Source organism: Nuphar pumila, chromosome 5 (assembly GCF_984573655.1).
Source record: "Nuphar pumila chromosome 5, dmNupPumi1.hap1.1, whole genome shotgun sequence".
In the NCBI taxonomy this organism is placed as follows: Eukaryota; Viridiplantae; Streptophyta; class Magnoliopsida; order Nymphaeales; family Nymphaeaceae; genus Nuphar; species Nuphar pumila.
The window spans coordinates 131,585,023-131,657,111 of NC_143253.1; the positions used below are offsets into that span (position 1 = coordinate 131,585,023).

General features: G+C 38.0%; 2 protein-coding genes across 2 annotated transcripts; one reads left to right on the top strand and one right to left on the bottom strand.

The window, feature by feature from the left end:
* The first annotated feature begins 3,471 nt into the window (after positions 1-3,471).
* Positions 3,472-8,080, top strand: LOC149838763 (protein SUPPRESSOR OF MAX2 1-like). Its single transcript, XM_090007784.1, has 3 exons — positions 3,472-5,027; positions 5,521-5,812; positions 5,911-8,080. Exons 1-3 carry the CDS (start codon positions 3,835-3,837, stop codon positions 7,573-7,575), a joined length of 3,150 nt encoding a protein of 1,049 aa, XP_089863910.1. The 5' UTR covers positions 3,472-3,834; the 3' UTR covers positions 7,576-8,080.
* A 9,149-nt stretch (positions 8,081-17,229) lies between these two features.
* LOC149838764 (amino acid transporter AVT1A-like) lies at positions 17,230-35,509 on the bottom strand. Its single transcript, XM_090007785.1, has 12 exons — positions 35,227-35,509; positions 32,719-32,999; positions 32,287-32,501; positions 20,264-20,287; positions 19,946-20,126; positions 19,609-19,828; positions 19,382-19,517; positions 19,234-19,253; positions 18,966-19,111; positions 17,881-17,924; positions 17,675-17,737; positions 17,230-17,525 (listed from the first exon to the last, which is right to left on the bottom strand). The coding sequence occupies exons 1-12, from the start codon at positions 35,418-35,420 to the stop codon at positions 17,433-17,435; spliced, it is 1,617 nt and encodes a 538-aa protein (XP_089863911.1). The 5' UTR covers positions 35,421-35,509; the 3' UTR covers positions 17,230-17,432.
* Between the last annotated feature and the right edge of the window lie 36,580 nt (positions 35,510-72,089).

The following is a 72,089-nucleotide window of genomic DNA, read 5'->3' on the forward strand; positions in this document are numbered from 1 at the left end:
GGGTAGTGTGACAGAAGGTGACTGCCAATCGTTTTGCCGACATGCTGCATAATATGAAGACTGCAAAAAAAAAAATGTTGGTGGGATAGATGATCCACTGCAGTGGAAGGGCCATGGGCCTCCTACTGCCAGGAGAGATTATTGGGAGGGCATGTGCAACAAGTGGGCGAACAATGAATTTTAGAACCGCTCAACAAAGGCTGCACAAAACTTAGCAGCGATGCCTGATGCACAACTATACATAGGTGAATCTAGGACTTTTGGGAGCCACCAGAAGAAAATGATAATTCTTCAATATATATATATATATTATCAAATTTATAAGTATTTCTGCATACTTATTAATCGATTTTTTTGATCATGTAACATTACAGGAAGCAGAAAAAGGAAGCATTGTGTCTTACAAGGATGTGTTTGTTGAAACATATAAACGTAAGAGCATGAGAGATTTTGTATCAGAGAAGACGAGAGCGGCAATGATATGTATTTATTGTATTAATAAATATTGTAATATACAAGTTACTTTGAATTATGTTATCATAAACATTGTAATTCTTAATTATTAATTCATATTCTAATTATTTTGTAGGAGTCATACGAGCAGCAAATGATACATCGATATGACGATGACTCCACTAAGCATCCGACTTTTGATCCTTTAACATGGGTGACTGCTACAGGTAAACCCAAAAAGGGTCGTATGTTTGAGTTTGGGAGTAACATGAACACCATACCAGTCGTTGCCTCCTGCAGCCCGGGCTCACAGAGTTCTCCCGCCAGCATCAACTCCCAATGTCCTATTGACCCTACTGTGTCTTGGGATGGTGTCTGTCAGCGTCTTGAGAACAAAATGCAACACTTTTTAAATGAAGTCATTCCCAACATTGTCCGTAATGAGTTTTGCAACTTTTTTCAGGACATGAGAACTTCATCTGCATTCAACATGAGCTCAGGTGCCCAACAGGTATGCATGTTTGAATTACTATAAATTTTTCCTTATAATTTTGTTAATGTCCTTCAGTTTATTATTAGTTTGTGTGTCACTCATTCAGTCATTTACTTTGTTACATTAGATTAGGTGGATTACATATAATTTATTTTATTATTTTTTGTTTATAAATACTAACATTTTGGTTCTCTTTTGTAGGATGTTGGAGATGATCGACGTAGAGGAGTTGATGGAGGCATGGAGGGAGGGCCAGATCGAGAAAATGAAGAGGATGATACCCAAAATCTTGGCAAAGATTAGATTTTTTTGTTTAATTTGTTTGACAAGCTTGTAACTAATTATAACTTCGTAAGGACTGTTTTTTGTTGTTAGAGTTTGCTTAACTTAGAATTTGTGTTTAATTTGTATGTATTTTTTATGTGTACTATTTTTTTATAAGCATGATATATGAATTGTACAAGAAATTTTTCTCGAGTTTCAAAATATTTCAAAAAAAAATTATAATTTTTATTACAAATTAACGACGGAGTAGTGACGGATATTATCCATCGCTACTCCATCGCCAATTTGAAGCAGACATCGGTTTGTGACAGAATTTAAACCGTCGCTAATGTCTGTCACCACATTTTGACAGAAATTAGCGACAGATACTTATCCATCGATAAATAGTAGCAACAAAAATAATGATAGATTAAATTTCATCGTATAACCAAATCAGTCTCCATTTAACGATGAATTCACGACGTACATCATCTGTTGCTAAGTCGTCGCAACATAGCGACTGATTGGTGACAGATAAATTTTGTCATAATTTAGCGACTAGGGTTATGCAACGGGTGATATACGTCGCTAGTCCGTCGCAAAGATGTACAACGACAGATTAACGATGGACTAGCGAGGTATAGAATCCGTCATCAATACGCATTTTTCTTGTAGTGTTACGTCCTGTACAATTACAACCAAAAGTGTCTCATGTAGAACTTGTCAGTGCAAAGAAATACAAAAAAATCTAGAAAGAAAGTTCTTCTAAAGAAAAAACTCTTTTTTAAAGAGAGTAAATATCTAGAGAGGGTTTTTTTAGAGAGAGTAATTTCTAGAGAGAGAGAGGAAAGAGAGGAGGGTGACAATTTTTAAAAAGGGAGGGGGGGTGGGGGTCCTATTTATAGAGATTGGGTATGGGCCTATCCCAAGGGTTAAGTATGCCCTTCTTCTTGATTTCTCCTTATCTTTTTCGGATAATGATGAATATCGCTTATGGAGCCCACTTAGATATTTATATACGATATTTATGTGGAGCTCACAAGATATTTTTGTGGGGCTAGTATATTTTTGGAGTTTCGTCAATATTTTTGCGAAAAAAGTGAATATATCATTCTTTTTGTCTCGACAAGACGAAGCAGATCGTCTTTACAAAATTCTCGCATTTTTATCAAATAAGTATGATATAGCTCTCTAAATGTTTTGAGCCTATATCTATGAGAATATATACATCTTTAAGTATAATTAGCTCATCCAAACTTTTTTGTTTCGTATTTTAATGAAATTACATAAAAATATTTTTTTATTTTTATTCAAAAGCTTACTAAACAATTGTGAATCTTACACTTAAACACTTGTGCTCTAATATATATATATATATATATATATATATATATATATATATGAACACTGGTTATTGAAAAGGACTAATTTGTCCTCTATTCAAGGTGCCGAACAAGACATACTTAGAGAAAGGATCAAGGATATAAATGTTGTTAGTATCGGTTCAGCCCTGAATCATTTAGCCAACGAGTCAGGTGAATCGTTCAATACGGATTCTCAAGTGAATCGTTGCTAAAAATAATTAAAAAATATTTTATGGCAACCAGAAAGTGACACAAGTTAAAACTATTAAAACAATATTAAAAAATAATTTTAAGCTTTTTTATATTTATTAAAAAATAACCGATTCAAGTTAGCATAATATCGATTTTTTGCCGATACGATATGTATGGGCCGATACAGACAACATTTATAGATAAGACTGAACGGGGTGTGGTAATCCGTGCAGTGGCTTTTCTCACGGGCACTGTTGAAAATTAAGCAGGTACTTGTCAGAGAGAGAGAGAGAGAGAGAGAGTGGAGGGGATTCTTGGAATTTAATTGAACTTTTCTAATAAAAGAAAAAGTCGGTGTGTGTTTAGGGAAAATAGCGGAAAGGCGCAGTCAACGGTCAGTCAGCAATTTTTTTTTTTTAATTTTGAAAAGAATAAAAATATAAGAAAACAATATAAATATAAAGAGAGGAAGAGAAGAAAGAAGGGTGAGGTATTAATTTTTAGTTTTTTTTTCATGCGTCTCATTTTTTTTTTCTCAGGAAGAAAAGGGCGGCGAATATTTCAGGACCAAATTGAGTGGTCGTTTTCAATAGCCTTCGGCCCCTCTCTCTCTCTCTCTCTCTCTCTCTCTCTCTATATATATATATATATAGCTGATTTCGACGTTTTCATTTCGTTAGAAGGCGAGTGGATGGTGAAGGATTACCCGCGGCCGTCGACTTTTAGTTTGAAGTCTTCTTGGTTCACGCGAATAAAAAACAAAGGGAAGAAGATGAATCGAGAAGGATAAAAGGACGGCCAGTTGATAGTGGGGAGAGTTGCTTTGCTTTTGGTGTTATATCGAGACAAAGAAAAGGTGGTATTTGGGAGAAGAAGAAGAAGAAGATGATGAAGTAGAAGTGGGAATTCAGATTTCTACATATGAGGATGTCTCTGAAACTCCTCTTAGATTTGAAGAATTTCAAGTATGATTATGTGAAAACCAGGGTGGGGTTCTATCTTTCTTCTTCTTTTGTAGTTCGTGGGATATAGAGATCAGAGACCGTCTTCTGCCCATCAACCCTGACCATGCGTGCAGGGTTGAGCACGATTCATCAGACGCTCACCTCTGAGGCGGCGAGCATCCTGAATCATTCGATCGCAGATGCAGGGCGTCGTGGGCACGGCCAGACCACCCCTCTTCACGTTGCGGCAACGCTCCTCTCCTCGCCCAATGGGTTCCTCAGACAAGCCTGCATCCGCTCCCACCCCAATGCCTCCCACCCTCTTCAATGCCGGGCCCTCGAGCTCTGCTTCAGCGTCGCCCTCGAGCGCCTCCCGGCGTCGGGATCGGCCCTGTCCCACGTCGCCGAGCCGCCCATTTCGAATGCCCTCATGGCCGCGCTCAAGCGGGCGCAAGCCCACCAGCGGAGGGGTTGCCCCGAGCAACAGCAGCAGCCCCTCCTCGCCGTTAAGGTCGAATTGGAGCAGTTGGTGATCTCCATTCTCGACGATCCTGGCGTTAGCAGGGTGATGAGGGAGGCCAGCTTCTCCAGCCCCACCGTAAAGGCCACCATCGAGCAGACCATCGCCAATTCTTCCTCCAATTCGCAGTCGGCCGCCGCTTCCGCCGGCTTCTCCCAGCGGCCAAGCAATTTGTACCTGAATCCTCGGTTACAGGTCTCTGCTTCCGTTGCAGGGGACCGGTCGGTTGGTGGGCAGAGGGTGGAGGAGGTGAAGAAAGTGGTCGACGTCTTGCTGAGAGCGAAGAAGCGGAATCCGGTGCTCGTGGGCGATCACGAACCGGAGGCAGTGATGAAGGAACTTCTGCAGAAGATTGAAAGGAGAGAATTGGGGGAGGGACTGAGAGGCGTGCAGGTTGTCTCTTTGGAGAAAGAGCTGTCCACTATGTGTGTGGCAAGGAGCGAGGAGAAGGGGATGATCGGTTTGAAGATCAAGGAGTTGGGGGTCCTGATTGAGAGCAGGATGAGCGGCCAGGGCCGCGTGATCCTGAATCTGGGCGATCTCCGGTGGCTCGTTGAACAGCCAGGAAGCGGCGCTTTCGGGGTTTCGGCGTTGGGGCCGGTCCAGGAGGTTGTTTCAGAGATGGCTAAGCTGTTGGGAAGCCATGGAGAGGGAGGCAAGAAGGTGTGGTTGATGGGGACTGCTACTTGTGAGACTTATCTGAGGTGCCAGGTTTATCACCCCTCTATGGAGAATGACTGGGATGTGCAAGCCGTGCCTATTGCGGCAAGGTCTCCCCTTCCTGGATTGTTCCCAAGGTGCTCTCTCTCTCTCTCGTCTGTAATCTCATTTCTTGTGGTTATTCACTTCTAATGAACTCAGTCAAGAATCTGGTATCTCTTGTGCATCTTCTTTCATCTTTATATCGAGTTCTGTCAGTTATGAAACGTTCTTGTTTTCCTTTCTTCTCCTGGTTGCTATCAAGATTCAAGCGTATCCTTTTTTAATCTATTATATGGATTTCTCTTACGGGAAGTATTAGTTTTCCTTGTACTTTTGAGCTTGCAATGGTTCTATTTGTTATCCATGGTCGATCTTACCTTTGTTTCTCATGTGCTTGTGTGTAAAGGTCCTCTTTTCCCTCCTTGCAGTTTTATCTCGGTTCAATTAATGTATATTGTCATGCATTTCTTTTGCTATTTTATTTCATTCAGTGACGTTCATGGTTTTATATTTTTCTACTCTTGAAGGATTTTTTCTTTTCATGAAATTTTCTTTTCCTCTACTTGATGTGATCATGGAAAATTGCAGAGTCAGTGGCAATGGGATTCTCAGCAGATCGGTGGAATCCCTTTCTCCTCTTAAGAGTATTCAGGGAAGCCCCCTCTCATCAAGGTTGGCCAAAAATGGCAATTCGACTCTAAGGATTACCTGCTGCCCTTCTTGCATGGAGAATTATGAGAAGGACCTAGCCAAACTTGTGGCGAATGAGTTTGAGAAGTCCTCATCAGATGCTAAACCAGAGGAACAACATCAGCAACAATTACCACAGTGGTTGCAGCTTGTGAAACCGTCAACCATCAAAGTGGACGATTACCCTCCGGTAATAAGATTCGAGGTTCCGGACTGAGCATTCCACGATCTTGCAAATTTTATAAGAAATTTCATCCTCACAATCCTCTCTTTCTTCTTCTGATGCAGACTAAAGAAAACCAAGAACAGTTATGGAGGCAGAAATCAGAAGAATTGCAGAAGAAATGGAATGAAACATGCAGTCGTCTGCATCCTGGATATCATCTAGTTGTCGGGCTTGAGAGGCCTTCTCTGACATCTTCCCCTGTGATTGATTCTCAGATTTCCGGCACCGGCAATGGTAACATCTTTGGCAATGGCTATAATCTCCATTCAGTATGGAGACAGCAATTGCAGCCAAAATTGCAGCTGAACAGAAGCAGCACTCTGCAGTTGGGTGCCACTAACACCACCCTCAATCTGTCATCAGAACCGGCAAGTCCAGTAAGAACAGACCTGGTACTTGGCCGTCTGAAAATGTCCTCGCTCGTTAACACAGTCCCAGGCACTAACAAAGACAGGCTCAAAGATTTAACTGGTTGTATGCCCGCACAGCCGGTTTCCGATCAGTACAGCGAGAAAGTTTTTTGTGATGTGGACGCAGATTCATTTAAGCGACTCTTCAAAGGCCTTACCCAGAAGGTGGATTGGCAGACAGAAGCTGCAACAATGGTGGCCTCAGTGATCACCAAGTGCCGGTCCGGTGATGGAAATGGGAGAGGTGTGGGGCTGAAGGGCGATACTTGGCTGCTGTTCTTCGGCGCAGACAGGGTTGGGAAGAGGAAAATGGCAGCAGGGTTGTCAGAATTGGTGTTCGGAACCAGGCCTATATGCATTCGGCTGGGTCGGTCCAACAATGGTCTCCAGGGCGAGGATGAAGACAGTGAACCCGGCACGAGGTTACGGGGAAAAACTGTCCTTGATCAGATAGTTGATGCTGTCAGACGGAATCCGTTCTCTGTTGTGTTGCTGGAGGATGTTGATCAAGCTGATTCTCTGATCCATGGCAACTTGATCCGGGCAATGGAGAAGGGGAAATTACAGGATTCGCATGGCCGGGAGGTGGGCCTCGGCAATGTGATCTTCATCCTGACTGCGGAATGGATGCCAGAGAGTCTCAGCAACCAGACGCCGGTATCCTGCAGGTTCAGAGAAGATAAATTGGCAGCTGCAGCTGCCTGCTTCCAGCAACTGCAGCTCACAATTGGCAGCAGCAGCAGCAGCCCGGCCACAACAAGAAACAAGCGCCCGCGGGCCTGGCTAGAAACGGAAGACGGACGGGGACCTAAGCTGGCGCTGGCGATTGACCTCAACCTATCAGTGGACGACAACGATGTTGTCGACATTTCCCATGGCTCCCGTAACTCGAGCAACCTTACCGTCGAAACCGGGCTCAAGTCACCGATGTTCGCCACGATGAAGGACTTGGCAGGCCGAGTTGATGAGGCGATCGCGTTCAAGCAGGTAGACTTTGATGCAATGTCGAAGAGGATCATGAGTTCACTGAGCACAAAATTCTCCGGCCAAGTTGGGAAGGGATCCTTCGAGGTGGAGGAGGAGGCGCTGGAGCAGTTGATGGGCGCGGTTTGGTTTGGGCCCAGCTCGGGCGGGCTCGATGAGTTGGACGGGTGGGCAGACCGGGTGCTGGTCCCGGTTTTCCGGGAATTGGAGAGCGGTTTTGCAGTGAATGCGGGCGCCGTGATCCGGCTGGTCGTCTCCGGCGGAGAGGCAGTTTCCGGACGTCCGGCTGCTGGAAATTGGCTGCCGAGCGAGGTTTCGGTCACCCGGGCCTGACGCGGGAAACAGCTAAGGGTGAGACCGTTACCGTCAGATATTTTGACAGCATATTGACGACACGAAATCCCTTTGCTATTTATAGACAGACTATGCTGGTCAGAGCCTATTGGTCAGCTTGACGTCTTATCCGACGTGGCTAATTTTAATGGCGACACGTATATTGCACGTTTTCGGAGGTATGGCCCACTACATGCTTTCTTGGGTTAGAAATTTATGGGATCGTTCCTCTTGTAAAGTAGAATGACATGGTTGTCCCTGGCCTCTTGCTTTGTACAAGGGAACGGGCGCCCCCATATAACACAAGGAGCGATAATGGTGACGCCGATGTGGGGCGATTTGAGATATTGATCATAGTAGGGGTTGTTGGTGCATATAGTTGGAAACTGGAGGGCTTATAATTTTGATATTTTTGGCACTTGTTTGTGTTGCAGGGTGTATACTTTGTTATAGGCATTTATTTGTTGTATGTAAAATAAAAACTTTAAAATATCTTTCTTTTAAATTTTCAAGAAGGTTCATATATATTGTCAGAATGAAAAAAGAAACCAACAAAGAAGGGCTGATATATATATATATATATATATATATATATATATATATATATATATATATATATATATATAGAGAGAGAGAGAGAGAGAGAGAGAGAGAGAGAGAGAGAGAGATCATCTTAACCTAAAAAGTAAGGTCACTCGTTAGCACCCATTGAAAGTCATAGTTTTAGAGTTTTTTCCTTGGTTTGAATTGTTAGATGTGTTTATCACAGTTTACTGTGAAGAAAACAACTATTAGTTGCTTTTCATGCCAGATGTGTTTTTTCTAAAGCGAAAAATTAAAAAATGAACTACTGATATCGCTCTAAAACTTGGTGATGAAGTATTCAAGTGCTTTCAATGAATCAATTTGATTAAGAACATGTTTCTTAGTAAATGCTCATTGATCAACGCATCTACTGGCCGGTTTAAAAAAAAAACTTGAAATTTTGATTTTCGAAGGGTTCTAGTAAGTTTTGAGGGGTAGGAAGATCTCTCTCTCTCTCTCTCTCATGTGCGTGCATGCATGCACACAGACGCGCATGTTTTACTTTTCTGTAGCTAACATTCTCTCTTCTTTCTTCACGTAATTCTGCATGCAAAAATCATTCATTTTGATCAATTTAATCAGACAACTTATTTTATGTGTTCTTTTGAAATTATATTGTGCTTCGAAGTTTTACTGGTTCAAGCGTTTATCTTTGCAACATTGTGTCGTATAATGAACACTCGAACATATATCTCCAAATTATGTAATTGTTACAAGACCTGGCAAGGGTTTCTTGAGCCTATTGTTATTAACATGTGAGGAGATCAAGTTTATTAAAAACTTAATCCCATTATATATAAAACAAGGATAACCCTGATTACAGCATTCTTCGATTGTATAGGATGCGGATCTGAATTTCAATGGGAAACTCCCAATCTAGGTGCAAGTCTGAATGCATATGTAATATAACCAGGGGTGTGATCAGCAGGTCAGATCTCAGCCAGAATTGGATATAATTGGGCAGGTCCGGACCCAGACCTGACTAAGAGATACTGGTACCAGGTGTAGACTGGATCCAACCAGATATACCATAAGAAAAGCCATACCCCAGGTCCAATAAGGATTACAGAAACTAGACAGGTCCATACCTGGTATAAATTATAGATTTTTTACATTGAAAATTTGGGGGTCTTCATCGGAACTCAAGTCAGACCCAGATTTGGTGTAAAATTTCATAAACCATGTCTATCTCGGTGTGCTAACCGGACTCTGAAGGGTTTGACCAGAACAGTTCATCGACTTCTTCTTTTGTTACCAAACCATGATCCCAACCATAGCAGTGATAAGTAGGGGTGTCAATGGGTCATATCTGGTTCGGACCCGCAGGACTAGACTCAAATCTGATTTGAGGTGCTGGTACTGGGTTTTGGACAGAGTTCAATTGGACTCACTATAAAATAAACCATACCCGAGTCCTATAAGGATTACATGAACCACACCCGGATGATCAAGTTTGGTATGGACCGGTTTTGGGTCAAACCTGGCCCATTGACACCACTAGTGATAAGTAGCACGATACCTTGAATCAATTCAAATCCGACCAGTTTTACAACCCAAAAATTCAAGTCCAAAAAGTGACTTTCTCGTTCATATGTGGGATATCAAACCATGAACAAAACGATCGTTACTCGGATAAACCAATCCATGATTTGAGTAATTTATTGGTGCAATGTGTTTTACCATTTTATATTACATTGGTTGGCATATTCTAATAAGTTTTAGTTACTTAATCCATGATTTGAGTAATTTATTTGTGGTGAAGTACTCTTGTCATTATTAGGGTTTGTTTAAAGTAATATATGTACATCATAGAATATGGGTGGTATGGATGAAAAAAGATTGCTTTTGTCATGTTGACATTATCCATTTTATCATTTTAATATGAATGAAGTAGATGGAAAGTTCATCTTTATCATTCTAAGAATATTGCATACTTTTCATATATCTCAAACATACACCTTAAAGCAAATATTTTATTGTAAAATTTTAAAGAAAAGGTATTGCACTTTATAAATAAATAAGAAATAAATAAACGAACCACCTTAAGTCTCAATTGAACAATTTTCTCAGCAGGTATATATACCTGCTTTCCATTTTAAAAGAGCATTTCATGCACCCACACCTAAGAAAATCCACTTTCTCTTATTGAAAGGAACACTCGAGAGGGAAAGTGATTCCTTACCGGAGGAGATGTGAAACCATTTTAATAAGAAAGATGCTTTATTGCATTTATTATATGGATCCCTTCACATTTCTCATGAAAATGTTTGTTTCACCCCCCATAGAAAAGAGGTCATCTTCCTATAAAAGAGACTTCTTTCATTACAAAAAAAAAAATATGAAACAAAGTCCCTCTAAGAGGGCGTTTGTTTCATGCTCTTTCCTTAAAAGGAGGCTCTCTTTCATAGGAAATAGGGCTTCTTTAATGAAAGTGGTGAAACATACATGTCCATAAGAAATGTGTGAAAGGGCTGAATAATAAATGCAAAAAAGCAAGTTTCCTATCAAAATGAGTTCCATACTCCCCTCACTTGAAGACTCTCCCACCAAACTGACCTTGTCAAAGAAAAGCGGTTTCCCTTGGGTGAGAGTGTAACAAACGCCCCCCTAAGAGTTCAATTGGATATCTCGAGTTCAATTGGATATCTCACTAACTGCATCAAATTTCTTAAGGTGCTCCGGGAGTACCTACTCCAAACTAATAGAAGATTTAGATTTTCAAATTTCTTAAACTTTTTTTGTTGATCAGACCCTATAGATATGACCTGTAAACATTTGAAAACAAGCTTTGGATCATGTGATTATATCATACATGTATGTTTTTTAAAACCTTTAAAAATCAATGGCTCACAATATATCAAAATCTCATGACTTAAACAATCTTATTTTTATGTCCAAAAACACGATCCAAAGCATGATTCCTATCAAATAAACTATGTTGAGTACATTTAGAAGATACAACCTACAACCATGATTTCAAGTATGTGAGAATAGGTACTCCCGGAGCACAGTAGCATTACTCTATAACTATAGAGTAATACTTGTGGGTCATGAATTTAGCCTCGTTTTGCTTGATGTAGAAGGTATTTATATAACATAATGTCGAATACATTAATCAATGCAATCAGGGCTGCTGTACCTTTTTTTTTTTTGAGAAGTTAAAATTCATTAAAAAAGTAAAGCATAAACAGAGCAGATATCCTGGTGAAGAGGTTTAGTCAAGACAGCAGTAACAAACAACAAAATGAGATAGACAGAGTTACAACTAAGAAGCAGAGTTAAAGAATGGCTCGGCTGCAGACCAATCCAAGAGATATTAGAATCTGGCCAAGCCAATCTAGCCACATTGAAAATATCAGCTTGAATCGCATGGTGAATACTAGGGGTGTCAATGGGCCTGGTGTACCCGGACCCGACCTAAACCAAACCCTATAGGGTCTGGGTATGGTGATAAATAAGAAGACTCGATGAAAACCCGGGTCCGGACCCAAAAATGTGATTAATAAATGGACCGGGTATAGTTTGTGAAATTTTATACCAGACACGGACCCAACCCAAGTTTCGATAAAGACCCACAGTTTTTCAATGTAAAAATGATTAAAAATATGGTTTAACTGGGTTTGGTTCATGTAGTTCTTATCGGGTTCGGGTATGGTTTTTCTTATAGTGGATCCAATTAGACTCAGATTCGGACCCGATACCATACCCAAAAATCTGGTCCAAATCAGGTTTCACCTTGGTCCGAACCAAACCGGACCCGTTGATACCCCTAGTGAATACATTCCAACGACTTACTAACTGGGGCTCAAAGTGATTGGTCGGAGCTGTTAGTGCAAGTCTCCCTGTGATGTGACGTTGCAGGTTCAAAACCCCACTGGTACGATTGAATAATAACTGGTGGGGGTATACCTAACCCCAGCTTGACTTTAAAAAACAAAAAAAGAATACACTACAACTTCTGAGATAAATATGTACTTTTGGTTAAAATCAAACAACCCCTTCTATTCTACACGTGTCCCGTTTGAATTAAATATAAAAAAGTTAGGTTATTGTTTTGTTATATATATATATATATATAAGTGGTTAATAGTAGTACGTAGGCCAAGTGATGACCACCAAATAGTTGAATTCCTCTAAATAAAATAGCTCAAGTTTTATTGTCTTCGTGAAAGGATTCCTCTGCATTGGGCATTTTGAACAAGGGTTCTATACCCCTTAATCCTAAAGGGTCGTCCTAGAATCAAAGCTTCCTTGATTCGCGGGATAGTTATCTATAATTAAAAAACAGTTTGCTTTATTAAGATCGGTGTGGATTCATCAGATATCACATGATACGTTACATTCTTTATTTACAAATGTCCAAAGGTTTGACACTGTATCTCCAACGATTTAAAAACTAGTTCTTAAAAGTTAAACATTATTGATCTTGGAGATATATGGGATAATATTTCCTACAGTTATTTGTACTTTTATTTTTCTTTTTTTTTTGTTGCTATTCAAGAAAAATAACCTTATAAATGTGATTTACATGTTTTTTAGAGAGAATCAGCTCTTAAATTGTCCAATTACGACATGTGCACGTGTTTTTATAAGGCTTTAGAGATCAACTACATTCTATGATACTTTCTCGGGTCATAAAAGCATATTTTTCATTGAAAAACATGATTCAAAAGCCGATTCCTATTATTTTTTAACACATTGAATCCATCTATGAGGTCGGATTGCATGAAAACATGTTGTACCATGGTAATCTGGAGGTGTTTGTAATACCATATATATATATTATTTTTTTAAATCTGACCTTATAGATGTATGAATAAGCTTTTGAATGATATGAATATGACATATGAACATATTTTATAAGCTTCCAAAAATTGATGACTTAAATTTTTACAAATTTAAAGACTCATAAAGCTATATTTTTCATTAAAAAGATATAAATAGGTCATGTTGAACACAACAATGAAGTTAGATATCAAACATGACTCGACACATCGAAGGCCTTTATATATAATACTTTGGTTATTGTTTCAAGTATTGTTAGCAAAATACTTTGTGCTTTTCTCGTCTTTTCAAGTCCTACAACCAACCCTTATTTATGTATGGAGCAAAATTTAGCCTAAGATACATGCAAATCGGGGTAGTTATGCGTGTAAGGCATTTGAGATGCCTAGCTATATATATATATATATATATATATATATATATATATATATTTTGGGGGGGGGGGTGGAAATAACCTTATTATCCTTGTACAAATGACATGTTTTTTTGAAATACCTCTCAATTTGCCAAATTCCTTCTCATGTTCAAAATTTGGATGCCCAACTTTTGTTGGATATTTTTATCTTTTGCACAAGCGAACCTTACGAGATTCATCTACCCGAAAAGTGGGTGAGTCCGACCAACGAGGCTCCGTTTGTCTGGTAGGAGCAGCTAGTGTACGTCACCTTGTGTTGGGAAGTTGTAAGTTCAAAACCTAATTATATAGTCGTATAACTAGTTGGGAAAGTCTTTTCCGTGCTACGACCCATAGACCCACGAGAAAATTGTAATGGTGACCGTTTTTGCCTTGGAAGATCGAACCTACCCCACTAGCCCAGCAGGCAGGTCAAGTTAAGTAATATCAAGGCTTCAAAGCCTTGAAAGCAAAAAAGCAAACCCTCTTAAGGTTTTTTTTTCCCTCTATAACCTTGGAATTTGGCTGATATTTTTCATTTGGAAAAAGAAGAGAAAAAAACAGGAAGAAAAGGGAAAGGGTATCAAGAGGGCCCTTTTTACCTTTAAAAAAAATGTGAAGCCTTTCACATGCCATGACAACGAAGAGAAAGTAACACCGCGGCATAATTGAACGTAGCAGTACATTTAGGTGGGTCCCACAATTACTGGGGTCATTGGGCCCACAGCCACTGGTAGGGCTGAGAAACGAGACGAGCAGCTCGCTGTTTGGTTCCGCTTGAAAATTGAGCTCAGCGAGCTGAGCTATGAACCAGCTCGTTTAGGTAAATGAGTCGAGCACGAACATGGTAAGGTCAGCTTGGCTCATCTAGGCTCGTTCTACATATTATATACTTATATTATATATATATATATATTATAATATGTATTTTATTAGATGTTATATATATTATCAAGTTTAAAAACCATTTAAAAAAAAAAAAACAAGCCAGCTCATGATCGGCTCGCCAAGCTCGACTCGAGGTCGGTTCGTTGGTCAGGTTCGTTACTTGGATTATTCAACGAAGAGGGAGGATCAGGTGTAATGTGATTGCACAATTTACTTTTAGTGTGCGGCTTGATGGCTCCAGTCTGTAGTCCAAACAGGCATTCTTAGGGCTTTGTGTGGGGAGGAAGGAATGCCACTGCACACTCACTATACACTCCTTTCGAGGAAAAGGAAAAAAAGGCATAATGGAAATGCAAACAAAGGAAAGGCAGCAAAAGGAAATGGAGTAACAGTCCTGACAGAACAAAAGGGTGGAGAAGAGAAGAAAGAGCAGATAGGGAGGGTGCAGAAAAAGGGGGTCCCTTTGCAAACTTCAAGGCAGACAGAATTCTTCCTCCTCCCCGTAACGTTCATAAATAATAAAAGAAGTTGGAGCAGGTTGCTCAAAATCAATCATACCCTTTTTGTCCTATTTCAACCAACACCACCCACCAGGCCCCCATCCCCACAACCTAAACCCCCCCCTTTGTCTTTACTTCTTTTAAAAAGTAATCACTGATCTTACAAGCCATGATAAAGATGTAAAGTACAGTTGGGGGAGCTGCTTTTTCTCCTTCAATCTTTATTCGTTACATTGTCTGCATGCATTTGAATCTGATGGTTGTTGCCACGCTTGCTTTTTCATTACTGTCAATGCAACTGCCACCTTTAAACTGAGACGTAAGAGACCCTAGGGGCTAAAGTGGACATCAAAAGGCTGACCATTGGAGTATGAAATGACACAAACGCCCTTAAGCTTAGTGTAGGCTTCAAGGGTCAAGTTCATGAAAGGGAGTTGGTTTACAACTATAGATAGATACAAAGATTAGGGATGGCAGTGACCGGCCGGGCGGACAAGGTCTCCACTCTCATCCCGTCTCAAAATCCTGCCCTCCATCCTTGCCTCCATCCCCACATAGGTTTTGATTTTAACCTCCATTCCTGCTTCCATCCCCGTTTCATATCCTCCATCCCCGGTCCAAACGGGGTGAGGTGGGGCTCCGTTTTCCCTCGGTCCATTGCCATCCCTAAAGAAGGATTGGGGATGGGGCGGTGCGGGGCAGGGTGGGGATTGGGGGAGGAACGAGGCAGGGCGGGGGAAAGCATAAGTCCATCCCTGGACGGGTTTTGATTTTAACCTCCATCCCTGTTTCATGTCCTCCATCCCCGGTCCAAACGGGGCAAGGCCCGTTTCACCCTGCTCCGCTGCCATCCCTAACAAAAATATGTTTTTTTTTAATAAAAGGGTTAACTTTGGCTACCTTTTGGGTTCCAAACCCTTTCATTTCATATGTGATCTACATGTTTGTAGCTAGTGTTTTTCTAAGATGCGTGTCCGATTTTGTAGGCGATAAAAAAAATCAATGGCTTACAATGTTTTGAAGTTTTTTTACCCTTAAAAATCATATTTGTATGTCAAAAAACTGTAACACATTCATATGGTTATAATTGGTCAGAAGAACCTTATACTATGAATTTCAACTGGAGGATTCGGAAACGATGAGGGTTGATCCAATAATTTTCTTTTATGGAAAGACATAACGACAAATGCCACTATGAAAATTTTAAAGTTTTTTTTAACAATTTTAATATACAAAACTATATATTTGTAATGATAAAATTAAGTGTTGGACATACATGATGGTTGTGTCATGTGATGTGTCCACATCTCTGATCATGTCCTCTAGACACGGGACACATGTCGCTGTGATATAGCATTAGAAGCTCAGGAGTTCTCTCTTACCCCTCGGGCACAAGTTGGTTGATACCTAGAATCACATGATACCCAGACATGTCTAGATATCTCAAAGAAGAGTAGGCCAGCTTGCTTGATACAGGTTCAAAACAGGCACTGAAACATACCACGGAGTCAAGAGACTTGACCTGACTCGGCATGAGCAAAAGTTGAGTCTTCAAGGAGTCCTAAAATCATGGCAATAGGCAGGCAACTTTGTGGTCTCAGACGGCCCACTTTTGACCCGGCTAGGCTGGTCCATCAACGGGCCACAGCCTGATCAAACATGCCTGATGAGCTAGGCTGGGACTTTGAACCCTGGCTCACAGGTTGCCGCCTTTGTATAACAGAAAGCTGCCAGACAAAGCCCATCCAAGTCCGTTTTGGACTGGGCTGACAGGGCAGTTGACAGGCTGCAAGAAGGTTCAACCAGCTTGTGGCCCACAGATGGGCGAGGTTCAAAATACTAGCCGAGGCCACGGGCTGACCACCCTGATGCCCAGCCATACTGATAACTCATATGACCAACAAGCTAATCAATATATGCTACCTTGAACCAACGAACCAAAATTTATTGGTCGGGCCCATAACTGAGCCTAGGCGACCAAAACAACCAGAGGCATCAAACAGACTTTTATTAGCTTATCTACCTTTACCAATGGAAAAAGGGGGCTCAGGACTCTGAACCCAAGCATTGTGGGTCTAAGCAGCCTCCTAAATCTTTGGCAGATTTAATGACTCTGCCTTACCAATCCGAGCTTGGCCCTTAGGTCCACATTTCTTCATAGTGGCATTTATCAATCTATCAGCTCAACTTGACCTACTAGCTCCATGAGCCAAAGTCAATCAGGGAAGACCTGAACCAATTCTTAGGAGGCCTTGGGAGATTTGATATACAGAATATCAAGCAAGTAAAACATGAGCCATAGATGTGACCAGGTTGAGTTGTCAAAGTTCGATGAGAAGCCCTTAGACAACATGAATGCATCCCACATACCGACCCTTTTGGACCAATCAAAGGAAACACAATGACGACAAATGAACAATTTCAGAACCAGTATCAGGATGCAGAGCCTAGCCAAGTTGATGGCCAAGAACTGGCTTGTGTCAAGTACTTAAGTTGTCTGGGTTTGTTGAGCATGATTGTGCCACGCATTAAGTAAATTAGCCTCTCATGGATTATGCATAAATAAACAATCCAGCAACAACTATTCTTCCAATCAATAAGCTTCTACAATCACGATCAAACAGTAAATAAAATTTAGTTTCACTTGGATAAAAGGCATTTGCCTTTCCAGGTGGTGGGGTATGGGAATGTTGCAGAGAAGAGAATCAATAGCTGTGCAGGATACCAGACACTGATGAGTAGGTGCCAAGGGCTGCACTGAGTGTGCCTAGTCCAATGATCATAATACTCGAAACAACCTGATTGTCAAGAAACAACAAAACAAATACAGAGTAAATGACTAAAGAGAAGAATTCATAACTTTGCAGTTTAGTGTGTGCATGCATGCCTATGTGTGTGTGTGTGTGTGTGTGTGTGTGTGTGTGTGATGCTGCATACTGTAGGGAACCTGAACAGTGGTAGCCTTCTTCTCTACGATCTTCAAGAAACAGAGAGGAGGTATGATGACAGCCTGCCACAAATGTTCGTTATCAGATGAAGGACGGGGTAAACCAGCCAGTGGTGATAAAAAATCAAGAAAAATATGTGAGCCATTAAAGGGCCTAAAAGTCCATTTTTAGAATTATTAGTATCACGTTGACAGCTTCATCATACCACAAGTATACTGAGGAGAGAGCCGATCAAGGCCATCACTAGACCTGCAAGTGAAACCCAGTGAAAAGAAAGTCATTAGCTTAGATCACAGAACATATAGTAGCCAGAATGATATATTGCTGGCATGAATTTATACACCAATATTATATTCGACCAACTTAAAGGATGTTATTGATACAGGACAAAATCAAGAACCAGAAATTCTTATAATAATTGCTTTATCTATTGGAGAAACATGTATGGTTTTTTCTTTTGGATGGACATAGAATGAAGTTCTCATGAAACTTTCTCCCGTATCATGTGTATCTACTTGCTCTGGATTTCAAAAAGCAGGGAACTGCCTAGTTTAGACAAAATAAACTAAATATGGAGGTTCTGCATAATGAAGAGAATTAACCTTTTTATTGTGTTCCATAAGATCGACCCCACCTTTCTAGAAAATTTAGGGGTATCAATTCCTGCTCATGTTCAATAGACTACACAACCTTTGTTTCTCCATGCCATCCAGAGATAACCCAAATATCATGTCATAATTTAATAGCCCAGGGTCCTGACCTGAAGGTCCTAGTGAACTTAGTCCTGACCCGAAAGCCCCAGCGAAATTAGTAGTTCCTAAGAATGTAACACTTTATGGAAGACTTATTACCTTTTCCTTGAAAAGAGAAATAATTCTTTCCCCATCTGTTTATAAATTTCCCATGTAACTATATGCTAACCTTTTTGGGGATGGACACACTTATGCCTCAGGTCACATATTGCACATGGTATGCACAGTGTTAGCATATTCTATCATTGATCAATCCTAGACATAAATCATGGATCGGTTTGAAAATCAATGAATTGCTAGACATAGAATCTTTTTTCCGTCAGACCCCCCCTTGAAATAAGAAAGGTTAATATAATTTCCTTCTTTCACAGCAGAAAATAGATCTAAGGGGTTTGATCCCGATTGATCTCCCATTCACACATGTTTAGAAAATGCAAGTTACAAGCCAACTTTTGAGTACTATTAGGCATACACTGCCAGTGCTATGTTTTGACTATACTAAAGTATTAGCACATGGAACATCATCTGTCATACATACCAAAAAAGGGCAGAAGAAATGCAACGCAAATAGTTGAAACAACTAGCCCTGTCCGTATGGCAATGGAAAACAGCAACTCATCCCGAGTCCCCACTGGAAGCAATTCCTCTAAACTCCTCGCCAAGGGATTAAGAAGCAATGCATATCTGTTTGGTGTTAAGTAACTTATAAAAAAAATGATCCAAATTCTAACATTTTCCACCAAAGGTTAGAAGAAGAAAGAATTCCATTTTATCTTCACAATTACACTTTTCCACTAAAAGGATACTTGGTAAAAGGATTGATCACCTAAAAGAAAAAAGGAAAGAAGAAAGATTAGTACAAAAAAATTAATCATTTTAACATGATCAGTTGCTAAGATCTACATATAGCACTTCTGGAAAAAGCATAGTAAAGCAATCAAGCAAGGTACTTACCGTTGTCCACAATGCAACTTTTGAAGCAAAAACATTCTTTGGCAAGTTCAAAGTTATTTGAGATAGTGTTCTTTGGCCAAACATGAGATATCCCATTGCTGCAACAGCACCATATATTGCAGTGCACAAGAGGAAGCTGTAGAAGAATAAGCCATTTCAAGAGAAGTTTGTGTGCAAACTGCAAAGCACTACAAATAAGTGTTGGTAACAAAACATATGTTACCTACCAAATGATCAATGCCTTGTTGAATTTTGTCTTATCAGCCATTGATTGATAGATATTTGGGAAAACTGTATGCCCAGAATAGCAAAACCCATGTACACCAATTGCTAAAGGGAGACCACTCCAATTAATAAGTGGACTGGTCTGATGAAATCCTATACCATCAGTTGCACCCACGACAAACACTGAAAGGAATATTAAAATGGTTGCAAGAACACCGCCAGCTACATCATGAATGTGAATTGCCCAGAAAAGATTTAGAAAGCTGTTAAAACTTTGAACCTTTTCAATGTTGATGAGAATAAAAATAGTGGAACCATCAAGAAAAGTTGGTACAGCACCTGAAAGGTAAGATATAATTCTAAGATCTCTTAACCAAACTGTCGGAAGAACGATTAGACCAGTCAAAATTCCAAAAAAGTGCACGGAGTCAACATGAATCCCAGCCCAATCAAGAGAAGCACCAGGAAATAGCCTTGTCAGATTGTCACCTTCCAAAATGATAAACTCTACACAATATGACTGCATTATGGAATTAAAAAAAGGAAAAGAGAAAGCATTACATGTATGGTCCATACACGCGATTGAAATCAAGAAAACATAAATATTGTAAAAGTAGCCAACCAGAAAAGGCATATAACAACCTACAGCACACTTACATACAGCTCCATGTACAATGCAATCTGCATGGAAAGCAACAGCATTAGTAAGAAGATCTATATTTTTAACAAAACATTGCCTAAGTTTCTCCACAAAATTCATACAATCAAAGAAACGAAGATCCATTCTCCTGATACAAGAAAATATTGGATCTTGTATACAAGCAACCACATCATGGGATAAGCATACTAAACTAAAAAGGACGTCCCTATTATTTGAATTATATGCATAATTTAGGAGTGTAGTTGAGACAGAATATTCAACCTTTGCCAAACAGATGCCTTATTTAGCATGTGTCCCATGTTGACACTGCTAAACATAAGTGTATATATATATATATATAGTCATATGTAATGTAACTAGGATTAGGTTGTTTTATTTTTTGTTTTGGTTTTGAACTAGTCATCATAAAGTTGACTCGTCACCATAGAGAGTCGTTGGGATCGACTGGTCAACATAGAGAGTCATTGGGATCCCAACGACTCTCTATGAGCCCCTTCCTCTTTGTGTATAAATATGGGGCACAAACCCACTACAATGTATGCTTCTTGCATATAATTGATTAATAAAATATTATTTTTTATTCTTTGTGTTTGCCCCTTTAGTGGGTGTTTGCGTGTGAGCCCATTTTGTGGCTTGTGTATGTTTTTTTGGTGCTTTCGTAGAACTCTTTGAGTGCCCACTTTATTATTTTGGTGAATATCTTCGGAGGACCTTGTTTCCTTTCATGGTATCAGAGCTTGAAGATCACGCTGATTTTTTGGTGCATTGAAAAACATGCCACTCAAGATTTGGAAGAAATAAAAAATCTTTTGCAAAATTTATTTAAGTGCTTGTGAGATTGTTGTGCCCTCTTGGTGGTGGAGTGCTCATGTGTTTGTGCTCTTCATTAAAGGTTCTCTCCTTGTGGTTGAGTGTTCGTACTTTTCATTGGAGGTTCTCTCTTGGTGGTGGAGTGCTCATGATCCTTTTGATCATTTTCTCTTTTTCTTCCTCTTCTTTATCTTCTATTCTTTCTATTAGCCCTTGTAAACATGGATGCAATGATAATGTCAGCCTAAAACCCATCAAGCTCAATAACACAAACTTTGTAATATGTGCTTCAATTATAAAACACTTCATATGGGGGAAAGGGTTGTGGGGATTATTGAATGGGTCAGATTTGAAATGCAAACTAATTCTTATTAAGATAGAATGAGAAAAAAAAGTACCTCTTCCAGGGGCAAAAAAAACCAAGGCTATGGCTATGTATGAGAAAATTTGAAAAAATGGAGAATGGGACATGCCAAGATTATGTCTTGACTCATTAGTAGTGTTGATATTAAGAAGTGTTTGGTTCTAGCTAACATGCAAATAAAGCATGCAACTATCTTAAGAGAATGCATTTTTTTAAAGATATTGCTCATATTTGCAACTTGCAAGACAAAGTACGCACTAAGACTCAAAAAGAAAAAACTATTAGAGAATACTTTAGTGAGTTGTCCGACTTTTAGAATGAGGTGGCTCTTATTGGGCTACAATAACATTGTTTCAAAGACATAGAACTCTGTCAAAGACAAATTGATGCGAAGCATTTCGATCAATTCATCAATGGTCTAAGTTCGGAGATTGAGTCTACCAAATTGGTTCTTCTTTATAGAGGAAAAGTCCTCTCTATTGAAGATACTATTGAAGAGCTAAGTATGGAGAAAAATAGACTAAAAAAGAAGACATCTAAAGATGATGATGATTCGGTCATAACCATGTCTAGGCCAGGAAACCATGTTCATGCTTAGAAACCACTACATTATGGGAGACCAAACAATGATAACTATGGAAAGCAAGACAATGAGTTTGAAAAGAAAAAAAATATTTATTATTATTATGAACCAAGGCATGTCAAGACATATTGTCCTAAACTAAAGAGACCTTATGAGAAGAAGGTAGCCTCCATTACTCATGAGTCAAGTGAGCTCAAAGCTTAGCCTCCGTTACTTATTAGTCAAGTGAGCTCAAAGCTACACAAGAATCAACGACTGGGAGCATACCCTTGACTCAACTTGTAGAAACTCTTCAACCTCTACTCAAAGGAGCTTCATCAACCAGAGTCACGGTCTCTTCTGCTAGCATCTCTGATCCCGGTAAATCTCGTTGGCTTCTTGACTCAGGTGCCTCATTTCATATGAGGCCAAATGGTGATATTTTATCCGAATGTCGTAACTCAAGCGGGTCAAACGTATTCATTGCCGATGGAACATCCCTTCAGAAAAAGGAAATAGGAAATTTCAAAAAAGTTTTTTATTCACAAAATTAGATATATTTTCAAGTTAAATTTAAACCTCTTATATGTTTCACAATTGTCTGACCATGGGATATTGTTTCCTTCTCTTCTATTGGTTGTCGAGAGTAAGATCGTCAGTTAAGGAAGCTGATTGGGGAAGGCCATGCAAAAAGAGGCTTATACTACATGGATTTTTTGTAAATACCCAAGAATACTTTTTGTTATAATATTCTGAAAACTGGATTTGGATTGATAGCATAAAAGACTTGGCCATCTTAATGTATCCAAAATCCAACACTTTACAAATATGAAAAAAAATTATAATCTTGAAAATTTTATATGTGAAGACTGTATTCTTGGTGAAATGAAATGATTGTCATTTCAAGAAAGAACTCTTGTCTCTACACGATTGCTTGAGTTAGAGCATTTGAATGTTTGGCTCCCAACACTTGTTATATCTAATGGTGGATTTACATATTATGTAATCTTTGTTGATGATTTTACTAGACACGTGGATTTATTTCATTAAACACAAATCTGAAGTTTTTTCATACTTTCAAATATTTCATAATTTGGTCAAAATAAATTTCAAAAAGATGTTTATATCTTTTGCATTGATTCATGAAGAGAATTTTTACCAAAAGAATTTAAAAATGACCTAAAATCCAATGGTATTACACATAAAAAATCACGTCCTTACATTCCACAACAAAATAGCTTGGCCGAAAGAAAATATAAGCACATTATAAAAACCACAAAAACTTTTCTTATTTCAAACCAAGTACCTAAAGAATTTTGGGCAGAAGCAACATTAACTGTAGTTTATCTTATTAATAGAATTCCATCTATCTCTTTGAAAATAATATAACTAGTTGAAAAACTTTTTAAACTTACCCTTAATTATTCTAGATCTGTCACATGGGTGTGGGTGCGGGTGTGGGGGTGCGACACTTTCCAAAAACTTGGGTGCGGGGGTGCGGCAAAAAAAAAAAAAATATATATATATATATATATATAGTCCTAATGAGTGGAGGAAGAGTACTTTGGTTAAGAATAAGGGTGATATACAAGATTGCACAAACTATCGTTGTAAAACCCGTGAAATTTATGGAATTCTAAACGAATGAAAGTGAAGCATTTATGTGAAATAGTGAGATTTTATGCTAAGCAATACAATTTTTAATGATTGAGGTTTCTAGAACGAAACCGGTAATAAACCCTCAAAATTGGTATTTGGATCCGAATCTTAGCAAGATCCGATAATCTGACCCGGTTCACGGGTTCCGATGGTAAATTAAATGGTTTCGGGATAATAGCGTGAGATCCGAAACACATTTAAAGTAAGAGAGGGCAAGTTTAGAACCAACAGGTGAAAAATCCATTTGAAAATGAAAGAAATTCATCAACAAGGAAAAACGTCCAAATATGACATAAATAGAATTTTCTTGCAAAAGAAAACACCAAGTGATGGTGTGGTGTAGTGGTAGGACGCACGGTTGTGTGGAGCCACAACCCAAGTTCAAAACCCCGGAGCGCCCACATAGAAAAAAAAAACATTGTTTTTCATGAAATCCGGAATGAAACTGAAAAGGTTAAATACAATTTAATCCACACGCTTTGCAACGAAAAGCAATGTAGCACAACTGGTGGAGCTCGTTACCCCTTAGGTTGAAGACCCCGGTTCAAAACCCCTTGTGCATGAACTTTTCCTTTTTGCACAAAAAGAGGATGATGGGGATTAAAAGAAAAATAAATAAATAAATAAAAGAATAGTAAAAACGTGGGAGTTGGGTTAAGCCTACATTTTGGCTACTTTTTTTCCCTTTTCCAAAAAATAAGGGGAATCCCATGTGACATGAAAGAGGGGTACCCATAAAGTAAACTCAAAATGGAAGTTAGAGAGATTCTAGTCATAAGAGAAAGAGGGCAAATGTGGAAGCATGACCACCCACAAAAAAATCATGGATGTTGGTGGGGTTTGAAAGTTTGAAAAAAATTGTAACTCCCCTAATTAAGAGGAGTCATATGAGGGGCTCAAGAATAAAAAAAAAAAAAACATGCAACCACTATAGATGTCTCTCTCTCTCTCTCTCTCTCTCTCTCTCTCTCTCTCTCTCTCTCTCTCTCTCTCTCTCTCTCTCTTAATGTTTGGCCATCCATCCTTCTCTCCCACCGTGAGTGTGGACCTCACTTGCTGGACGAGTAGACTTCCGTTTCCGTGGTGGTGGGTCGCTCCAACGTGAAGAAACAAGAACCACCATTATCACCGGCAAAAACTTCAAAAAAAAAGGTAAGGAGCATTATTTTTCTATGTAGTGGTTGTTGTCTTGTGGTATGAGTATACTACCACCCCATCAAGGTTACTCTTGCGGCTTTGCCCAACCATGTGGGTGTTTGGGGTTCCGAGGTCGTACATGTATTGGCTACACTGTTTATCAATTACATGGAAATGCTGAGAGTCTAACATGTAGTTTTCACCATGACAACTACACAGTCCGGCGGGCTGCGATCCTCTTCATCTTTGACGGTCATGGTGGGAATACACTGAGTATTTCATACAAAAAAAAAATTGTATTTTAATGGCAAGATCGAAGGTTGATGCTCAGCTGGTTGCTCACGTATTCCATGACCCTGATCATCTGGGGAAGGTATGGGTATGTCTGGTTTTGCAGACAATATCTGTAGGTCATTACAAAACCGTCTCACGGCACCCTGGCTGAACGACTGGACTTGTTGGTTTTGTTTTGATATTACGTTGTTGTAGGCCGTTCCATTTGCTGGTACTGGGTGCATAGGATTTCAGCAAGGCATACATATGCATTGTTGCTTAGTAAATATTCTAATGGGGGTACTATGCAATATGCTACCGTTGAATATTAATGATGGACCTTGATTGTAACTTAGCACACCATGATTGACCCTAAGTCATGTACCATACATAAGAACCATGCTAAAGTAACCCTGAGTCTATATGTGTGAATACTCAGCCATATGTGTGTTACTTAATACACCAAAATATTAATGACTAATTGAATATATATATATATATATAGTTTTGTTCACAAGCATGACATATTATGAATTTGATTGACAACCACTTATGCATGCTTCTGGAAATACATAACAATGCTATTAACTGTTTGAAAAATTTGGCTCTAAGATGGTGGGACATGGAAAGTCAAATTATTGTTTAGAAATTTCAATTTCATGAGTTAATAAACCGTTTTGACATGAATTCAAAACTAGAGATATATGTGATTTCTAATTCCTGTTAGTGTAAAATACTTATACACTGTTCAAGTTGTGTACACAGAATAGTACTGATATGAGTTAAAATGGTGCATATAAATATGTGCATTATTTCAAGTTAAGGTGTATTGATTTCTTGCTAAGTGGGTTATATATGTGATTTCTAATTCCTGTTAGTGTAAAATACTTCTACATTGTTCCAGTTGTGTACACAGAATAGTACTGATATGAGTTAAAATGGTGCATATAAATATGTGCATTATTTCAAGTTAAGGTGTATTGATTTCTTGTTAAGTGAGTTATGAAGCTATTGTTACAATGTTCATTAATGAGAAATGAATTGCAACCATATTTTGGCACTATATATATATATATATATATATATATATGTGTGTGTGTGTGTGTGTGTGTGTGTGTGTGTGTGTCCGGGATGGGGTTCAGTTTGACCTCAGCCTTGTTCCAGTTGTACTCATGACCGTGAACCTGTCTGACCCAATTGTCGACTTCCTCCGGGCCTGCTGTTGGTTATCCCACGACATCCGGTTGATCAACATCAACCACGCAACATGTTGCAAGTCTTGGATCGATGGAAGCAATGAGCATTGACAATGGTTAGCGCCTTTCGTTGATGGCGTTACTTGGGGGTGGCAGCCACTACGCCATGACCCGAGAGGGCTCAAGGCAGCCCGACTTGGTGCAATAAGCTGTTGTGACCTTAATAAGAGTACACAAAAAAAATGTATTAAGCAAGTGGACCATGCCACGTGAATGGTATGATTCATGGGTACGAACCCGTACACCATAGCTCATAAAACAAATATGAAATTTTGGGCTCCGAGTCGAGCCATGTTCCGAGAAATACTATATGGATGGTGCTTATGGTACCCGAGCTCGAAATTTGCATACAAGGTATGCAAACCCAATAATAGATTCGGGATTTTTGGAAATCTCCTGTGGTGCGACGTCTTGCACAGGAAAAACAAAAAAAGGCTGAAATGAATGCAAAATCATAAAATTGTGTGGTTCTGGGTATACCTGAGAGACGGTATATGTTACCAGACCCCTCGTGGTGCGATAGCTCGCGCATGGTTATAAAGAAAAGGTTAAATAAAAACATAAATATAAAACTATCGAGATTCGGGGTACAGCTGAAAGATGGTGTATGTTACCAGATTCTCCGGGCTCTGGGTACACCTGAAAGATGGTGTATGTTACTGGACCCATGGTCTACCTTAGAGAGGGTAGGTGGTACAAGCTTCGTGGACATTCTTGTTTTCGTGAGAGTTAGGCGTCTCACCGGGTCCCCAGTCCACGAAGTTAGGGGGTCAGGACTACCAATGCGCCCTAGGTGGTAGATCCAAGTCTTCTGCAGAAGTGTCAAGGGCGCATCCTAATTCTTATTCTAGCCACTGGGGAGTTCTCTCTCGGTCACGGACCGTCCCCTCTGGATATCCGTACGGCTAGTCATACGGGTTATTAAATAATAGACCCTCGTATGGTCTCGGTCCGCTACGAGGTCTATGCCTGTGCGTACCCACAAGGTAAGAGTAAGATAATCATTAAATGATTTAAGTTGACGGAAAATTTATTTCTGAAGATTTATGTACTGTTGATATGACTTTCGCAAAACTTGTAGAATCTACAACTTATGCTAATGTGAATAAATGTATTTTTTAGTTCAGTTATCTGTTGCACTGTATCATGAATTAGAAAGCATAATCATTTTCTTAGAATGATATAAATTTTCATTCTAGTTATATCTACAGTTGTTGCACATATTTGTACACAAGACACTGAGCACCACATATGAATATAATGCTTCTTACGCAGATAGGGGAGTCTGACCCTTCTGCTTTAAATATTTTTCAGGAAGCAACTAAATTGGAGTATCGTGGGCGTCGCGTATGGAAGTAGTCAAGAGATCTCAGTTATTCAGTGTTTTCTGTTTGAACTCTGATTAGTAGATTTACATTTCTGTCATAGGATGTAATTAATGACATTAATGCTTTAATTAATGAATGATATGCTTTTATTACTTCTCCGTTTTACCCTGTAATGCACCTGGCTTGTGTTTTTCGCACTTCCGCTATTTCAAAAAAAAAAATTACTCCAAAATTTTTACTATAAAAAGTTGGGGCGTTACAATCGTGGTATAAAACTCATGAGTCATACTATGAAACTTTGGGAGAGGGTGATTGAGTCTAGGTTGAGGAAGGTTGTCATGATATCGGAGAATCAATTTGGTTTTATGCCTGGAAGATCAACTATGGAAGCTATACATCTTCTTAGACAACTTATTGAGAGATATAGAGAGAGGAACAAAGATTTGCATATAGTTTTTATTGATTTGGGGAAGGCATACGATAGAGTACCTAGGGACGTTCTCTAGTGGACAATGATGAAGAAAGATGTTTCTCTCAAGTACATTAGTATAATTAAAGATATGTATAAAGGAATAGTAACCAATGTCCGCACTTGTGGAGGGGTGACAACCAATTTTCCTATAACGGTTGGGTTACATCAAGGATCTGCTTTAAGCCCTTTCCTATTTGCTATAGTGATGGATGAGCTTACGAGATCAATTCAAGAAGATGTGTCGTGGTGTATGTTGTTTGCTGATGATATTATTTTGATTGATGAGTCTAGAGTTGGGTTAATGCTAAGTTAGAATTATGAAGACATACATTGGAAGCAAGAGGTTTTAAGTTGAGTAAGAGTAAGACAGAATATATGAAATGTCAGTTTAGTAAGCAATGAAGTAGTGATGGGAGTGTAGTGAAGCTTGGTGAGCAAGAAATACCGGTGGATGATTGTTTCAAATATTTGGGATCTATTATTCAAAAGTATGGAGAAATTGATGGAGATGTAAATCATAGGATAAAGGTTGGGTGGATGAAATGGAAAAGTGCAACTGGAGTGTTGTGCGATCGTAGAATGTCATTGCAGTTGAAGGAAAAGTTTTATAGGACGACTATTAGGCCCGCTTTACTATATGGTACGGAATGTTGGGCTGCCAAGAGACATCATATTCAAAAAATGAGTGTAGCTGAGATGCGTATGCTTAGATGGATGTGTGGAAATACAATAAAAGATAAGATTCAGAACGAGGAGATATGTAAGAAGGTAGGCGTTGCACCCATTGAAAATAATATGAGAGAGAATCGTTTACGGTGGTTTGGACATATTCGACGAAGGCCTAATGATGCTCCAGCTAGAAGGATGGAGAAATAAGAAAATATATTAGTTAAAAGAGGTCGGGGTAGGCCTAGGAAGACTTGGATGGAGATGATAGGAAAGGATATGAATGCTTTGAACCTCACCGAGGACATGGCATTGGATAAAAATGATTGGAGGAGAATGATTCATGTGGAAGACCCAAAATGATTTTCTTTTTTGGTTTATATCGCCGACCCCAATTGTTTTGGGATGAAGGCGTAGTTGTTGTTGTTGTTGTATATATAAAGTCCAAAAGTTGGACATAAATGAGGGTCAGTTGATCACACCGGGTGTCGCACGCGCACCTGCGTCGCATCGATGCGGGTGTGGCACCCAGTTGGCTGAGTCCCTGTAACATAGTTCTAGATTAAGAGTTTTTGGGTGCAAATGTTCCATTTTCACTGATAAAAATGATAAACTTTTTCCTCGTGCTATTCTTTATGTTATTTTGGGATATGCAAATAACCAAAAAGGCTATAAATGCTTTGACTTTAAAAATAAGAAATTATATGATTTAAAAAATGTCTTTCTTAGAAAATGAAAAAAAAAATGAATTTGAAAATTCTGAGAGAGTAACTGTGTATTCTTTTCTGTTAGATTTAATTTCAAAGTTTGATGATTATGATGTTGATCTTGATCATGAAATAAAAAATGATATAGTGAGTAAAGAAGAATCTCATGATAATGAGATAAGAACAATCCTGATATCAAAACTGTATCTAATATTCCAGGCGTAGTAATTTTGAACATCCATGTGCTGTTGAAAAATATACCAACAATGAAGACCATACCGAGATATAAACTAGAAGGTCATCAAGAGTATCAAAACTTTTTCCTGAAAAATTCATGTCCTATGAGTCTTTTTCACATAAGTATCAAGCTTACATTGCATTGATACATTCCTATATATAACCCTCAAATTATGTTGAAGCAACGAAACATCCTGAATGGGTAGAAGCCATAAGGGTAGAATTTGATGCTTTAGAAAAGGCAAATACTTAGATTGTCCAAGATACACCCTTATAAAAGAAACCTATAGGTTGTCAATGGGTATATAAGATGAAAACCAAGAGTGGTGAAACTCTTAAAAGGTATAAAGCTAGATTAGTTGCCAAGGGATACTCCTAAGAGTATGGAATAGATTATAAGGAAACCTTTGCCCCAGTTGCTAGGATGATCAGAGTTAGAACCGTAGTAGCCCTTGTTTCTGTGAAAAAATGACCTATATATCAAATGGATGTTAACAATGTTTTTTCAATAAAAAAATAGTTGAAGAAGTCTATATGGAAGCACCGCCTGGTATAATTATTTCTAAGAGAAAGTCATTTCGTTTAGATAAGTCCCTAATGGCCCTAAACAAGCGACAAAAGTTTGGTATGACAAGTTTAGTCAAGTTATACTTGATGTTGGATTCCAATCTTGTTTAGCTGACACAACTTTGTTTGTTAAGATATCTGATGCAGATGTTATTATTTTGTTCCTTTATGTGGATGACATGATCATCATAGGAGGTGACAAATAGGGAGTTGAAAACATTAAAAGACTTTTCAAAATGACTGATTTCAGGTTTTTAAAGTATTTTTTAGTATAAAAGTTGCCTATTTTTCTAGAGGTTATTTACTGACTCAATCTAAATTTGCTTTAGATATTGTTGCTAGGTCAAGTATTTCAGATGATAAGAAGTTTGACATTCCCAAAGTTGTAAATGTCAAAATAAAGATTTATGATGGGGAACCATTTGAAAATCCAACATCATACAGACTTGTCGGGGCTCTGTCATATCTCTCAATTACAAGACCTGACATTGTGCATGTAGTTTAAATAGTGAGTCAGTTTCAGCATGCTCCCACCACGGTTTATATGGGAACAATTTTGCGTATTATTAGATATATCAAAACTTTTATTTTTCAAGGGATTTTCTTATTTGCTTATTCCTCCTTTGATTTAATTTCTTATATTGATGCTAACTGGAGAGGTGATCCAAATAATTGACACTCAATCACTGATTTTTGTGTATTTTTAGGTGACTCATTGATTTCATGAAGGTGTAAGAAGCAATAACAAGTTTTCCGCTCTTCAACTGAAGCAGAATACCAAGTCATGACTACAACCACTATATAGGTGGTTTGGCTAAGGAGATTGTTGAATGACACGAGCGTTCAGAGTAAAGGAACATCATGATTATATTGTGACAACAAAACTTCCATCTACATTGTCAGCAATCAGTCCTTCCACGAAAAAACCAAACATACTGAGATGAACTGTCACTATGTACGATAGGATTTCCTACACGGCACTATTGATCTTCCCTACGTTACTTAAGAATATCAATTGGCGGATTTCTTCACCAAACCTTTCACTGCTCCTAGATTTCACTTATTCTTGGACAAACTTTCGGTTATCCAACCGTAAGTTTAAGAGAAAGTGTTAAAAATAAGTACACATATATTTATATGTATATATAGTCATAATATGTAATGTAACTAGATATGAATGAGAAATAGTAACTAGGATTAGGTCTTTTTAAATATTTTTTTTCAACTAATCAAAAGTTGACTGGTCAACATAGAGAGTCGTTGGGATAGAGAGTCGTTGGGACAGCTCTATTTAGAATTGTTGGGACCCCAACGAGTCTCTATGAACCCCTTCCCCTTTGTGTATAAATATGGGGCAAAGCCCCACTACAATGTATGATTCTTGCATAGTAAATCAATAAAATATTATTTTTTATTCCTTGTGTTTGCCCCTTTAGTGAGTGTTTGCATGTGAACCCATTTTGTGGCTTTTGTACGTTCTTTTGGTGCTTTGGTGGAACTCTTTGAGTGTTCACTTTGTTATTTTGGTGAATATCTTCCGAAGACCTTGTTTCCTTTCAGACACTACACATTATGGCATTGGACACACCACAACAATCCGTAGACATAGTCAAGCCTCCACCAGACAAGGTCAACACCTTGTCCCAAATTCATCTATTTTGTTTTGTGATCTTGACTTTTCATTTTGAATTTATTTGCATGATTATTCATTTAAATTTTGCTAATTTTACATAGAAAAATATCCAGGGGAAAGAGGAAACAAAAACTTTCATGATAGAAGTTCCCCGAATGTAGGGCATGATCCTTTATTCTGTAGTTAAAGCCATGCATATAGTTGCTCAGCTTCCTCAAAGAAAGACTAAAGCAAAAATAGCATAATATAATCATCAAACTTTACCCATTGTCTAAGAAATCCTTAAAAAGACGAAGAAAAGAGGGAAAATCCAATACCAAAAAAACTAGAACAACTTAAATTACTCACAGATATGAAAAGGCGCCCATATCTTCCATATGCTGCTTCTCCAATATCTGGATAGCTTATAATGCCATCTCTGCTTTTAAAACACTGTCTCATGAGGATGCCTGTATAGCAGCAGACAATTGCGAAAAAAACTAAGACCAGCAAACTTGCCCATCCAGCTTCTTTTATTGTGAATGGTGTAGAAAGAAGACCAACTCCGGCCAATACGTTAACACCTGATTATCAACAATCAATTGGATCACAAGTATGACTAAATGTTTAAAAAAGAGACATCTTTACATTATTATAAAGTGCATTTCAAATGACAACAGCAACTCAAAAACTTTATTAGCTGAATATACAGCTCCAGATATGACTGTGTTTCATAATGCACCTGAATGTATTACATGATGCAGAAGATAATAGCACGTGAATGCAGATTAGATTATTTACCATTAAAAATAGTCTGGGTGAAGCTACATCCATGAACATCATGCCCTTCTCCAGAAAACTGCAAATTAGAGTGTTGTGACTGCTGGAATAGTCTAGATTTACTCAGAGTTTTCTCTGAGTCTTCCTTCTCAATGATGCTTTCAGATAGCAAAGGCAATTTGACTTCCAAGTCATTGCTACTCAACGTACTTTGATGAAAACTTGGATATCTAAGACTAGGACCACGTTGAACAAGGCTAAATGTTGGTGATGCAGCAATCGTATAAGAATCAGTTGATTCCCTGCTTGAAAGAGCAGCAACACATAAACAGATTGAACCAATAAACTCCACATAACAGATTGTGTGATGTTCAAATAACATGAAATTTTATATAGTTTAAGCGAATGCATCCTACAGACAAATGTAGTTAAAAGATTTTCCATTCAAACTCATTACTAAAGAATAAGCGTGGAGGTTACAAAACATCACAGTCAATAATGCATGTGTTTAATTTGTTTATTCTATGTGCAAGGGCAATTTTGTCCCCCCTTCCATAACCTTCATAGATCGGCCATATTTTTTAGTATTAGAGGCAGTTTTTACTGATTTTCCCTTTTCTTACTGTGGATTTCTTTGTATGCTTGTTGCACTAAGCAAATCCATGAGAATCGGTTTGACCACGTGTTCTGCTTTTGCATTTATTGTCATTGCATCAGGTCACAACAAAGCTCCTCATGTCTGGATCAAACTGATGTAGTATCTCATTAACTCTGGAAAACGAGCAGTGTATACACAAACCCTTCAGCCATTTAATAATTAAAGAGAAACATAATAAGACATCATTTGTGAGGCACAATGGTGCATGCCACACAACAGAACTGTACATGATAGCACCACTGAGACAAATCAGTTGAATGATAACTTCTTTTCAGCATGAGCTTGGGCTAGGTTTGGGGCATGTATCTATTTGAAAGATGTCTGTACACGTCACAATCTTGATCACTTTAAGTCATTCTACTTTTGCTGCAAATTTTTTCTGAATTCTGAGCATGCAGTGCCATTTCAATAGTTTGATTTTGTTCTACAGATAATTAGAATTCAATTGGTTGTATTCAATAGTGAGAAGTTTCACATTGAGGAGTTCCACAAGTTCATCTGCCGCAAAATAGAGGGAATATGAAACATTCAAAAACCGTCAACTTTTATTTTTTCAATGATGGTTCACGATAGGGGTACAAACACCTGTCTTCTTAAGATCACTCCTACCCTACAGGCGCTTCCAGCAGTTTCAACCATAAAAGCATCAACTACTTTAATATGCAGCAATCAAACTCTAGCAGCCTTTTATTGTATACATTATCTACTAACACACATGTAACTAGTCCTGTGCCACATCACAGACTCCAGGAAGGTGTTTATATGCCGAAACATGTATGAACGACGACAGTCATTACATTCTTGCTGTCGTGAATGGAGTATATGGACATGCTTACAGCTGAAGCAACCAACTACCAAGCAGATGCTTAACAAGAAAAAAAAAGTGCAGTGAATCCACCTAGGAAAAATCAACGATACCACCCCTCATCAGGGCAATTTCATGAGGGCACAAATACTAACACTCGCTTTCTCTCAGAGAGCTTATCAAGAGACTACGGAAAGGTTTCTGTAAAACGAAATTAGCTCTCTTCGTCTGAGAACTGCAATGCTATAGTCAACCGCAAAGTTTCACAGAGATTGTCATGTTTTAGCCATATCCACATTCACCTCTCCAACAAAACACTGATGTTATCCCACTGCATGTGCATGCGATATCACCCATACACCTCAATCAAACTACTTTCTGCTTGACATGAACCTAAATTGAACAATTTAGACCATAATCAACCCTCTTTTCCGAGGGTCGGAACTATATGGAATGGCAGGACATGAAGTAAAAACCACAACTCCCCTCCAGCATAACTTCATCTTAATTTAGAGATCGACGGTGGTTTCGATCCCGCTACACCCAAGTAGATGATTGTTACTCAACATAAAGGGGTAACAATACCTAACGCGGTCCTGTACTCCTCCGTGCTTGGGAGGGCCGCATTGGGTTCAGTCCTAACCTCCTGCTTTTCTACAAGAAGTGGCCGCCTTCAGGATTCGAACTCGCGCCTACACACTGACAATCCAACATCTTACTATTGTACATAGCCATGGCCATCATCTAGCCTATCAACTAATCCAACAAAAGAAATTCAAAAAAGGAACAAGAAAAAAAGATACCAGTCCTGCATACTGCAATGGGCAAGTGACATAATAATACATAGAAACGATGAACGAAATCATCGATCGAACCAACACGATCGACCTGTCCTACCGAGAATTCAATTTTCCCACCAGAACTCTTTCAGCAAGGTATTAGAAAGCAAAACCGCGCCCAACTTTCCATTGTTTTTCGATTCAAAAGAAGAACAAAACAAGTGCGAATAAAAAATACGACGAAGAGTAAGAGGAAAAAAGAGGGAGGAGGAGCTCAGAAGCTGCACCGGTAACTCTGCGGCCACTGATTCGAGGAGAACACGAAGGGAGACGAGGGTTTCGCCTTATCTCCCTCATCATCACCATCATCATCGCTCATCTCCGGCGTCTCGACATCGTCGGAATCCTGCAAGGCGTTCTTCTCGGTGTCCTTTTCCTCCTCGCTCTCCATGAAAAGCTCGTGATCCGTCGGGCTCTCCATAGAACGAACCGGAATTTACAGTCGTCGAATCGGATTTTGGAAACGGGATTTTGCAGGAACCGTGCGGAATTTCAGGATATTTAGGGAATTCTCGCGGTGCCTCAAGATCACGAAAGCTAGAGAGAAAGAGCGGAGAAATAGGAGATTGGTGGGACGGCGGTGTGAGAAAGAAGACAGGAATTCGCAACGGCCGAAGATCTCGTTTGGCGCGCGCAACAGATTTTCGTAAACCCGGGAATTACCGATATGTGATTTAAGTTTTGGGTCAAGGACGTGCGTGACCCCCCCCCCCAATTGAACTTTTCCACTTTTTCTATTGGAGTTTTTTTTTTTTGTTTTTTAAAGGCAAGCTGAGGTTAGGCAGAACCCTACAATGATACCATTGGGGATTTGAATTCGCAACGTCCCAACACAAGGTGACGTGCACTAGCTGCTCCTACAAGACAAGCGGAGGCCCCGTTGGTTCTTTGATGTTTAAATTAGATACTTTTGTCTGTTTTGGAAACTTGGTCTGTAGTTTATAAGAGGGTGATAAATGAGAAGACCCAAGTCCAGACTCGAAGGTCCAATTAATGTCATTTATATATTTATAATATTAATTAGTTATATTATTTATTATTTCATATTTCATCACTAATATCCATATAACCAAACTAAAAACTCTTCGCCTAATTTGAGAAGTGATATTTGATATTACCCAATCATCACAAGTATACATGGATTCAGGTATAGTTTGTGAAATTTTATACCAAACCACGGACTCTAGTTCTGATTAAGACCTGCAATTTTTCAATATAAAAATGATAAAAAATATTCTTTTACCTGCAATTTTTATAGTTCTTAACGGATCTGGGTATAGTTTCTCTTATAGCAGACCCAATTAAACTCAAGTCTGGACCCGATACCAAACTCAAAAAACAGGCCTAAGTCTGGTTCCACATGAGTCCGAACCAAACCCGTCCCATTGACACCTACTATTTAGACTAAAGCATGAAATTGACAGCTACTACTTCCAACCACGTCACCTATAAATTCCAGCTACTAGATTCCAAACAGGGCCAAATCTTTTTGCTTATTGAGACAGGTGTTAGATGGATATGAAATGGAATTGGAGTTTTGTTACAAGGTGCCAAACGTAAAGGGTACGGGTGGGGGCAGCCCTTTTGGCTCGGCTGGTAAAGAGCCGTTTCCAACTTGAAAAGTAAGTTGGAAAGCCCAACATAAACGATCTGCTCATGTTTGTAAAAATAAATGTGTTTTAAATCTAGTTTACGTCATCTAACACAGTGTGGAACGAGCGAATGAAATATTTGGTTTGCAAGTAATAGATTTATAGATAAATTCACAACGTTTTCAGCTTGTATGTTTTTATAATGCTTTTAATTTCGATTCTTAAACGATTTCTTTTTTTTTTTAAACAAGCCAGCTTGAGCTTTGCTTATCTAACTTAGAATCATTGTGAGCTTCAAGCTCGACTCGTTCAACTTGTTTACCAGTCTTAGGTGTCATCCAAACGGTTCAATTGGTTTAGTTTGATAAAGAGAGAAAAGATAAGCTCCCATCCTCTCACAAAAGGATCGTGCCTAGCAACTATTTTATTTAAGAGAGCATACGGGTCATATTGTATATATATAACCGATTCGTTAGTTGTATTCAGTATTCACCACACATCTCGATGGAGAAGTGCATGGGGTTTCACTTTCACAGTTTTCAAGTGGATGCACTGTTCCCAATCGAGATGTGCAGTAGGGATTGAATAAACCGATGGTTGGTTACATACCATGGCATCATCTGCTCACACACACGTATGCATGAGTGCATGCCTTGCCTTAGAAGGATACATTCTGCTGATCCCTTTATCAAGAGTCCTGGGTTTGGCTCAAGCTTGCTTGTTTTACTCGTATATGTATATATATTAGTAAAATTGGGATAAATGAACGCTTTTGTGTGGTTTTTCTGAGAAAGACGTACATGGTGAGATAAAAAGCAGGTGCTGTTCTTACAAACAATAAGATCATGACAAACCTCCCTATTGGCAAAATAAAAAAACTAAAAAAAATAGGACTCGCAAAACCGACCCCATGGGGCTTAAGAGATATCTGGTAGGGGTCTGCCTTACCCCAGATTGCCTTTAAAAAAAAAAAACCAACCCCATGCAGTTTGGATAAACCTTGATAGTGATTATAATTTGTTCAAAAGATTTAAGAACTCAAGCACTCAACATCAATGTCATCATCCAATAACGTGCCTCCCCCAAACCCACCATTTCTCTAGGGATGGCATAGGATATGGCCATAGGGGGATGCGGGGGACAAGGTCTCCACCCCCATTTAGTCTCAAAATTCTGCCCTTCATTCCCGCCTTCATCCCTGCACGGGTTTTGATTTTAACCTTCATCCCCACCTTCATCTCTGTTTCATGCCCTCCATTCCCGGTTCAAACGGGGCAAGGCCGGTGGGGCCCCGTTTCCTCCTGGTCCATTGCCATCCTTAAATAAGGAGGTCGAACCTTGAAGGCTATTTTAATTATTTTACTAATGGGGATTGGGGATGGGATGGGACGGGGCGGGAGAACACGTAAGTTCATCCCCACACAGGTTTTGATTTTAACCTCCATCCCCAATCCAAACGGGGCGAGGCGGGGGGGGGGGAGCATTTTCTCTCGGTCCACTGATATACCTACCTATATGAGTAATGTGTTCCTTAGGCCCCCTTTTTCATTAGGTCTCATTAAGCCTTTTCAAAAATCGTAGTTTTATGTATTTTTTCTCTGGTCTAACATCGTAGATGTGATCTATAGGTTTTGTTTAGTGGGAACCGGCTTTTGATTTGCCGGAATCTAACCTGTATACAGTTTTTTTTTTGTAATCCAAAATCAATGGCTATGAAGGTAGCAATTTTTTCCGGTTCAGAAAAATATGTTTTATTCTTTTTAAAAACATGACCAAGAGTCAATTCTTCACTAAATCGATCATGCTAAACACATCTAACGGTTCAGATCTATCATAAAACACTTAAAAACCTATGGAGCAGAATAGGAAATGAGGTCTAATATGTTCAGTTTTCTTTACTTGGGTGATTCTTGCCCAAGTCTTTTGTTTTTTACAGTAAAATTTCTTTTAAGATTTCCATCCAAAAGTTTCAATTGTTTTTACAGTGGAGAGGAAAATTTCATTCAGGATTTTCAACCAAAGTTTAGATATTGTTCTAGTGGAGAACAAAATTTCATTCAAGATTCTCATCCAAAGTTTTAAATTATTGTTCCAGTGGAACCTATCTCTCTCCCTCTCGAGTTGAGATCAAAGGAAGGACCAAGTGCCATGGCTATGTGACCCTATCCACATGAAATGCTGTCATGTGATTGGCTGGTTTAAGTACCCATGGCACTTACCCACTCTCTGATATCCCTCCCTCTCTGAGTCATGCAAAAGGTTAAATCAAAGCTCACATCAATTCCATCTTTTGTTGGTTTTTGGTCAGACTACGCTTCACTCATATTCATTGTTTTGAATTGGGTGGCAAAGCTTCCAGGAGCGGTTAGTTTTCCTCCACTGCGTTCACGTACAAACAAAGTGCATGTTTTCTCAATTCATGGCAGTCACGAGTAAAGCCACAGCTCCACTTGTTTTTATCAGCAGGTGACGTTATCGAGACGGAAATGTACAGTCGATTCTCATCGATCGAGAAGGAGGGCCACTTGCTTGGGAGCAGGACCGACCGATGATGAAAGCCATGTTGTTTCTGTTCTTGAATAGATGCCGACATTCTTCCCATCGTCCATGCTATGATATGTCATTACTCTATATTTGCAAAAGTTTAATCTTTGGAATTAGTGATTGATGAGATTCCCAGTGCATGGGATCCAAAAGCTGAACGTGATTTTAGAGAGGCATTATGAGGCCAATACGACATGGCAATAGCGTTTTAAATCACAACCTCCATACAAAGAGCAAAGAATTGGTTTAGCAAGAAAAACAAAAAGAGAGAGATGTCACAGAGACAATGAACCCATCTGGCTCGGGCTTGCCTCGGACTCGTCTGTTCCGCAAATGAGCTGAGTCTATACATGGGTTTAAAGAGCTAACAAGGAGAGCTTGAACGACCTGCCGAGCTCGATAATGCTCGGCTCGAGCTGAACTAGGTATTAGGAGTTAGGATCTGCCCCACCCAACTTGAGCCCTGTCGGTCCCTTCTCGAGCCCTGTCCCACCCCCACTTTTTCCTTTCTTGCTCTTTCCTCCCTACTTTCCCCTCTCGCTCTCTTTCCCTTTCTTGCTCTCTCTCTCTTCCTCCTTTTTCACACACACTCTCTCTCTCACTCTTCCCTTTTCTCATAAGGCAGAGCATGGCAGATGAGGTCTTTTCTCTCTTGTTCTTTCCCGATGAGGCCTTCAAGGGAAGAGGAACTCGGTGGAGGACGGCATCCCCTATTGTGGTACCTCCTGTGAGATCTCATTGATGCAAGTTGTTTTGATCAAATCTGACACCATGTATAAATTCAACATGCATATGATCGCTTTATAGGAATAGACCCTTGGGTTGTGTTTTTCTATAAAAAAAAAAAAACCATGTTTTTCAAATCACAAATTTTCTATACTTTTTAGTCACCAAATATCTTGTACACAGGACGATGCAGACCACAACTATGGGGTCTGATTTGATCAACACAACCTGAGATTGCAGGTAGTGGTCTGATGAAAGAACTGTCTTTGGGGTGACTGCAACCAAATTGTGTTTGTGTGTGAGCATGCACACACGCGCCTGTGATGCATCGGTCCCTTAAGGATCCCACCGCTGAGGTTTACAAGCTTTTGTGCTTATATGCACTAATACATATAGGTGCACGGCCGTGAAAATGATTATGGCGCACGTAGGTGCAGAGGCGCACACAGGTGCTAATTAAGGCGCATGTTGGCGCAGAGGCACAACTTGCGCATGCAGGCGCGTTTAGTAGATCATGCTCACGCACACGCATTGAGCTTCACTGCGTTCGTAGCCAGATGTAGGTTGCGAATGTGCGATCTGATCTGCAGAACCTATAAATACACAAGCAAGACGCTGAAGTAATGTAGAATTAATCAAGGCAAAGTCAAGAGGGAATGCACTTTGCTAAGCTTGCTTTTACGATGATCAAGAGCTTAGCAAGAGCTCTTAGATGCATCAGATGCCATATGTCTTGTGATCGGTTGCATTTGAAGTGTCCAGAATTCTAGCAATCTATTGAATTGCGCGTAGAGAGAGGATGAAGAGGAAGAAGCTGTAGGTGAAATCTTCACAAGCATCCGAAGATGTCTTGTGGAGCCAAATCCTTAATTAAGAGGCCAAATAGAGGTCGATCTCCTCAATTGGAGCCAAAAGAGAATTCAGAATCTCATTCCACAAATTTTAGATTTCAAGATGTCAAGATATGATTTGAATTACAAAAATTTTCCTATTTATAGGGTTGACTTACACTTGGCACCAATTGCCTTGGGCAGCCTATGAATCAAAACCTGTTGTTGACATGCCTATCCCTGCTGCCGAGATAATTCAGCCCTGCCGTTGCTGCTGCTTGTTCACTGCCACTGACCCTGCCGCTGGCTGCTCAACTGCAGCTGACCTTGCCTTTGTTGCTCAACTACCACTAGCTTTGCCATTGCTGACCTCCTGTGCTTACCCGACTTGGCTAGCCCCCTTGTGGTGCATGCATGCTTGGCTAGTCTCACCGAACTCAAGGTCTTGAGTTTCACTTGGGTTCGCATCACCTGTGTCATCTATAGTTGTATCACTACAAGAAAAACTTTAATTAGCGATGGACGTTTACGACGGAAATGATATGTCGCCAATTTGCGATGGATTAGCTAGAAAAAATTATCCATTGCTAACATTTGCGTAGTTAGCGACAAAAAACTTTCGTCGCTACTTGGCGACAAAGTAGCGACGGAAAAATTTTGTCTCATGTTCTGTCACACTTTAGCGACGGATCATCGGCAAAAAAAAATTGTCGCTACTCCGTCGCCAAGTAGCGATGAAATTATTCTGTCGCTAATCCGTCACTAATTTTCCCCGTAAATCCCTAATGTGAGCCCCTTTTCCCTTTCTATTTCATCTGTCGCCCGCTCGTCGCCCGTCGACCTCCCGTCGCCCGCCGCCCATCGACCTCCCATCGCTAGGTCGCCGACCGGTGACCTCCTCTCTCGTTCCCTCTCTCGTTCTCTCTCTCATTGCTCCTCCTCTATTTTTTTCGGTGAGCCCCGTCTGACAACCTCTTCTTTTGTTCCCCTCTAGTTTCCTCTCTCGTTCTCTCTCTCATTGCTCCCCCTCTGGTTGCCGGAGGGCCGACGACCCCAACCCGCCCGCAGGTAACCCTCCCCCTTTCCCCTATGCTGGAGCCTCCCCCTTCCCACTATGGTTGTCGGAGGGCCATCAGTGGCCCGACAACCTCTTTCGGGCCCTCCCCACTCCTCTGTAGTCGGTGGGGGCTGGCAGAGGCCCCGATCACCTCTGCCAGGCCCTCCCCCTGCCCTGATCTCTGACAAGACAAGGGGCTTCACCCCTGTCTTTTTGAATGCCAACAAGGCCCCCCCATGTTCTCTTAACTTCTCCTGCAGTGGGGCTCTGCCTTGCTGCCAGAGAATGATCGGCATGGGGAGAAGCCCCCTGCCGTTTTATTTTTCCTGGCAAAGGGTGGCTTCGTCGGCCCTGTCCTTGATAATTTCGATAGAGGGCGAAGCCCCCATGCCCCTTGTCTGTTTTCCCGACAGGGGGCAGATTCCTTTGCCGGGAAATTTTGCCTCGGCAGGGGGCAAGACCCCCCTGCCGCATTTTTGATTCCCGACAGGGGGCTCAGCCTCTGCCTCCTGATGCTTCCCTTCAGGGGGGTCCCACTCTCTGCCTCTTGTGAATGTTTTGGCAGGGGGGGTCTCTCCTTGCCTTGACCTTACTGTCGGTAGGGGTAGCGCTCCTGCCTGTCTCGCTTTCAGCAGAGGGTTGTGTTTCCCTGTCCGGGCTCATTTTCGATAGGGGGCATCACCATCCTTGTCATCGAGTAATAAACTTTATTTTAACACAATATCTTTTGCAGATTCTGCAACGGATCCCGCTTATGCCCCGCAACCCGTGGTAAGTAAGTGACAAAAGCAATGTAAATCGGGAAAATACCCGTGGTGAGTAAGTGATGCATGTGTATTACAGGTTATTTAATTTCTTGGATGCAACACTTTTTTGTTCACACATTCACTTAGTTGTGGATATCTAGGACTGCTTTGATGGAGTTCAGAGATCATGCTGAACATGATTTTAATGTATGAAAACAAAAGTGTTCTTATTTTTAGAGTTCAGATTTCATGTTAGTCATAATAGTAGTTAGTGGGATATTGAAGTGTGTTTGTTACAGGTATATGTTTAACATCGTTTTGATATGAATGATTTGAATGTATTTCAATGTTTGATATGATTGTATCCATGCTTGGATGAAGTTACTTTCGATTTGATTATGACTTACATGTGAAATTATATCATAAAAACATGCTTCAAATGAATCTATCATGTTATGAATGAGTTTACACATGAAAATGAATGATAAGTTATCATTGCTTCAAAGAGGATTTAAATGAATGGTTTTGCACATGAAAATATTAAGTTATCAATTCATGCATCATAGTTCTTGTGATTGAATGACATTATATATATATATATATGTGTGTGTGTGTGTGTGTGTGTGTGATATATATATATCAAATCATTACATTTACCACGAATGCATGATAAATTTGGTATTTTCTTCATCATAGCATTCTGATGATTCTCTTTTAACTGGTTAGGTTAATATCTGTAACATCATAGGACAAAATGACTGTAAACCGTGAATGGATGTATCGTAGGATAGTTGACAATGATGTATCGCTTAAATATATAGATGATATTGACAGTTTTATTGAATTTGCAATGGCAAGTGTCAGTACAATAGATTCTACAAGTCAGATTAGGTGTCCCTGCACGATGTGTAAGAATAATCAATTTGTAGAACCTCATGGTGTTAGACATCACCTATACAGGAAGAGTTTTATGAGTGATTATCAGAATTAGACGTTTTATGGTGAAGAATTTAAGAACAATTTTGACGCATGGGTGGATGTAGTGCACGATAATCCAAATATGGATTTGATATTTGATGTCGCAGGACCAGAACTAGGTTATGCTATGGGTCATAGTGATGTACCAACTAGGATAGAGGAAAAAGCAGTAAACGATGCAGCTAGTAGATTTTATGATTTAGTTAGAGATGCTGATGAGCCACTTTAGAATGGTTGCGAGAGTCACACTATCTTGTCTGCAGTTCTTCAACTACTAAATCTGAAGTCCGAGTTTAATTTGAGTCAATCATGTTTTGACTATTTGTGCTCTATTGTAAAAACTATGTTGCTCAAAGATGAGAAATTGCCACAAAATTTCTATCATGTAAAGGTTATGGTCAACGCTCTAGGTATGAGGGGTATTATCTGAGTTGAGTAGATTTTTTAGAACATTATGCGCATCGAAAGTCGTAGTATCTGAGGTAAAGAATCTTGAGGATTCTATAATCACTACTATTTGTCAGCTAGATAAGATATTTCTGCCAGCATTTTTCGATGTTATGGAACATGTGATTATACATTTGCCATATGAACTAAGGGTTGGTGGTCCTGTGCAATATCGGTGGATGTATCATTTGAAAGGTATATGTTTTTTTATATTTTTTTTTCAATGCTATTGAGAAATCTATTATAATTCGAGATGTATATTGTTGACAGATACATGTTTGACCTCAAACAAAATGTTCGTAATAAAGCAAGAGTAAAGGGCTCTATTTATAAGTCGTATACTTTAGAAGAGATTTTAAAATTTTCATTTATGTACTTTGAATCTCACATTCCAATACATTACGCATGCCCACCTCGTAATGATGATGGAAAACAATTTACTGTAGCTGACAAACTATCGATATTTCAATCACTTGAGCATGCCTTTGGCAGTTGCCGGTCAAGACTCTTGGAAAATTGAGAGCAAGACACAACACAAATCTATATCTTTTTTAATTGCTCAACGATCGACCCATACATCGAGTAAGTATACTTAATATGTAACACTAAGTTCTATATATGCATACATGGTTCGGTAATATAAGTATTTGTTAAGTGTAGATGATTTGATCTGGAGTTACAAAGAGAACTTCTACATCTCACTGATGCAGAAGTACTCTGTCAACAACATACATCTCGTAATACAATAAATTCTCAATAGCATTAGGGAGAAAAATATAAAATAAATTTTACCTTTCAAATGGGTACATCCATCGATATTGCACAGGACCATCAACCCTAAGTTCATATGGCAAGTGTAAGATCACATGTTCTATAACGTCAAAAAATGTTGGAGGAAATATCTTCTCTAGCTGACAAATAGTAGTGACGACAGAATCCTCGAGATTCTTTACCTCAGCTACTATAACTTTCAATGCACACAATGTTCTAAAAAATCGACTCAACTCGGATAATACCCCCCATATAGGTTTGTCTAACAAATCATGAAATGTTAGGGGAATCAACTGTTGCATGATAACATGACAATCATGGCTTTTCAACCCATACAATTAGCCCTCGTCTATCTTCACAACCCGAGCAATGTTAGAGACGTATCCATCCGAAAATCTCAACTGTCTCAACCACTGGAATACCTGCTTTACTTGATCTGGTCCAAGTACATACCTTGCCTTTGGTTTTAATAATTTGCCATTGTACTCTTGGAGTTCCAATTCTGGTCTTTTACATATTACTTTTAAATTCATACGGGCCTTCGAATTGTTCTTCATTTTTCCTTTGACATTCATTACCGTATTGAACACATTATTAAACACATTTTTCTCTATATGCATCACATCTATATTATGTCGTATCAATAAGGTCAACCAATATGGTAGTTCCCAAAATACAGATTTCCTTTTCCAATTATGATCCTTCTCAAATCCAAGGAAGGGTCTCGCACTATGGGCATCTATCAGTCCATATGAAAAGTATCGTAATCATCTTAAAAATTTTATGCCCGACAATTGTGCAAGTGGACCTTCTATTTCAACTGTGCCTCCTCGAAACACATTCTTTTATCGTCGAAACACATGATCGCTGGGTAGAAATTGATGGTGACAATCAAACTAACACGGCTTCCTTCCATGCATCAATCTAAAAGATTTTATATCCTCCATGCAGTACGGATATGCCAACCTCCTATGTGTGCTCCAACCAGATAGCATACCATATGCAGAGAAGTCACTGATTGTCCATAGAATAGCAGACTTCATATTGAAGTTTTATTTTTTATGGGCATCATACGTGAGAACACCGTCATCCCACAATGTTTTCAGTTCATCAATCAATGGCCTTATATATACATCATGATTTTGGCCTAGAGAAGTCGGACCAAGGATCAATAGAGACAAAAAAAGATTTTGACGCTTCATACACAAGCTTAGAGGAATGTTGTATGGGGTGACAAATACCGGTCAACATGAGTATGGGGTTGATCTACCTCCAAATGAATTAAGTCCATCTGTAGATAAACCGAGCCTAACATTTCTCACTTCCATTACAAAGTTCTGATGAGTACGATCAAAGTGCCTCCAAGCTTCCGCATCAACATAATGTGTGATCTTGTCTTCATCATGTCAAACTTTATTTGTATGTCATATCATTTGTTTAGCTGTCCTCGAAGACATATACAGTCGTTGCAATCTAGGGGTGAGAGGGAAGTAGTGGAGTGACTTGTATGACACTTCTTTTGACCTCATTCTACCATTTCTCCTTGTCTTTGGCTTGAACTGAGGATGCCCACATGACGAATATGATCTGTTATTTTCTTAATCTTTGAAATACAACATGCAGTGATTTGGACATGCATCTATCTTTTGATACCCCATACCTAGAGCGTTGACTATAACCTTCGCACGGTACAGATTTTCTGACAAATTCTCATCTTTGGGCAACATACTTTTCACAATAGAGCACAGACGATCAAAACATGATTGACTCAAATTATACTCTGACTTCAAATTTAGTAGTTGAAGAGCTGCAGACAAGATAGTGTGACTCTCGCAACCATTCCACAGTGACTCATCAGCATCTCTAGATAAGTCATAAAATCTACTAGCTACATCGTTTGTTGCTTCTTCCTCTACCCCAGTTGGTACATCACTAGGTCCCATAGCAGAACCCATTTTTTGTCCTGCGACATCAAATATCAAATTCACATATGGATTATCGTGCACCACATTCACTCGTGCATCAAAATTATTCCAAAATTCTTTACCATGAAGCGTCCAATTCTGATAACTACTAACAAAACTCTTCTTGTATAGGTGATGTCTAAGGTCATGAGGTTCTACAAATTGATTGTTCTTACACATCGTGCAGGGGCATCTGATCTGACTGGTGGGATCCACTGTACTGACACTTGTCGTTGTGAATTCAATAAAACTGTCAACACCATTCATATATTCATGTGACACATTTGCAGCTATTTTGTCCTATAATGTTGCGGATATTATCATCACCAGTTAAAAGTGAATCATAATAATGCTATGATGAAAAAAATATTTAATTAATCTATTAATTCTTGTTTGGTGATTGTTTGTGAGCAATTTTTTTGTTTCAGTTAATGCGTAAATTTTCTTCCCTTTTATGCCACAAACATGCTTAACATAAAATGCAATTTCATGAACTATTATGCATGCATTGATAATTGAATATTTTCTTGTGTAACACCATCAAATCATATTTATACACATCATGAGGATATTTAGAAATATGAAATCACATTTCATAAAATGATACATTCATTTTAAGCATGTTTTCTTGATACAATTTCACATGGAAGGCATAATCAAATGGAAAATAACTTCATGCAAACATGGATACAGACACATCAAACATTACAATACATTCAAATCATTCATATCAAAACAATGTCAAATATGTACCTGCAGCAAACACACTCCAATATCGCGTTAACTACTACCATGCTTAGCATGAAATCCAAACTCCAAAAATAAGAACACTTCTATTTTCATACACTAAAATCATGCTCAGCATGATCTCCAAACTCCATCAAAGCAGTCCTAGATATCTACAACTAAGTGAGTGTGTGAACAAAAAAATGTTGCTTCCAAGAAATTAAATAACATGAAATGAAACCAGAGAACCAGACATGCATTTAAATGTGAATTTGTACATGAAAACAAACTCATGCATCAAAGTAGAGATGTCATATTTCAGTTTTCAAGAAGGTAATATAAAATAACCCAGAGTAATATAAAAATAATTGCACCTGCATTGAAGTAGACTTCAAGTCACCAAGGCAAGATTATGAACAAAAATAGGAAGGCAGGGGGGCTTCGCTCCCTGCTGGGAAACCAAAGGAGGCAGGGGCTTTGCCCCCTGCTAAAAAAAACAAAAGGAGCAGAGGGAGATCCACCCCCTGTCGGAAGACAAAACCGAAGGCAGGGGGCTCACCCCCTGCTGGAAAAAATAAAAGGAGATAGGAGGGCGACAGGGCTCGACCCTTGTCCACATGCCGAGAAAAAGAAGGGGAGGCGACAAGGGCTTTGCCCCTGCCGGCATACCAATCAGAGGCAGGCAGGGTGGCCCTACCACCCTGCCAACCAAAACACAAGGGCCCTTTGGGAGCCCTTCCCCAAGCCGGATGAAGAAAATGGAGGCAGGGGCCGAGGCCCCTTCCAACGGAAAAGAGAGGGGGCAGCAGGGGCTTGGTCCCTGTCGGCCATTCGACCCAACGCAGGCGGCAACCTTGCCACCTGCCGAAGGAAGAAGGTCGAAGAAGACGAAGGCCAAAGAAAAAAGGGGGAAGGGGTTACCTGAGGAGAGGAACGAAATGAGAGGTGTGGTGATGCTCGCCAGAGCAACGACGTCGACGGTTGGCAGTCAGATGGGGCTCGAGGTTATGTTGATGGCAACCAGAAGGGTTTGAGGAAGGTGTCACCAGAAAAAAGAGGTCGTCGGCTGAGGGAGGCTCCTGGAGAGTGAGGTCAGAGAGTGACGACGACGGGGAGATCATCGGCGCAGTCACCGACGGCTCTAGTCGTCGGTGGCCACTGAGGAAATGAGAGAAGACACATAGAGGGGGGGTTCTCGGGGTCTTCGGGGTGTCTGCCAGACACAGGGAGGAGGAGGTGGACGAGGTGATCACCGGAGAGCGGTAGGTGGCCGGGGCAGTCGCCGGAGAGCAGTAGGTGGTCGGGGCGAGCAACGCGGGTGAGAGGGAGAGAGAGAGAGAGAGAGAGAGAGAGAGAGAGAGAGAGAGAGAGAGAGAGCAAAGTTAATTTTGTGCCCTAGATGGGCGTTTTACATAAAAAATTAGCAACGGATTCACGACGGAACAATTCTGTCGCCAACATCGACGCTACATAGCGGCGAATTCGGGACAAAAATATTTTGTCGCACACACCGTCGCTAAGTTGTGACATAGTTTGCGATTGATATAATTATGTCGCTAATTAGTGATGAATTTGGTGACGGAATTGTTCCATCGCAAATCCTGCCACTAAATCAAATTTTAGGGACGGCTCATTTTCTCTCGCTAATTCGTCGCAAAATTACGATGGATTATTTCCGTCGCAAATTTATGTCGCTAATTGACGTTTTTCTTGTAGTGAAAGGAAAGCCTCCTATTATTGACTGCATCTTGGCAAGGGTGCAAACTGGACAGATTCAGGCTAGATCCTGATAGATCCAAATTCAAATTTGAAATGCAAACAATAGATCTGCATCCAAATCTGGATCTGAATTAGATCTGATAAAATTAGATTGAATCTGAATCCAAAATGCAAGTGATAATACTAGATCCAAAAAAAAAGAAGAAAAACAAGATATTTACAGGTAAAAACTACAAGCTGATCAGATTTTGAATCAGATCAAAATAATCCAATTGGACATATCCGAATTCACATTTGGATTTCACTTAAAAGATCTAAATCCAAAAATAACAATCAGATGGATTGGATATCCGACCGTATCTGATCCATTTGCAGACCTATTTGGCAGGCCTTTAACTGGTAAAACCTTTAATAGTCTTTCCTGTCCACTGAACCCAATTTCAGCTTTTCAGTAAGGGATCTGAAAACATGCACTTGAGTGAACAATGACAAATGTGCCAAGTTTATTAGGGATTGCTGGCAACTTGATGGAGAAGACTAGGACATGGATGGGAATATGGGATCACATGTCTTGTTTATATGTTCTCATGGTACTCCTTCCTGAGTGGGGCTTCCCTAGCAGCTTGTCACCTTGCTAACTCATTCTTGTACGCTTGGCATATTTTTTATTCAAAATGTGGACATGCTTTTGCCAATTCGACGGAGAGATGGAGACGAAAAACAAAGAAAAAAAATGAGTTTTTCCCAGTCTGTCATTGTCCTATGGAAGAGTACATCAAGCAGTTATTGAGAACCGTCCGCAGTGGGCACCATCTGTTTGACATGGATGACATTTGTCATCTGGCCCATCGTTTTCTATAGGACAACGTCCTATAGAAATTGCAAAAGGGGTTAAAGCAAAAGCTCATGAAGTAAAACAACTCGAATCCAGTGTCAGCCTTTACTATAAGAGAAAGAGAGAGAGAGCATATTGTTGAAGGCTTCTGTGCTTGTTGTTGTAGAAGCCTTCTTTGCCAGATCAAAAGTGTTTTTTGATTTTGGTTTGGAATTTCTTTTGGTTAACTTTATCATTGAGTGCGGAATATGTGGCTATGGTTATGGAAATGTGCAGAAGATATAGCTCCATAAGACAATAACAAGGGTCTTCAACAGTATTGAGTGTGAAAGAGGGTGGAAGAAACTGATGCTTGCGTAAACGACACTCCTGCTCTATGCAATGGTGACAAAAACGATCTCATGAATATCCTTTTTTTATGTCAAAAACCAGCCTTCGTCAAACATCTCATCCCTACTTGTCTTCTATGGTCTGTCAGTGCTAGTGCTCGTCTCGTGAGTCCCATAAGTAACTCTGTGAAGCAATGAGAGGCCATTCAGGTCCAGATCCATTTCATCCAAGGTGGGGTTCAATATATATATATATATATAACTGTTAAAAGATCTACAGGATCCACAAGATCCACACACCTTGGGTCTTGATCCAGATCCACACATTGTGAAGAGTCCTAGTTCTTCTAAATCAGCAAGATCCTTTTCTGAAAAAGAAGATTGTATGAAATCCTTTATAATTAGAAAATCATGTCTGATTGGGGAACCTCTGATATCTCTATCTCCTTTGGTAACATGAGGCCATAAATACATGTCTCGCCCTCTCTTAGAAAAGAGTTGAAATAAAGAGTGAGAGAGTGATTACAGTGGATGTAACCCAATCGAACCCCGTAAAATCATGTGTCCCTTGTCTCTTTTGTTCATATAGTTCCTGTTTTTTCTAGATCTGATCCCATGTCAGATCTGATTAGTTTTTATGGTATCAAGAGTCATGGTCTTCTAATGGAAGAGAGAGCCATCTCAACCTGTCGTGTTCTGATCTAGCTAGAGGAGTCGTTGAGTGCTTTGATTAGAAACTGTGGGGAAGCCATATCAATCATCCTGTTTTGCTGAGTTGCTGATTAATGTGGTCAACGTGCATTTTGTTTTCTGCAAATCGTTTCTTTGGCTGAGTTCATGTAGTGAGAGAGAAATCAGTTTATCAAGCATATGTGTGTGTGTGGGGACCGTTGCCGCACAGTTTGAACCATGGGGTAAGTTGATCTTCCTGCATGTTTTGTTTATGCATGCAGTTTAGTTTTTTGGGGCCTTAAAAATCTGTGTCAAAGTGTTTTGCGTAAAGTGGTACTAGTCCGTACTGTAATGAGTTCATTGTCTACATTGTTGGCTTCTAATGGGGCGACTCAATGGAACGCCTATTCGAGCCTGGTCCCAATAAAATCTGATGGTAATAATTATTTATTGTGATAATCACAAATCAAATCAGTTATAATCAGCCAGGATTTAAACAAGTTTGTTGACGGGACGTGTCTTGCTCTGGATCAATTTTTAAGTGTGGTTAAGGTGAAATTTGTTCTACAAATCCTAATTTTTCTGCTTAAAAATGATTTGACCAATTAGCCCTAACCTAGATTAAGGTCATCATGATTGAGGTTGTGCTTAGTCAAATCATTAGGGTTTCAAATGGGTTTCCCTTGACAAAGCTTATGTCTCTCAATCAAGCTTTAAAATTATGAAAATGAAGAAAGATCTCCAGGATATTAGGAAATAAGACAAAACCATGACAAAACATTTGAATCATATAAAATATTTGTCTGACTCTCTAAGTGTTGTTAATGAAGAAGTTTCTGATGTTGATTTAATACATTATGCATTGAATGATCTCATCCATGAATATGAAAGTATTTTTACCAGTGTTACTACTCTTGAGAAGCTCCTTGTTTCTATGGGTTATATAATATATTGTTAAATCAAGAAAATATGATCTAGTTGCTTAATTAGTGATCCTCTCAAGCCACTTCTGTGATTGCCTTCTTTGATCAGCAAGGAAGAGGCCGTGGTCATCAAGGGTTCTCTGAAAAATTCAGATAGGGTGATAGAGGTTGGGACAGAAATTTTAGAAATTTTGGTAGTTGTGTTCATGGATTCCCTACTAGAAATAACCAAGGCAGAAGTGGTGGTGATCAGGATAAGGAAAACTCCAGTCAGCAAGGGGTTATTTGTCAGTTTTGTGATCAAATGAACCACTCTATTCAGCAATGCTAAGATATTTTGAAGGCCTTTGTTGTTGTCATGAACATGTCATCGGTAGAAAACTCTAACTGGTTTCCAGATATAGGAGCTACTCATCATATAATAGTAGAAGGAGAAGATATGGCCGAAAAAAAGATACCAAGGTCCAGAAATGATTATGATAGGTAATGGTGTTAATTTTCCCATATCCACTTTTGGTAGAATTCATCTTCTTTCTAAGGATAGATTCTTTATTTTAAAAAATGTTCTTCTCATTTCTCAAATCAAGAAACATCTCTTTTCAGTAGCATGTTTCACTCATGATAATAATTGCATATTTGAATTTTACCCTACATGTTTCTATGTTAAGGATCTAAAGAACTGGGTTATCCTCCTAAAGGGGCGAAGTGAAGAAGGTCTATATGTTTGGAGCAAATAAAAAGAGAAAACAAGAAAAGGAGTAGAGGCGCACTTTGCTCAGAAGGATACCTCTCTAGAAACATGGCACTGCAGGCTAGGACATCCTTATAGCAGTGTCATGGATATTTTATGTACTAAACAATTTTTATCTTCTAACAATAGTTTGTATTTATCTGATTTATGTTTCAGTTGTATGGTTGTGAAGACACATAAATTGCTTTTTGGTTTGTCTAAGACTATTGCCCCTCATCCTCTTGAGATTTTACATGTTGACTTATGGAGCCCCTTTGAGTTGCTTTGAAATATTTAAAAATATTATGAAAAAACAAAATAGTTTTACAATAAAAAAATTTTATATAGTGATGGTGGTTGGGAGTTTATGAGTCTCGCATTTTTCAAAATTTTTAAATTGTCATGACATTAAGAGTTGGATTTTATGTCCTCGCACCCCTCAACAAAAAATGAAGTTGTTTAGAGAAAGCACAAACATGTTGTTGAGACAGGGTTGAGTATACCTCTATAAGCACCAGGTTTTGGGTAGATGCTTTTAGAATAACTGGTCATCTCATAAATAGACTTCTCAGCCCTAATCTTGATAACAAGTCACCCTATGAGTTACTGTTGATGCAAATTCTAGATTATTCTTTCTTAAAAGTTTTTTGATGTACTTGTTACCTTTACCTTGTTCTCTACAATTCTTTTAAGTTGGCACCCATAACCAACACATGTATTTTTATAGGATATGGAAGTAATTACAAAGGATATCTATGTCTTGATCCTATATTTAATAAAGTTTATAAGTCAAGACATGATATTTGATGAGTCCAATTTTCTTTATGTTGGTACCAATGTGCTTGTTTCCTTTAAGGAGGTCTTCAGTTGGTTATGTAAACATTAAGTTTCCAAAGGTCTCAATATAGAACACGAAGTTCCTAAGACCAATTCCAGTGTTATCCTTCCAAGTATCTCACAAGTCACAAATAACTCTAACCCCATTTCTTCATACCAAGATTATAATACTTGTGATTTTTTCTTTGATATTAAATGAATAAAGGTGAATTTTATGTTCAATATATGTGTGTAAATTTTTAATTAATTTGTATTTAGATCCTGAATAATAATATAATTAATAGATTTTTGATATGCTAAAGATGGATCTAAAATCCAATGTTGGGATCTAATATGGGTTTGAATTAATTTATAGATTTGAACTCTTAATTTAGGAGTTTGAAAGGAGTTTAATTATGTTAATTAGATCCAAACTCATTTTAATTGGACCCTAGGCAGGAAACCCCTCAGGTGAACCCCAATTAAACCCATTTGCCTAAATGGCAATAAAATTAAGTTAATTAAATAGAACTCTAAGAATGTGGGACATCTTCACCACTCTCATAAATTGATAATAATCAAATACGTATAGACTCCTAATAAGATAGGAGTCCCATTGAATTGAAATTAGGAAAAAACAAACCCAAGTGGGCTCTCTCCCTCTATCCACACAATTTTGGGAGATAGAGAGAGACACATCTTAATTAGGATTAGGGGGAGGAAAGGGCCTATATATAGACCCCCTCACACGCCCCTATATTCTCTCTCCTATATCTCTCTTCTTTCTCACTTAGTTTTGTGATATTTTGCTTCTTCCTCCATATTCACGCCCCTAGTAGAGGAAATATCAGAAGGTGAGGCTGCCATTAGAGCTACAACTCGAAGGTGGTGGACGTAAAGCAACCTGATATTCGATACGCGATTTTCAGGTAGGATTTAATTGGCTTGTGTGTATGCATAGGAGCAAGGGTGCATATGAATGATAGAAATAAAACTCCAGATACATATTTGATGCGAGATTAGTCCTAGTTGCGTGCTTAGACTGATATTCTACAGTTTCAGAGTTATACGAGACCCTGAATAGGTTTTTACCAAAAACATTTTTTGAGAAATGCCTTAAATCGTGTTTGTTATTCATAACGATTATGATTCATGTATTTAAATTATGTTGGTTATATATTTGTATAACATGTATAAACCCTATTGAAATTGATATTTATGGTTTAAAATCAAAATAAAATCCAAAAAAAATGACCTGAACAAATAAAATTGAATTTGGGGTTTTAGGGTTTTTTTGGGGAAAAACAAGTTTTAAGGGTTTGTTATTGTTATGTTTCCTGTTGATATTTATGTACTATATGATCTGAACCTTATTTATGTTAGATTTGATATACATGTTTATAATACATATGATATTCAAAAATAAATTCTATTTTTACGATATATATTTCGGTGTATGAGTGTTTATTTTGAAGAAAATTGTTAATGTGTGTTTCGGGCTTTGATTCCATGTGTTGGATTAAGTTTATATAGCATGACTTTATATTATTTCATATCTAAACTGTTATTGACTATTTTTTATTGAATCAAACCATGCAAAATTATGTTTATATGGATTATCTTATGAAAAACATGAATTATATATGGTTTTTAGTACGAAAAGTATGTTGTCATTTTTTCATGAGCCCACACACTTTTAAAAAACTTTATCGAATACTCAAATAGTTTGTCAAAATATTTCCAAATTTTATAGAGACATTTCAGATACATAGCGTAAGTCCTAAAAGAAAATTTGGCTCCGTTCGAGTTCATATGAGAAAATATGACCTCCAAAAGTCATAATAGAATTTTTGTCCTGACAAAAATTTTGTATACAACTGCATTGTCTTATGAATTTTATTTATCTTAATATATTATGGTTGTGAATAAAAATTTTATATGTGTTAGATAACATGTTGATAAACTTTTAATAAAAAATTGATGCACATATTAATTACAGTATGCAAACTAAAGTCATGGAAGTTGGCTCCAAAACCTGAAGATTTTTGGATCACATTCTATCCAAAAACTTGAATAGGTTGTGGTATGTGGACCTGATCTCGGTGGGAGATGTTTTTAAACATATTTATCTAGCTAGAATAAATTTTATATATTTTTTCTTCTTCTGTAAATTTATTGGTTGTTGCTTCTTTAGAGAGACTGAACCAGACAGGTTTGTTCGATGAATAGAAAACCAGTTTTGATAAATTATTTATTTCTCTTTGTTCTGGATATGATTGAGGTAAGGTTTATGGCTATGTGTAGCTAACACAATCCTGCACCTATTGTAAAATTTTTAAATTTTTACTCAATGTAATTTAGTCATGGCTGAATTTAAATTGGCTAATAAAATTCTATTACTGCAGTTCCTAGTTGAAAATCTTGTGATCTATGTGTCCTAGTTTCGAAAGAAGAACAGTTAGACATATCCTAGTTTCAGAACTGAACCAGATGGATACACTAATGGTTGGAGACCAGTATGTACTTCTAATGATATTTATGATATGCAATGTGATGATTATGCATATGTTGAATTGCAATTGCACAATTAAATGAATGCATGTTATGTTTACATGTTTGAATGAGTATGATCTGCAACATATGTTATGATATGATTTATGAGCATGCATCATGATGATTAATTATTGTTGACATGCTATGATACTTGAATTGCATGATGCATGATTGAATGCTCATGAGTGAGCTCAAATTTATGTGTTGCATATGCTCATGTGCTTGTGCAGTAAGGCGTGTAGAGACATGCATACATATATTGATTGATGATGTGTGGTTCAAGGAACTATTGAGGTGCCTTGTATGCACGATTATGTGAATGTGGTTAAATTATATTCTTATATTGTAAAGTGTGTACAATGTGCAAGCACTTTGGACTGCTCAGTGGTGAGCATGGGATTGTTAAGAACCCATGAGGCGATGACTGTGCACCAATTTATGAAAATATCATTGACTTATGACCTTAATGAAGATACATGAAAGAGTTACCAAAATTTGTGAAATCCAGTATTTTAAGTTTATCTTGGAGAGGGTAGAGGGTACAAGCTCTTAAAACATCATTATTGTTTTGTAGGCAGAAGGTATCACTTGGTCCCCAGTCATAGGAGTTAAGGAGCACAAGACTACCATATGGCCTACATGGTAGTTTCCTTGACTTATAAAGTCTTTTCCTAGATCGATCCAATTCTTGTGCATCTTTGGAGATCTTCTTTCAGCAAGGAACTGTTTCCTTTCGAGTTATCGTTAAGTTAGTCATTCAAGTTATAATAAAATACGTACCATAATAAACACCCAAGTGGTCTTGACTGAAATGATGATGTTGCCTAGGCATACCTATAGGATTATAAGAAAGAAAAATAATTAATTAGTTAATTAGGAATACTTAACATTTCTATAGTTATGCTTATTTATATATCTGTATTGAAAGTATATTTATGCTAATGTGAGATATAATGATAACATGTTCTAATAATTGTGTTTCTTGAATTTAACTATTATAATGATTCAGTTGAATGCCTGATAATATATGTTGTTATTGTTGGTACATGCTTATATATGCTTGGTATTGTGTATGCATACAATGTCAATGTGATTCCTACTGAGACTCAGTTGGAGTCTGACACGCTACTTTTATAAATGTACAGATGTTGAATGAATGAGCAGAGGAGCGGTTGGGGAATGTTGTGGGGGTGTCATGCCGATCATTTAGTTTATTTAGATTTCATGGTTATTTATTATTTATTTATCTAGACATTTAAAATGAATTATTGAATTATAGAATGAATAAATTGTTTTAGTTTATGGGTTGTTAAAGTTGTTTTAAATACATGTAACTCACCCAAAATGTTAAACTATTTTTAAAATAATATTTTTGTTGTGAATTATAAAGTATATGTGATTTTGAAATAAAAGGTTTTATCACTTGGATGTCTTTTCTCAGATTCATTTCTAGGGAGCTAATAAAAATCGGTGCTTGCACAAGCTAACTCCTTAAAGCTCAATTAAATTAAAAAAAAATGTATTTTTAGGTTAAAATTTTAGGGTGTTACAAAGATCCTCTGGCACCAACAATAAGTTCTTTAGTCTTTTCGGCATCTGAAAACATGGGTGTTGTTCAACCTATCAGGCTTGAATCTAGTCATTCTTCAGAGATAAATCTAGTCATAGGTTTAACAACTTATCAGAACTCATCACATAGTTACCATATCTTAAGATAGAACCTTAAAACCAAAATTGTTTCTATCCACCAAATATCTCTTAAGCATTGTTATGATAAGTGAGTTGTCCCAAGAGTGAAACAAAAACCTTTGTTGAAGCCAATATAGATTAAATATGGAAAATAGCTATGCAGAAATAAGTCGACGCCTTGGCTAAGAATGAAACATGGACCCTAGTTCGCCCTCACAGATCCAGAACCTGAGTGGATGCATATGGATTTATAAGATCAAGAGGCATGCTGATGTGTCCATTGCTAGATACAAAGCTTGTTTCGTTGCTAATGGATACAACCAATAGAAATGAGTTGATTATTTTGAGACTTTTAGTCTTGTGGTCAAATCTACCATTGTTAGAACCATATTGTCCTTGGTTGTGAGTCTTGGTTGGCCCATACAACAAATAGATATGAATAATGCTTTTCTTCATGGGTTGCTATAGAAGAAAGAATATGTGGTTCAACCAGAAGGGTTTGAAAATAATTAGTCCCCAAATTATGTTTGTAAGCTTAGTCGTGTCCTGTATAGATTGAAGCAAACTCTAAGAGCTTGGTTTGAACGATTAAACAATTATCTCAGCCAATTGGGTTTTATTGAATCAAAAGTTGATATGTCTCTTTTTATTAAAAGATGTGAAAATATTACTTTGCTTGTGCATGTATATGTGAATGATATGATTGTTAAAGGAAAATCTTGTGCTGAAATTCAAAGTTTGATAAATTAGTGTAGAATGGATTTTTCTATAAAAGACTTAGGATCTCGGTAGTATTTTCTGTGTATAGAAGTTATTCTCATATCCAATGGGTTGATTCTTTCTCAAAAGAAGTATATTTTGGATGTGTTAAAACAAGCTCATATGCTTGAAGTCAAATCGATGTCCACACTAGCGGCAATTAATGTGACTCTGTCTAGATTTGAAGAACCCTTTAAGGACTTAACTCATTATCGAAGTATTGTTAGAGCTCTACAATATATTATGTTTATTCGACCAGATATATCTTATCTAGTGAATAAAACCTATCATTTCATGCATGCTCCAACACAAAATCACTAGAATTATGTCAAAAGGATCCTCAGACATCTTAAGTAAATTGTTATGTTTGGGCTTCATGTTCACAAGAGCAAATTGTTTCAGCTTTCAGGATATGCAGATGTTGATTGGGTAGGATGCCCAAATGAAAGACGATCCACTGGTGGCTATCTTACATTTCTCGGCACTTACTCTCCTAGAACTCATCCAAACAACAAATTGTTGCTAAGTCAAGCACTAAGGCAGAATATAAAGCATCGGTAGTTATTGTCTCTGAGCAAACATGGTTGGATTATCTCTTACGAGAGTTGCATGTTGATCAACAAGATGCACCTGTTATATGGTATGATAATCTTGGGGCTACATATCTTGTAGCAAATCATGTTTTTCATGCTCGCATGAAGCACGTTGAGATTAATTTTCACTTTGTTCGTGAGAAGGTAAGAAAGAAAGAGCTTGGAGTTAGTTTCATTACTTCAGAAGAACAATTAGAGACATTCTGACTAAGCCTCTGTCTACTAGGCATTTTGAAGGTATTAGAACCAAACTCAATCTCACCACGGGAGAGATGAGCTTGCAGGGAATGTTAAAGATCTACACGATCCACAAGATCCATGTGCTTTAAGGCTTAGTCTAGATCCATTGTAACATCTATGAATTTTGTTTATTTTAACTTTTAAGTTCACGCAAAATTCAAGATAAAGTCTAGTTAAAATCAGGAAAAATTCAAGAGTTTAAGTTGAACTAGGACCTTAGTTAGATTTGTTATGAGCTATAGATCTCGTAGGAGATCCGATTTGGCAGTTTTGGATATGGGTTGGTTTAAAAAATATATTTTTCAAAATAGACCAACACCCATTTTGGGTTTTTCAACTTGGAACGGATCCATAATTTGATTTTTCAAAATTAATCGGGCTATGTTTTGGACCCAACCCAAAGTCCTCATGGGGCCCAGAGGGTCACACCCAACATAGTGGGGCAACTTGTGTGAACGTGGGGGGGGGGGGGGGGGGGGGGCACATGGGTTATGGAGGTGGCAAAGGGTTTTTATGGGTTTTGGATGGATCATAATTGGATCCAAACCTTAGTATTCGAATCCATAATGGATATGAACCTTTAACTTAAGTATTAAACCTTTAACCCAGTTGAGATTAGATGTGATTCATGGTTTTCGAGTCCAAACTTATTGGATTTGACCCGTGTTGGATGCAACCTATATGGGACCCACTTAAGGCTTTAGAGTTCACATGGATGAGTCGCTCAAACATTTGAGAGTGTTTTAGAGAGGGTGGGATGCCCCCCGTTAGTGGACCCCACATGTTAGTTAGTGGTTAGTTGTTTGGTTTTGAAAAAGTCAAATTTTGAGAGTCCAAACTAATTAGGAGTTTGAAAAGAGGTTTAAATATCTAATTAGGAGTGGAGTTTAGAGGAGGCTCTCTCTCCCATCCACACGATTTTGAAGGGGAGAGAGCGATCCATATGGTAGAGTTTGGGTGGAGAGAGTCCATAAAGAACCCCTCACACGCCCCTCTCATTATCTCTATCTCTCTTCTCTCTCCTATTCGTTCTCAACCTCTCTCTCTACCATCTTCTTCTTCTATCTTAGAGTTTTTTCAGCAACCATTAAAGCTGCTCCAAGGTACTAAGACAGAAGATGAAGGCATTATCACATCCAAAAACTTGGTTAAGATACGATTTATCTTATAATTGTGGATCAAATGCTAGCACATAGATCGCGTGTCTTGCAGATTCTACGAGCTAATCCATGGTAGATCAAAACTGAAATAAATTAGAAAAATGTTTTAAAATTATTTTTAAATCAATACCATGCTTTGAAATGGATTAAAAAATATGTTTTTGGTAGGACTATGCTCGAATGACCAAACCGAAAAATCAGGTAGTGTGAAACGCATAGTTTCGTGTTCTTACATGATTTAAGATTTGTATTTCATTATTTTCAACATGATCGAATAAATATTTATTTTATTTCATGTGTTTACAGTATGAATTATGTTTCTTTAAATTTATTTCATGTGTTTCATGATGATTTAGCATGCTAGCATCTTAAACTAGATATTATGTGCATAAATCATGAGTTATATTGATATTTAGGATCCAATGCAGGTTTGATGATTATGTGATATTTTATATGAGCTTACGCAATTCATAAGTTTTGTGTGTATAGTTGATGCATGATTGGAAAATAATATTACACATTAATGCTAGTGTTTTTTCTATATTTAACATGTTTTATATTATGAATTAATGTTGTCATGATTTTCCTAACTGATTCATTGTAATATAATAATTATAACTATCAAAGCGGCCAAATTCTTTTATAGAAACCTTCTAGACATCTTAAAGGTTTCTCAAAAAAATATTGGGCCCAATTGCTTGTACAAAATTGAGGGTTATGGTTACTGCAATACAAGACAAAAGTTCTGTCATGTATGTAGAGCAAATTTTGCTAGTTGATTTTGAGAAAAAAATAATAAATCAGTATTTTGGTGTTTATGATTGATTTTTTGATACATTATTAGTATTATATGGATGAATCTTAGAATCCCAGAGTCTCACACAAGTTAGGTGAAATTCATGATTTTGTAGAATATCTAGATCTAAAACTGTCTCAGACAACATCTTGTCCATAAAATCTAAAAAATTCATATGATAGAGTTTTTCTATAAAATTAGATTTATTTTAAAGCTAACAAGTGTAGCTAATATTAAAAAATTTGAGAGGTTAAGATTCCTCTCGTATTGAGTTTGGTGACTACTTCTTTGTAAAGCAAATTTCTATTAGGTTCAGACAAAACTGAAAAAGAGTTTTTGGTCCGTAAATTTCTATAGGCAAACGAAATTGGTTTTCTTTGAGCTGTCACTTGGATAGGAGAGATAACACCCTCTGATATGACTATAATTTTTTGAGGATTCAGATATACTCGGTATGATAGTCTAATAGACCCGTGAACAACATAAAAATTTTGATGTATGCAGTCCTTGGTTTGGAACATGTCACGTGTTGTGAACTTGCCTTGTTTTAAATTTTATGCTTTCTTATGATATAAAATGTTAATAATGTATTTTCTAATATGTGATGTTTTATGTTCATATTGTATGCAAGTATGTTGATGATTTATATATGATGATATATGAGATTGCATATTAGCATATGAGTTTTGAGTATGATAAATGGGTCATGTAGTGTGTATGGGCATGCATGTAATATTTCATGTAATTCATAATTCATGCTATATTGAAATTAGTCTCATGCGTCATGTAGTGTGGTATGTATCATATAATGTGTTGTAGGTCATGTAAGATATGCATTCACTAGTCTCGTGGGTGAGCCAGGTTCAGTGCAACCAAAGGTTATAGTGAGTACCAAATTAAATATATGATTGACATGCATATATACACTTAAGTCTTAAAGAGGAATGGCTCTTGGGTGCTCCCTAAAAGAGAGTATGTACCTTGAGATGGTTTGAATGACTATATCTGGTTCCACCGCAGCAAAGTTCAGGGGTATATGGGTTCATGCCTTGTGAGGCAATGTGATAAGCTACCTAGAGTGGAGCTTAGGGCTAAGGAGTCCAGTGCTGAGTGCACCCAATGTTGTAGTGAGCCCAATGTTATAACACCTAGTAGCCCATTTAAACCCTGATCTACCTTAGAGAGGGTAAGAGGTACACATGATCGACTGACCATTATGTTTCTTTGGAGAGAAAAAGTGTCTCCTTGGTTCCCAATCCTCGGTTATAAGGGGGCCTAGACTACCAAAGAGGCATAGGTAAGCAAGTCCAGAATCTTTGCAAAGTAGAAATCGATTTTGCATGGACCACTGTGAGTTTTTTTTATCACATATCACTTTAATAGGTGTTTTTCAGACTCTTCAATAAGAAAATTAAAATATATGACATAATAAACACCCCATGTGATGGTTGAGTTTGAGTTTGAGTTGGGTTCTTGAAAGTATACCCTTACAGGGCAATGAAAGAGTAATAATGTAATAATACATTAGATGAGGTTCATAAGTGTTTAAGTGTTTCAATGAATGTTGGCATAAATATTTATGCATGTCATGCATGGTTTTGAGTTCATGCATATGTTGGCATATATGACTTTGTCTTGCTGTGATCTTGATTACTAATGATGTGAATGTAAGTGTCTTGAATGTAAGAATGGTTAATTGTAAAAGCTTGTATGCTTATGATTATCATTATTGTAATCATGAATCTTATTATGTTTATATGTCATGTTAATGTTATGCTATGCATTAACTGTTTTGGAAAGATGTATGTTTTGTGTGTTTGTATTCTTTTTATGCCTATGTTGTAGGGTGTTTTTTATGGGGCTGTTGTTAATGCCCATAATTTCAACATTTTCAGGTAATAAGTAAGTTGGCTAGTGATGACAGGAGGCTCAGGGTGATGCCAAGAGAGTCACATTCTTTTAAGGCTTATGGGAGGACTTGAGTTATTTTATTTGTTATGTTTTGAATTCATTGAACTTGTAAACTCTGATTAAGTGAGACTAGTGTTTTGAGTCATTTCAATTTTATTAATGGGTTGATTTATTTAATTCTAGTCTTACACATGTGAATGAAGATTTGTAACCCTCCCAAGGCTTGAGTTGTGATTATTAGAGTTTCTGATGTATTTCTTGAAAATTATGTAAAGGCAAGTTTAAAAAAAAATCCTAAATTTTTGGTTTCAAAAATTGGGGTGTTACATCTATAAGAGAAAGGTCCACACATTGTGAAGAGTCTCGGTTCTTCTAAATCAGCAAGATCTTTTTCTGAAAAGAAAGATTGTAAGAAATCCTTTGTAATTAGGAAACCTCCAAGATCTCTATTTCCTTTTGTAACATGAGGCTACATGTTTCTCCCTCTCTTAGAAAATTATTGAAATAAATAGTGAGAGAGAGCGAGAGAGTGATTATCACGGTTATAGGTACAACCCAACTGAACCATGTAAAATTGTGCATCTCTTATCTCCTTTGTTTGTATGGTTCTTGTTTTTGTCTAGATCTGGTCCAATTTCAGATCTAATTAGTTTTCAATGACCACTCAGAGGCGGAGCTATATAGTGACAAGGGTGGGCACGTGACCACCCTGACCCACAAATGACATTATTATTGCATATTAGAAAACAATATTTATAACTATATTAATGAGTATATGAATAGGCATGTGGTTATATAAGTTTGTTAAAAAGGTACTTTCTCACCTCATGTCTCAAGTTCAAAACTCTTTAGTTGTTGTCTGTTTGAAATATGTCAAGGATTCAATTAGATCATATTTAAAAACCAAAACTGAATTTACATTTAATTGTTTAAAAACCTAAGTGACTCAAATTTTCAATCAGATTTGCATTTTTTCCGATCCAAACTAAATGGGTTTGTGTCAGTCGAATATCCAACTAAATTTGTACCGCATAACTTGTAGCATATGTGCCTAGGGGTGTCAACGCGTCGGGTATGACCTGATCAAGATTCGTACCAGATATGATAGGATCATGGTTTGGCAACAAAGGAATGTGTCTAATTAAATATTTCAGTCAGGCCATGAGATCTGATTATTAAATAGGTTGAATATGGTTTATGAAATTTTGTACCAAACCATATCTAACATGAGTTCCAATTAAAATTCACAAATTTTCAATGTAAAAAACTTTATCAGGTATGGACAAGGTTTGGTTTTTGTATTTTTTTTTCAATTCGGGTACAATCTTTTATGCAAGATCTAAGGATCTAGACCTAAAACTCACACCTCATAGTCAGATTGTTGGTTTTAGACTCACATATTTTGACGGAGGTCCGACCAGTTGACACCCTCATTTGTGCCCACCCTAGGTTAGATTCCTGGCTTCGCCCCTATGACCACTTGATGGTGAAGAGTCTTTAGCTAAGCTCAAGTCTTTTTCAACACTTAGTTGTATTAATTGGAACTCAATTATGGTTAATTACTGGCAAGTCAAACCTTGAACACTTGCTTGTCAATGAGACAACAACGGCCATGGCTTTGCACGTGGTATTGTCTGACCAAGGCTTTGGGCTCATGTATTAGATTAGCACATGGTCCGTAAGACTAGTGAACTTGCATAGATTGCAAGAGAAAACTATCAACATGCAAATCTCAAAGTTGGCATTTGAGAGTGACTGACCTTGAGTGACCTCCCATCTCACTTAATGCAACTACTCAAGGACAAGCACATGAGGGGAATGTGCGAAAGAAGCATGCCATTGATTAAAGCTTGGTGATTAGCTAATCCAGCAATTGGCTGGTGATTGAAGCCAATGTTGTAAATCTTGAATCGGATAAGAAATCTGGAGTCTAATCTTATCGGATTGAGAAAAAGTGGGAATGAAAATATTTTTTCAAAGAGAATCATTCTTAAATCATCTGATTGCAACACATGGGTAGGTTTTCATAAGCCTTTAAAAACTAATGGCTTACACTATATGATATTTTTTTATGAAAAATGATTGTACTGGATGGGTAATTTGATACATTTTCCTAAAAACCCCACAATTTGTGATATTACAAGTTTAGTTGATGCATGATGTTGCAATGACGTCGTTGAGCAAATTATTTTTCTTTTTCGGGTACTGAATTTGGATACATGTTATTATTGTATTAGTTTTATAATACTCTGTTTTTTTTAATTGAAGTATTTTAAATGAGTCATGTTATCTGCAATTAAATTTAGTATAATCGCTTTGGTGTGGAATGTAATCCACCTGAGGTTTTGAACGAAAGTTAAAAATGCTTCCACTAATGACTTTTTCAATAAAAAAAGTTTTAAATTTTTACATGGTTTATAAGTGATTAAAAATCTCTCAGCATTACAACTAGTATAAGAACATGATGAAAATATTAGCTCACCCGTATAACAACCAACATCGAACTGTAAGTATGTTTTAATTGAACTAATGTTTATTTTATTGTGGTGTGCTATTTAAAACTTTGTGTGATATCTAGAACCTAGATAAGATTTTGCTAGGTACTTCACTTTGTTCGAATAACCCTTGTATGGGTATATTTCGACAATAAAATTCTTTTAAGAGGGGTAGTATGAAATGCCCGCTAAATTTTTGAAAATTTAAAGTAATTAAAGAGAATTATTCTGGTATTCAGTTTAATTTGCCATTTTTAGGTAATTAATTAGCTATTATTCATCAATTATATTTAATTAACATATTAAATAATTTTTTTTAAGAATTTAAGAGAGTAAATCTAAATTATCCAAGTATCAATTTAAATTTACAAGATCGAAAGCGGTATTCAGGTTTGGATCTTAGTAAAGATCCGATCAAAACCCACCTATAAAATTTCAAATTCAAAATATCCAAATAGAACATGTTGGATCCAATAGATATAAAAGTCATTTGGGTTTGGATCTTAATGGATCCATATGAGTCAACCCATCCAAAACTATTTTTTTAACCCGATGTGTTTGGATCCTTATTTGGATCTAGGGAACCCAAATGATTCAACACATTTGATTGGGATTGGATTCACTTGGTGGATCCAATCTAAATTAAAACTAAATTGTGTTTAAATTTCCGTTTGAATCTAGAAAATAAAATAGTTAATGGATTTGGGTTTGGATTCAAGGACCCAAAACCCAAAACCATTACATCCCCTCACCCATCACATCCCTTATTTTTAATCCTTTAATTTCCTCACCAAACTCCATCACAATCTCTTAAATCCCTCACCTACCTACCTCTTACATCATGCTCACACTCACCACTATGTATTTCTTTTTATAAATATCTCCCTTGTTAACTATCTCTTTCACTCTCATGTTCTCTCTCTCTTCCTCTCGTCCCCTTGGTGATGATTTTCTTGAAATAAAATACCTCATTCTTTAAACGATTTTGAGAGTGATCTCTAATTTGGTTCTCTCTAAATCCATAAAATTGGGGTAGCTTTCAAGTGTGGGAGCTCACTATTGAAGAAGTCTATCATTTTTGGAATTTTTTGTTTCTTGTAAAAACTACACGAATTTTGAGGTAAGGTAAATTTACACTAACTCTGGTATTTATGTGATTCCAATGCATAATTTAAATTAAGTAAAATAGATACTCGCATGCGGGGTTTTACAAATATAGGTATATATTCGCATGTATTAAGGTTTAGGTGCCTCGTATTGTGAAATACATATGTTTAAAACTATATATGTGTTATGAAATGTAATTGATTATATATATCGAATACACATATTTTGGATTTTTTTTGCATGCTTCGATGTTCAACCTGTACCTGGTTCCTTGCTACAAGATCATTTGCTTGCAATCTCACAGCTATCCCTGGATCAGGAACATGTAAGTGAATATCATGGAAAATTTAAAAGTATTATCACATGTGCATGTAATATTATTCCCTCTTATATAAATTTAAATTGATTCATTCCAGTCGGATGTTGCATTTCCGCTTCAATCTCTGGAGTTACAGAAATCTCCTGATCTTAAAGCATCTTTGGCTTTGATGCATGGTCTTCTTCATGAAGAAATTGATTTTTTCTGCAAGAAGGTTGGTGCTTATCTCTTGATTTCCCGCTCATTGTATGTTCTTCTTTGGTGAATGTTTTTGGAAAATGAATTCCAGCTGCCATCTATAATATATTTTAGACCGTTGTTGCATGCTATTGGACATATGATTGAGTCACATTCTCTCTATGCGGATGTTTCTGCATCTTTCAGATGACCAGGTCTATTTGGTAATTTCTAGCATATGCGCTTGGCACCTTTGGCTGGGCGTTTATTTGGTAAATCTGTGATAAGTTGGAAAGCTTGCTATTTTGATGAATATATTTTCTGGCAAAGGAAAAGGGAAAAGTCTTCCTAATGTTATGTTTAAATGGTAGTTTGCTCATTTAGGTGATGCCCTTGCTGCCTTTTCTTTTTGGCTTTATTTTCTGCTGTTATTTTATTATAGAGGGCAGTCTTGCTAATGACTATTCAATATATTTATTTTATTAAATTCCAGCCATGTAGAAAAGAAGCTTATTGGGCTGTACAATCTTGTTTTAGCGTTTCATTAGTGCTTGTTGCTTAACAGTATCTAGGCTTGGCTTCTGTTTTTTTAATTCAAAGTGCAATGCTAAAGGTGTTTGGAGGTTATTGATACATCCATGATGACATGTCACAGCAATACCTCCCTTCATGTTTCTGCTTGCCTTCCCGAATGCTTATTCCACCTGAATTTTTTTCTTCTTTTGCCCCCTCTTGCTTTGTGGAGTTTAATAATTATTATGATGCTTAATATTGCATCTATCTTCTGGTTCATTAAACTCCTTTGTATACTTTTATCTGTTTCTTCATGACGGTAGGTTGTATGGACAGTGCCAATCGGTGCTTCACATTTTGTAAGACAATATTTCTTTAGCATAATTATTTTCCTTGTTTGTTGCTGATTATTGCTGTCTAGTTATGTTTGGAGTGCTTGTCACATGATCTGTTGTGGTGCAACATGTGAATTCATCATATGGATTTGGGCCTGTTTATTCAGGCCTTTGGGGTGCTGAGAGGAAATAGCTGATATATTTATGAACTTGCTTATTTTGTATTGTAATCCCTAACACATTTCACTATTCAAAGTGAAGTATATTTGCATGTTATAAGTGCCATGTTTTCAAGTTTTTTTTTTTTAATGTTTCAGCTAATAAGGGAACAACAATACTAATAGTGGTTCATCTTCTTATTGGTAATGTCAGGTTGGTGCTGAAAATATAATGAAAAAGCCATATGTTAATTGGGCTGTCAAGAGGGTTTCTCGATCTCTTCAAGTGCTCTGGCCATGTTCAAGGACAAAGATATTTGGTTCAAATGCAACGGGTTTGGCACTTCCAACTAGTGATGTGGATCTGGTTGTGTGTTTACCCCCTGTACGAAATCTGGTAAGGACCTTACTAAGATGAGCTAAGCATTGTCTTGATCTTTTCCTGGAGGATGTGTTTTCCATCAGAAAAAAACTGAAAATGAAGAATTCATCTGCCAGGAGCCCATAAAAGAAGCTGGAATTTTGGAGGGTCGTAATGGTATTAAAGAGACATGCCTTCAGGTAGATTCCCCCCTTCCCCCTCCTCTTGTAAGTTTTTCTTTCAAGTGTAACTCTGTAATCCCCAAAGTAATTATCGAATTTTTAACAAAAAAATTCACTAATTTCTTATTCCTTATTCCTTATTTCTTTTTTGAAAACACATTGGAAGGCTGTTCTTTCTTTAAAACTCCTTTTTGAATGCAGGTTTCCAAACCAGGATCCAAAACCACATAACAATTTTTACACTTATGCAAAAACATAAAAATCATTCATTTTACAAAATGTAACTTGTACAAAATGTTTATCGATACATCGATGCACAAAATTTCCAAAAACTACAGAAGCAGTCTCATGTCCACGTCCATTGATGTTCATGATTTGTCCATGTGTCCTCCGCTGCCACATCCGCCTATCGCTGGGCACTTAAAACAACAACAATCAAAGGAGTGGGACAATACATGTCTCAGTGTGACCGAACTGTTGTGCGCGAGCACCAACTAGGTAGTAGCACGAGGTCAAAACAATTGAAAAACCACTTGGCCAAATTCCATTTCTCAAACAAGAATTGTCGACCCTAAACTCATCAGGTGAAACTCACACTGGGAAATAAACTCAGGATGAGTCAACCCTATTGAACCAAGGGTCAACCCTCAACTATGGTTAAACCTCTCTCAAAGAACAAGGAGGAGTCAACCTTCCTAACTCAGGAGTTGACCCTCAGACCAACTGAACCACCAAACTGAATCAAAGAAGAGTCAACCCACCCAACTCAGGGGTCGACTCTCAGGACCAAATTGAATCCCATTAGGAGTCAACCCTCTCACACTAGGGTCGTTCCTCAGCTATACACTAACAACTTTGTCAACAAAGAGGAGTAGACCCTTCACTTCTAAGGGTTGACCCTCATACAAACTAATCAAAACTAATTTACAGGGAGTTGACCCACTTAATTTAAGTGTTGACTCTCAGATATACCGAAATTCACTGTGAGTCAACCCTCCCCTACTCATGAGTCGACCCCAGACATAGATCACTATGCATACCTACATGGATGGGAAATTTATTCATCCTTTATTTAGTTGCTTTTGCATTACATGCCATGCTCATACACAAATTTTGTTACGATCTTGTTTACAACCAAGAGGGCACCACTCCCCCATTTTGGCACCTATTTTCTCTGTTCTGGATCGAGTTGCACATGTATCGAGCATCCGAATTCGGTTCTCGAATTGCTGGACGACAACACTCCAATTTTGGGAGGATTGAACTTAACACAGTTGCTTCTCAAAGACTATGGTGTCACACTGAAACAACTGAAGGAGAACATCAAGTATAGAAACAACACTCAAAAAACTGGCAACTCGAGCCTCATAGTGGGTTTAGCTCTACAATTAGAAGCGGTTGGAATTGGAAGCAATCACCCGATAATTGAACCTCTCTCTCTCTCTCTCTCTCTCTCTATATATATATATATATATATATATATATATATATATATATATATATATATATATATATATATATATATATATATATATGATTCAGGCCCCTGCTAAATATGACACAGTGCTAAACATTTTATCAGATTTCCAGTGTTTTTTTGACTGGAGCCTTGTCAGATTTACTGTTTGGGTTGAGTAAAGACTGAGTCTTACCAGGTTATTTTGCTGTGAAGTCAGCCCAAACCCATCGGGTATCTTGAGTGCCTGACCCAATATTAATCAGACTTGGATCCATCAAGATGACAAAAACAAGCTGGATGTGTTTGATATGAAAGGGTACTAGTAGTGCTGGCTGGACCTGCACTGTTTTAGGTGATTATATACCATACAGAAATCTGGATAAGTTCCAGGCTGGTTGCTTCTCTCTTCCAAAGGAGTTTTTCCATATTCTATGCAGAAAATTTGGATCTAAATCTGGTTCTAGATCCCATTTTACTAAAACATATATGGTATCAGGTCAAGCATGACTCAAGCCATATCCAACCTATCTGCACTCCTAGTCAGAGCTTGGACAATAAGGATGCAAACATATTGGGTTTGATTGGTCCTGCCATCCGAATGCAACAATTTCTTTTGATATGAAATCAACTGATTGATCGAACCCAGACAGGTGGCTCATGACCTTGTGTATGGTCATCTGAATTGATATGCATTGGTGCCCAAAGTTGTGGTCGATAATATGATGTCTAGTTAATTGAATGTATACATACTTGTGCCTGAATTGGTGGTCATTGATCTTGTGAGCAGTTAACTGTGTTTATGCATGTATAACAATATAACCATTGAGAAACTGTTTCAAAGGGAATCTTTGTGAGGGTGTGCATGACTAAGATCAGGTGATCTGGCTAGGACGGTAAATCTTTGTGAGGAGGTGCATTGTTCAAGATCAGAAAACTCGCTGAAACGGTAAATCTTTGTGAAAAAGTGTATTGTCCAAGACCAAATAATCAGACTAGGGCGAAAACTCTTTATGAGATTGTGCATTTTCAAGATCAGGCGATCCAGAGTGAAACTTATTTTCAAGATACAGTGAATCTCTGAGGATGAATACTGAAAGTAAAGTCTGATATACTAGATTAAGAATGTATGTTTATGATTACTCATGTTGATTATGAAAAAAAGTTTAGTATGATATATTGCATGTGTCCTTAAGGTTTTATGTCCTTATCGATTATGAACCCTGACATGAAATTACGATTAAACGGGTTAAACATGTTAGTTAATGGCATATCACGCCTACTTAGTTACTTGACAAATGAATGTATTATATTTTTTTGAGTAAAATATAGCACGTATGTGTACCATGATTGATGTATATCATGGATATTTGATTTGATGAATTATGCTATCATTAAATGCGTTATCTCTATTAGTTTTCTACACTCACTATGTTTTTTGGTGTAGACCTACCAGTATATTGATCTTTTTTATGGGATTTCTGGTGATGTATAGTTGCAGAGCGAATACGAGATGTTGAGACGACATTAAGAGTCAATCATTTTTCTTTCCTGGGTACTGAATTCTAGATACATGTTATTAAAAATATTAGCATTTATTGGGTTGCATTATTTTGAATGCAAAAGGTTATCCGCATTAAATTCAGTATAATCATTATAGTGTGGAATGTAACCCATCTAAGGTTTTAAATCAAAGATAAAAATGTTTTTGTTGGTGATTATTCAATAAATTTTTTTTTAAAATTTTCACGTGTTTTACAAGTGGTTAAAAATATCAGGGCATTATACTCCCTATGTCCAAAATTACAAATAGTCAGCATTGAAATATCTTTTTTACCCTTCGCATGCACGAAACTAATGAAGTTCATGCGATATATCACT

What these genes read in the sequence shown, in the direction of transcription:
- LOC149838763 (XM_090007784.1), top strand. Translation starts at nt 3,835, where the DNA reads ATGCGTGCAGGGTTGAGCACGATTCATCAGACGCTCACCTCTGAGGCG. An exon ending in CTTCCTGGATTGTTCCCAAG is followed by an intron (nt 5,028 to 5,520) that starts GTGCTCTCTCTC and finishes GGAAAATTGCAG; the next exon opens with AGTCAGTGGCAATGGGATTC. An exon ending in AAGTGGACGATTACCCTCCG is followed by an intron (nt 5,813 to 5,910) that starts GTAATAAGATTC and finishes CTTCTGATGCAG; the next exon opens with ACTAAAGAAAACCAAGAACA.
- LOC149838764 (XM_090007785.1), bottom strand. Translation starts at nt 35,420, where the DNA reads ATGGAGAGCCCGACGGATCACGAGCTTTTCATGGAGAGCGAGGAGGAA. An exon ending in CATTGTACATGGAGCTGTAT is followed by an intron (nt 20,127 to 20,263) that starts GTAAGTGTGCTG and finishes TCCATAATGCAG; the next exon opens with TCATATTGTGTAGAGTTTAT. An exon ending in GTGATCAATCCTTTTACCAA is followed by an intron (nt 19,112 to 19,233) that starts GTATCCTTTTAG and finishes AACACCAAACAG; the next exon opens with ATATGCATTGCTTCTTAATC.